This window comes from Erinaceus europaeus, chromosome 3 (assembly GCF_950295315.1).
Source record: "Erinaceus europaeus chromosome 3, mEriEur2.1, whole genome shotgun sequence".
In the NCBI taxonomy this organism is placed as follows: Eukaryota; Metazoa; Chordata; class Mammalia; order Eulipotyphla; family Erinaceidae; genus Erinaceus; species Erinaceus europaeus.
Window position 1 is genome coordinate 167,011,659 of NC_080164.1, and position 71,678 is coordinate 167,083,336.

Sequence of the window (71,678 nt, forward strand, 5' to 3'; positions counted from 1 at the left end):
AGAAAGGAAGGAAGGAAGAAAGAAAGATTAAGTGGGGGCTGGGTGGTGGCAGCTTTACAAGCTGTGAGGTTGCAGGTGTCTCTATCTCTCCTCTTTCCCCCTTCCCATTCAATATATTTCTGTCTCTATCCACCAAGTGAATAAAACAGATAAAAAGAAAAAGGGAGGCTGGGTGGTGGTGCACCTGGTTGAGTGCATATGTTACAATGCACAAGGACCCAGGTTCGAGTCCCCAGTCCCCACCTGCAGGGGAAAACTTCATGAGCAGTGAAGCAGTGTTGCAGGTCTCTCTCTCTCTCTCTTCCTCTCTCTTCCCTCTTCCCTATCGATTTCTGGCTGTTTCTATCCAATAAAAAAATAATGATAATAAATTTTTTTAAAAAAAAGAATAAGAAATATGAAGTGGACAGAGAAGTGACTCAATTTGATCCCCAGCACCAAGTATGCTCGAGTTGTGTTCTAGACTCTCATTCATGAAACGACACATCTCTCTCTCTTTTTAAAAAATATTTATTTATTTATTTATTCCCTTTTGTTGCCCTTGTAGTTTTATTGTTGTGGTTATTATTATTGTTGTCGTCATTTTTGGATAGGACAGAGAGAAATGGAGAAAGGAGGGGAAGACAGAGAGGGGGAGTGAAAGATAGACACCTGCAGACCTGCTTCACTGCCTGTGAAGCGACTCCCCTGCAGGTGGGAAGCCAGGGCTCAAACCGGGATCCTTACTCTGGTTCTTGCGTTTTGTGCCACCTGTGCTTAACCACTGCACTACAGCCTGACTCCCAAATGACACATCTCTTAAAGAAAGAAACACTTATATAGATACATTTACTTATCTTTAATTTATTTTTGCTTCCAGGGCTATTGCTGGGGCTTGGTGCTGGCTCTCCGAAGCCACTGTTTCTGGTGGTCATTTTTTCGACTTTATTGGATAGGACAGAGAGAAATTGAGAGGAGGGGGAGATAGAAAGAGGGAGAGAAAAACAGACTCCTGCAGACCTGCTTCATTGCTTGTGAAGCTGCCCCTCTGCAGATGGGGATGTGGGGGCTCGAACCTAGAACCTCGTGCAGGTCCTTGAACTTAGTACTTTGTGTGCTTAACTGGTTGCACTACCACCCAGCCCCTCATTTACTTATATTTTATAGTTACACATTGGAATGTATTTTTATATGGTTTCCAGTTAGGAACATGCATTATGGTGTCACTTGTAAAAGAATGCGGTACAGTAGGGAGTCGGGCTATAGTACAAGGACCAGCGTAAGGAAACCAGTTCAAGCCCTGGCTCCCCACCTGCAAGGGAGTCGTTTCACAGGTGGTGAAGCAGGTCTGCAGGTGTCTCTCTTTCTCTCCCCTCTCTGTCTTCCCCTCCTCTCTCCATTTCTCTCTGTCCTATCCAACAACAACGACAACTTCTTCTAGCGTTTGCCCTTCTTCCGTAGCCAGTCAACAGGTCAGGTTGAAAGCTGTCAGGAGCTGCTTGTTGCTGGCTTTGAAAGTGACTGGGATCCATGTGGATTCAGTCGGCTAGGAAGGATCGTCAGTTTCCCCAATGAATGGGTACTCACGGGATGCACCACGAGAAGGTCGATTCAATGCATCCCGTCAACGACAACAATAAAAAAAAACAAGGGCAACAAAAGGGAATAAATAAATAAAATAAATATTAAAAAAAAGAATGCAGTACAGCTTGCAGTCCAGAAGGTAGCACTGTGGTAGAGCACTGCACTTTGAAGCAGGAGGTCCTGGGTTCTGTCCCCAGCATTGCAAATGCCAGAGGGCTACTCTGGTCTCTCTCTCTCTCTCCTCTTTTCTCCCTCTCCTCTCTCTCAACAAATAAAATATATCTTTTAAAATAGAACATATAGTGCTTTTTAAAACGGATAGCACAAATGCTACAGCACTCACAGGTGAGATCTAAGAAACAAAGCAAAAGAAAATAAGAAAGTGAATTCTCAATAGATTATGGCCAATTTCAGCAGATTTGGGGACTCAGAGGGGGAAGGGAGGAGCACTTGGGAAACTAAGACCCCAACAGGAACAAGAAAAGGATGCTGGTTGGTGGAGGTTGAGATGTACTGATTCACATCTCCTGAACCCAGATTCTAGCCCCTGTCCCCACTTGTAGAGGGAATGTTTCATGAGCTGTGTTGCAGGTGTCTCTCTTCTTATCTCTCTCTGCTTCATGTTCTGTCAAGAAGAAGAGAAGGAGGTGGGGGAAGGAGGAAGGGGAAGAGAGGCTGCTCAATGCAGTGGGGTCATTGTGCAGGCACCAAGTTCCAGCCGTAACCCAGGTCGCAATAAACAAACAAACAAATAAATATCAAAGTAAAAATAAATACAGATTCATTCTGATAAAAAAAATTTGCAGGGGCTTGGATGTCGGTGCACCAGGTTAAGTCCACCCACAGGGGGGTGGCTTCACAAGTGGTGAGGCAGGTCTGCAGGTATCTGTCTCTCCCCCTCTCTATCTTTCCCTCCTCTCCCAATTTCTCTGTCCTATTCAATAAAATGGAAAAAAAAATGGCCACAGGAGCAGTGGATTAATCACCAAGCCCCAGTGATAACTCTGGAGGCAAAAAAAAAAAAAAAAAAAAAAAGCAGCCCATGAGGTGGCCCAGTGGATAAGTTGGACTCTCAAGCATAAGATCCTGAGTTCAATCCCCGGTATCACATGTGTCAGAGAAGCCCTGCTTCTCTCTCTTACTCCTTTCTCTCATTATTAATTTTTTTTTTTCCTTTAAAAGCTGCTGTTGTCCTGGAGGTGGCGCAGTGGCTAAAGTGTTGACTTCAAGCATGAAATCCCGAGTTCAGTACCCATCGCTGCATTAACCAATGATGACTCTCCTCTCTCTCTCTCTCTCTTTTATCTCTCTCTCGTAAGTAAATACATATACAAATGAACACTACCACCTGAGGGTCTGGCTTCTAATCAGTCTGAATCTAGATAATGACTGAACCCCTTCATAGTCCATTCTTGGTCACTGGCAGAGCTAGGCAAACCGCAATCAACTGAGAGAGAGCAATTTGAAGATACAAAGACTGTCCACGCAACCACAGAAATTAGACAACTAGGGACTAGGTAGTAGTGCACCTGGTTGAGCACACACATTGCAATGCAAAAGGGACAGGGTTCAAACCCTCAGTCTCCACCTGCTGCTGAAGCAGAGCTTCAGCTGTCTATCTTTCTTCTTCTCACTCTCTCCCTCCCCCTCACTTTCTCCTTTCCTATGAAATAAACCAATTAATTGATTTTTTTTTTAAAGAAAAATAGAAGTTTGACGACCAAGAGCTGGATCATAGTTGAAAGATATGGTCTATATGCTGTGTGGGGGTGACTTCTGTTAGATGGTGAAGGTAGCTATCCAGCCCAAATCATGGAAACAGTCAGTGAAGGGAAGAAACAGAAGAATGTGTTCTGATTGGAAGAACAAGATAAAACCTTAGGAAAAGAGAGAAGTCAGTCATCTCACTGATAAAGAGTGCAAAGTAAAGGTCAGAATAATGTTTCCTTAACTGGGAGGAAATGGATGAAAACAATGAGAATTTGAACTGAGACCAAAAACAGATAAGGAGAAGTCACCTCACTGAGGACCACAACAACTGAACTGGAAAGTACACGGGTTCAATTGCATGTGAGAGGATGCAGAAGAAAGAAGGCAGCCAGGAAAGTTGGAGGGGTGGTTTTCACACAACAGAGCAGCAAAGAGAAAAAAGAAAAAAAAGGAATCTTAAAAAGTGAGAGGATGGCAGTCCAGAAGGGGGCACAGTGGATGAAGTGTTGGACTTTCAAGGATGAGGTCTTGAGTTCAATTCCCTGCATTGCATGTGCCAGAGTGATGCTCCAATCCCCTTCCCTGCTCTTCTTTCATTAATAAATAAAAACTTAAATGATATCTTATGTATTTATTTTAATTTTTATTATATTTTTTTATTGAATAGAGACAGAAATTGAGAGGGAAGGGAGAGATAGAAGGAAAAGAGAAAGCGACCTGCAAGACTACTTTACCACTTTTTAAAAAATTATTTATTCCCCTTTCATTGCCCTTGTTGTTTTATTGTTGTAGTTATTATTGTTATTGTTATTGATGTTGTTATTGGATAGGACAGAGAGAAATGGAGAGAGGAGGGGAAGACAGAGATGGGGAGAGAAAGATAGACACCTACAGACCTGCTTCACCACTTGTGAAGTGACTCTCCTGCAGGTGGGGAGCTGGGGCTTGAACCGGGATCCTTATGCCGGTCATTGCGCTTTTCACCACATGCAGTTAACCCATTGAATTAACCCCCAACTCCCTGATTTACCACTTCTAAAGCTTTTCTGCTACAGGTGGGGACTGGGGGCTTGAACCTGGGTCCTTGTGCATTGTACTGTGTATACTCAACCAGGTATGCCACCACCTGACCCCTTTACTTACTTATTAAAGAGAGATACAGAGAGAAAGCTACCTGGCAGGAGAGACCAGGGCACTTCTCAGCTCTGGCTGATGGTGGTGCTGAGGATAACAGTTGGGACCCAGAGCCTCAGGCATGAGTGCCTTGCAGAACCATTTTGTTGTCTCTGTCGGGAAATTGTGAGGAACCTCACAAAGCACCCTGTATTCCTGATACTGTGGCCTATCTACATAATCATTGTTTTGCCTGAAAGATCCCCACCCATTCCATTCCTCTGATCTATCTTCTTTCTACCCTCAGAACCCTCCCTGCCTCCAGGGTAATATTAATCCCACCAGTTAAAACTCTCGCAACTGTTGCTAAGGAAGTTCCTACCTTTCCAGCCATTCTCCGCCCCTTTCCTAGTCATTTCCATTTCCAACTTGCCACTTCCGGATCTGTCCTTTAAAAAGCCTTGGCTCTCTGATCAATAAAGGTATTGCATTGCCTCCCTGCCATGTGTTTTGTTCCTGAGTCATCTCCCTCAAGTTGCTGAGTGAGTAGCAGCCCAGGTTGGCTCCAGTCACATTCTCTCCAGCCCAGAGAGTACATGCCCAGGAAGAGGCATCCCCATGCTAGCTCGGCATGTCTCCTCAACCCAATAAATAATTTTTTTTCTTTTTTTTCCTAATATATAAATATTTTTTAAAGTGAAGTTGTGTGGTCATGGAGATGACTTTGTGGCTAGGGCTCACGACTTGTATGAGTGATGGATGCCTTAGGTTCAATCCTAGGAACCTCTGGATATGGCCGGCCCACTGCTGTTCTGGCATCTCTCCTCTCTCTCTCTCTTTATTTTTTAAAAATTATCTTTATTTATTTATTGGATAGAGACAGCCATAAATCGAGAAGGGGGAGGTAGAGAGGGAGAGAAACTGAGAGACACCTGCAGCACTGCTTCACCACTTGTAAAGCTTTCCCACTGCAGGTGGGGACTGGGGGATCAAACCCAGGTCCTTGCCCATTGTAATAGGTGCCATCAACCAGGTGCACCACCACACAGTCTCCCCCTTTCTCAATAAGTAAGCGAAAGTGAACATGATATAGGAGAGCTGTCAACACACTAGCACTCACATCACAAGTGTTCACTGATAAGCAGGCCAAACAGACTTTCTGAACGAGGGCTTGAGTCCAGGAAAAATTCATACCTGGGAACAGTCCTGGGGATGCTCTGAGAGTCACGGTCCTGGTGGAGAGCCTCCACACGCTGGGGAGAGGACCATAGCAGAGAGAACTTCACGATGCAGTTGTAGTTGTACATCGAGGTAACCAAGCTAGTCCTTTCTGCCTTTCTACCCACCTTCACACAATCCCAAAAATGCTCTGGTATCTCTCTCCCCTAAGAGAAATACTTCCACTATTTTGGGAACAGAGGGTCAACCATCATGTACTGAATGTATGTCCTTTTAAAAATATTTATTTATGGGGGTCGGGCAGTAGTGTAGTGGCTTAAGTGCACGTGGCACAAAGCACAAGGACTGACATAAGGATCCCAGTTCGAGACCCTGGTTCCCCACCTGCAGGGGGGTCACTTCATGGGCAGTGAAGCAGGTCTGCAGGTGTCTATCTTTCTCTCCCCCTCTCTGTCTTCCTCTCCTCTCTCCATTTCTCTCTGTCCTATCCAACAACGAATGACATCAACAATAACAATAATAACCACATTAAGCCTACAACAACAAGGACAACAAAAGGAGGAAAAATGGCCTCCAGGAGCAGTGGATTCATGGTGCAGGCACCGAGCCCCAGCAATAACCCTGGAGGCAAAAAAAAAAAATGGAAAAAAATTTATTTATTTATTTGAGAAACAGAAAGAATGAAAGAGACCACAGCATCCAAGCTTCTGTCAATATAGTCAGGTCTGGGCTTGGCCCGGGATCACCACATGACCAAACAGCACACTATCCAAATGAGCTATTTTTCTTTTTTTTTTCTTTTTTCTTTCTTTTTTATTTTTTAAAAATTTTTTTAAATCACTTTTTAAAGTTTTTTTTAAATCTTTATCTGTTGGATAAAGACAGTCAGAAATTGAGAGGGAAGGGGGTGATAGAGAGAGAGAGACAGAGAGACACCTGCAGCACTTTACCACTTGTAGAGCTTTCCCCCTGCAGGTGGGGACCAGGGGCTTGAACCTGGATCCTTGCGCACTGTAACATGTGCGCTCAACCAGGTGCGCCACCACCTGGCCACCCTTCTTTTTTTTTAATTTTTTTTTTTTAAAAGCTCACTTCTTTTAAAAAAATATTTATTTATTTTTCCCTTTTGTTGCCCTTGTTTTATTGTTGTTGTTATTGATGTCATCATTGTTGGATAGGACAGAGAGAAATGGAGAGAGGAGGGGGAGACAAAGATGGGGAGAGAAAGACACCTGCAGACCTGCTTCACCGCCTGTGAAGTGACTCCCCTGCAGGTGGGGAGCCGACGGTTCGAACCCAGATCCTTACGCTGGTCCTTGTGCTTTTTTTTTTTTTTTTTTTTTTTTTTTACCAGAGCACTGCCCAGCTGTGGCTTATGGTGGTCCGGGGGATTGAACCTGGGACTTCCAGAACCTCAAACATGAAAGTCTCTTTGCATAATTATTATGCTATCTATCCCTGATCCAAGTGAGCTATTTTCCTCGCCATAAATATTTATTTATTGATTGATTCATTCATTCGTTCATTCATTCATCCCGAGAGGGAATGGTGTGAGTTAGAATGAGAACTGAAGTTTTACTCTGGCACATATAATGGCAAGGAGTGAACTAGGGATCTCAAGCTTGAGCATTCAAGATTTTATCCACTGTCCTACCTCATGCCACAAAGCTGTGTGTTCTTTATTTTTTTAATTAATTAATTTATTTATTTATTCTCTCCAGGGTTATTTCTGGGCTAGGTGCCAATACTACGAATCCACCGCTCCTGGTGGCCATCCCCCCCTGTTTTTTATTGGATAGGACAGAGAGAAATTGAGAGAGGATGGGGAGATAGAGAGGAAGAAAGATAGACACCTCCAGACCCACTTCACAACTTGCAAAGCTACCCCCCTTGCAAGGAGGAGCCAGGGGCTTGAACTGGGATCCTTGCACTTCGTACTACGTGTATTTAACCTGGTGCACTACCACATGACCCCTGTGTGCTCTTTATTTATGTTAATGAGAGAGATACAGAGAGACAGACACACACTGCTTGTTGTTTTCGCCGGGCTGGCTTCACGGGCGGGTAACAGACGACCCAGGACTCATGGCTGGGTTGTACGCAGTATCTCTTTATTCATGCAGGACGCAGAGCAATCTATACCAAGCTAAGCTAAACTAACTAAAAACTACAATCTTGTCCTTATAAATATACTAGCCCAGTAGGGTGGGAACAGGATGCGACGCAGAGAGGGTGGAGAGAAAAGTGACTGGTGAAAATCAGGGTATGACAAGGAGAGGGGGCGGAGCAGGCAAGAATTCTACCACTGAATCACCAATGCCCTGGAGGGAGGGTGGTGCTTGTTAACAGAGGTTATGTAAATAGAATACAGTGTTATGTAAATAGAATGCAGGGGGTATTAAACCAAATGAAACAGAAGGGGTTTTTAGAAGCATACCAACAACTGCTCAGCTTTGGCTTATGGTGGTGTTGGGGATTGAACCTGGGATTGGGGAACCTCAGGCATTTGCAGAATCATTACACTATTTATTTCCCCACCAATGCTGGGTGTTTTGATGACTGATAAAGTCACGTGTTGGGTCTTTGCAGCCCTGTACCTTCAGGTTTTCGGTGGGGTCTCATCACAAAACCAGAGCAGCTAAGTCCTGATTTGGGGCAGGGGGAAGAGGGTATAGCACTGAGACATTGCACATATACAGTGTCCCCGCTCCCAGGCTGGTCCTGGTACAATGTTGGTGGGGGGACCTGGGTGAGGATACAGATGTCACTAAGGTTCTAGATTTTAAGGGAAAATATGCATCCAGGGGCCCCAATGTTCCTCTCATGGTGAGAAGCAAACTCTTTCTAGGTTTGATTATTATTATCTTTTTTATTTTTCCCTTCCCACAACCAGTAAAAAAAAATAAACAAACAAAAATACAATCAACACAAGTACATAGATCCAAAGTTAAAAGTCATCGGAGTGTGCAGGCCAGCCCAGGCTTAACTGACGTATTTAATTTACAGTGCGGTGTGGGCATGGCTTCAGAGGCATGTTGAAAAGGCTGTATTACAAAATGTACAAGTGTGGGGGGGTGTTTATTTACATTTTATAGCAGAACCCGGCCTTGTCTCCAAGTGGAAGCACTACAACGCACAAATCACATGACTATTAGCAGATAATTTGCAGAAGACCGTACAGGTGCCTGCCTATAAACATGGAGCCTAGATGGCTCTGTTTGGGGCCTTTGATGGGGAGGACAGGGTCCGGGGGGTAGAGGGACCACCACCACAGCTGAAATGACACACCAGGGAAATTGGGATCAGTGAGGGTGCTGACAGTAGAGAGAGGAGTGTACACAGACCAGGGGGTTCTAGAAGGCACATGGGAGGTATCTGGGGCAAGAAGGACCCACCTCTTAGACCTATGGACTAAGAGGATAATCTAATCAAGGGGATAACTCTGAGCCTTAGCTGCAACTACCAGTCTGATGTCTAACTTAGCCAAATTAAGAAGAACCTGAGTCCTTTGGGCAGGTAAATATCTCTGCCCAGTGCCCACCCTGCCCTGGTCCACACCCTGTACGTGCTCAGCTCAGGAAGGACCCCTCTCAGGAACATGGGATGACAAACGGAGCAAAGCAGGTGTAAAAGCCCCGTAGCTCAGTATGACTTTCCCATCCTGGAAACTCCAGTGAAGATCCAGCAGGTGAACTGCTTTGGCTAGTCAGACCTGCCCAGGTGAGCAGATCATGGGGGGGGGAGGGAAGGGCATTGGGAAAGCCCACAGCTGCTGTCTTCTCCAGGCCTCCCAGCAATTGCACAATTTCCCCTGAGCTGCGTTGGGCTGGGAGCAGCGGCTCCTGACTGAAACAAGTCTTTGGTAAAGGAGAGAGATGTCTGAGCTTTAGTGCAACAAAGAAATGCACTTGTGTACACATTCACTTGGACGCAGTCACATTTGACACATTTGACACCTTGGGGAACCATTCATAAATCCCTCCCCAAAGTGAACCTTCAGAAAAGGATGTTTTGAGACTGCAAGGGGGTGCACCTGCCCCCACTCCCGGCAGGGTGTAGGGCTGGTGTGACATCTCTGGAACCCAGTTCTACTATCTGATTCTCATGCCTGCACTGCACCTTCCTGACCTGGAAGGCCCAGGTGCAGGGGGTGAGATAAAAACTCCTGGCAATGGGGACTGAATTCAGGGTGAAAGTTGGGACTGAGATCAAGTCTTTCCAATGGGGCACAAGTCCCTGGTGGAGCAAGGCCTGCAGAGCTTGCAGGAGCCTGGAGGTGTGGCCTCAGGGAGTCTGCCCGAGGCATCAGGGCGCCCCCTACAGGGCGGTGCTGCTGGAGACAATCTTTGTGCCCAGGGCATCCACTGGGGAGCAGCGGGCCCCATCCTTGCCTTCTTTTCCCATGTCCCCAGAGACCTTGATGGGGACGTCCGGCTCCTCTGCAAGGTCCTCACAGCACTTACTGCAGCGACAGCACATGGGGCAGCCGCAGAGCAGGCAGCAGGCCCGGCAGCACACGCGGCAGCAGCAGCAGCAGCGCCGCTGGCAGCAGGTGGTGAGCACCGTGACTGCGCCATCCCAGGGCTTGAGCGAGCGCATGCACAGCGGCAGGCAGCTGCAGCTCCGCAGCTTGCTGGGCAGTACGCTGGGGCAGCGGGACTGCAGCAGCCGGATGACCACTATCAGCACGATGCCCAGGACAATGGGCACCCCCACGCCCACCAGCACCTGCCAGCCAGCCAGCGAGAGGCCAAACACAGCCAGCGGGCTCAGGAAGAAGACGACGACCAGGTAGACGACTGCAAACCAGCGGTACTTGGCGGAGATGTTGCCCAGCCCCTTGGCCATGCGGATGGGCAGGCGGGTGAAGGGGATGGGGTACCAGAGCAAGATGCCCGAGATGTTGAAGAAGAAGTGGCACAGGGCGATCTGAAAAACACAAGAAAACACACACACAGTCAGGTGGGTGGGGTGGTAAGGGGTCACACAGCAGTGCTGAGAGCTAAGTCAGGGGCTTTCTTGTCTCCAAAGCTCAGCCCAGAGGCACTTGCTTTCCCTGAGCATCTACTCTGAGACTAGGAGTGAAAGGAAGGAGTTAATCTGGTGTGTGGTGGGTGGTACAGGGGATTGAGCCTGGGACCTCAGAGCCTCAGGCTTGAGAGTCTTTCTGCAGAAGCATTATGCTATCTCCCTGGCTTGTTCATTGTCTCTTAAAAGATGGAAAAGCGGCAGTAGGGCAGTAGGGCAGTAGGGCAGGGAGTTAAGTGCACGTGGCACAAAGTGCAAGGACCGGCATAAGGATGCCGGTTTGAGCACCCCCCCTCCACCTGCAGGGGAATCGCTTCAAGAGCAATGAAGCAGGTCTGCAGGTGGCTAACTTTCTCTCCCCCTCTGTCTTCCCCTCCTCTCTCCATTTCTCTCTGTCCTATCCAACAATGATGACATCAATAACAGCAATAATAGTAACTACAACAATAAAAACAACAAGGGCAACAAAAGGGAATAAATAAATAAAATTTAAAGAAGATGGGAAAGCGAGAGGTGAAAGCATTTTTTTCCTCAAAGTCATATAAGTGGGCCCTGGCATAAGTGATCTGTGCCAAACAGCAGGAGTTGGAAGCCACACTCCATGCCATTATCCTGCATGTGCCCTCCCTGCACAGTCTATCAGTCTTCCACACCCTGGGCCCAGGGCACGGGAATACTCCTCTGAGAAACAGGCTACAAGTGGATCTATGAGCTGGATCTCAGAGACATAATTGAAAGCAGGGTGTGGAATCACTGGGAACTTTTAATATTCATTGTGTGCTGATGATGGATCTAGTCAGACATTATTCAATGAATCTCCTCCTTCCTTCCTTCCTTCCTTCCTTCCTTCTTTCTTCCCTCCCACCCCCCACCCCAGCACTGCTTAGCTCTGGTATATGGCGATCCAGGGAATTGAGCCTGGGACCTTGGAACTTCAGGCATCAGAATCTGTCTATATAACCATGACGCTACTCACTTCTTCCTTCCTTCCTTCCTTCCTTCCTTCCTTTCTTTTTTTTTTTATTTCTTTTTTATTTTTTTATAATTTATTTCTTTATTGGGGAATTAATGTTTTACATTCAACAGTAAATACAATAGTTTGTACATGCATAACATTCCCCAGATTCCCATTTAACAATACAACCCCCACTAAGTCATTCATCATCTTTCTTTCATGGACCTCTATTCTCCCCACCCACCCACCTACCCCAGAGTCTTTTACTTTGGTGTAATACTCCAATTCCATTTCAGGTTCGACTTGTGTTTTCTTTTCTAATCTTGTTTTTCAACTTCGGCCTGAGAGTGAGATCATCCCATATTCATCCTTCAGTTTCTGACTTATTTCACTCAACATGATTTTTTCAAGGTCCATCCAAGATGGGCTGAAAACGGTGATGTCACCAATTTTTACAGCTGAGTAGTATTCCATTGTGTATATATACCACAACTTGCTCAGCCACTCATCTGTTGTTGGACACCTGGGTTGCTTCCAGGTTTTGGCTATTACAAATTGTGCTGCCAAGAACATATGTGTACACAGATCTTTTTGGATGGATGTGTTGGGTTCCTTAGGATATATCCCCAGGAGGGGAATTGCAGGGTCATAGGGTAGGTCCATTTCTAGCCTTCTGAGAGTTCTCCAGACTGTTCTCCACAGAGGTTGGACCAATTGACATTCCCACCAGCAGTGCAGGAAGGTTCCTTTGACCCCACACACTCTCCAGAATTTGCTGCTGTTACCTTTTCTGATGTATGACATTCTCACAGGAGTGAAGTGATATCTCATTGTTGTCTTGATTTGCATTTCTCTGACAATCAGAGACTTGGAGCATTTTTTCATGTGTTTCTCAGCCTTTTGGATCTCTTCTGTGGTGAATATTTTGTCCAAGTCCTCCCCCCATTTTTGGATGGGGTTATTTGTTTTGTTGTTGAGTCTGGCAAGCTCTTTATATATGTTGTTTATTAAACTCTTATCTGATGTATGGCATGTAAAGATCTTCTCCCATTCTGTGAGGGGTCTCTTGGTTTGGGTAGTGGTTTCTTTTGCTGTGAAGAATCTTTTTAATTTGATGTAGTCCCATAGGTTTATACTTGCCTTAGTCTTCCTGGTAATTGGATTCGTTTCATTGAAAATGTCTTTAAAATTTATGCGGAAAAAAGTTCTGCCAATATTTTCCTCTAAGTATCTGATAATTTCTGGTCTAACATCCAAGCCCTTGATCCACTTGGAATTGACTTTTGTATTTGGTGAAATACAGTGATTCAGTTTCATTCTTCTGCATGTTTCAACCCATTGTTTCCAACACCATTTGTTGAAGAGACTCTGCTTTCCCCATGTAATAGTCTGAGCCCCTTTGTCAAAGATTAGATGTCCATACGTGTGGGGCCTCATTTCTGGGCTCTCAATTCTATTCCACTGGTCAGTGTGTCTGTTCACGTTCCAGTACCAAGCAGTTTTGATGACAATGGCCCTATAATACAGTTTGAGATCTGGGAGTGTGATGCCTCCAGTTCTGTTCTTTTCCCCTCAAGATTGTTTTGGCAATTCTAGGTCTTTTCTGGTTCCAGATAAACATTTGTAGCATTTTTTCTATTGTCCTAAAAATGTGCTTGGGATCTTGATGGGGATAGCATTAAATTTGTAGATGGCTCTAGGTAGTATATTCATTTTGATGATGTTAATTCTTCCAACCCATGAACATGGAATATCTTTCCACTTCTTTTTGTCTTTTTCAATTTCTTTGAGTAGTGGCTCATAATTTTCAGTATACAAGTCTTTCACTTCTTTGGTTAGGTTTACTCCTAGATATTTTATTGTTTTTGTTGCTATAGAAAAAGGAACTGATTTCTGGATTTCAATTTCTTCTAACTTAGTGTTTGCAAAGAGGAATGCCACTGACTTTTGAATGTTAATGTTGTAGCCTGACACCTTACTGTATTGCCTGATGATTTCCAAAAGCTTCTTGCTGGATTCCTTAGGTTTTTCCATGTATACTATCATGTCATCTGCAAATAAGGAGAGTTTGACTTCTTCTCTTCCAATCTGTATGCCTTTAATTTCTTGCTCCTGCCTGATTGCTATGGCAAGAACTTCCAACACTATGTTGAATAGTAATGGTGATAGTGGGCATCCCTGTCTAGTACCTGATCTGAGTGGAAATGCTTCCAGTTTTTCACCATTGGGTATGATGTTGGCTGTAGGTTTGCTATATATAGACTCCACTATCTTCAGGAATTTTCCATCTATTCCCATTTTTTGTAGTGTTTTGATCATAAAGGGATGTTGTATTTTGTCAAAGGCTTTCTCTGCATCTATTGATATGACCATGTGGTTTTTGGTCTTGCTTTTGTTGATGTGGTGGATCACATTGATTGACTTACGTATATTAAACCAACCTTGCATGCCTGGGATAAACCCCACTTGGTCATGATGAACAATCTTTTTGATATACTGCTGTATCCGCTTGGCTAGAATTTTGTTCAATATTTTCGCATCTATGTTCATCAGAGATATTGGTCTGTAGTTTTCTTTTTTGGTTGTGTCCCTGTCTGCTTTTGGTATCAGGGTGATGTTGGCTTCATAGAAGCTGGCAGGGAGTATTCCAGTGTCTTCAATCTTCTGGAAGACTTTTAAAAGTAGAGGTATTAGTTTTTCTTTGAAAGTTTTGTAGAATTCATTTGTAAAACCATCTGGTCCAGGACTTTTATTTTTGGGAAGATTTTTGATAACTGTTTCAATTTCATTAGCTGTGATGGGCCTGTTCATGTTATCCACTTCCTCTTTACTTAGTTTTGGAAGTTGGTAGGTATCTAGGAAATCGTCCATTTCTTCCAGGTTCTCTAGCTTGGTGGCATATAGTTGTTCATAGAAGCCTCGCATGATATGTTGAATTTCTGCAGTGTCTGTTGTGATATCTCCTCTTTCATTTACTATCCGATTTATTTGGGTCTTCTCCCTTTTTTGTTTTGTGAGTCTGGCTAAAGGTTTGTCGATTTTGTTTACTCTTTCGAAGAACCAACATTTGCTTTCATTGATCTTTTGTATGGTTTTCCTATTCTCAATGTTATTTATTTCTGCCCTAACTTTAGTGATTTCTGTCCTTCTGGTTGCTTTAGGATTCCTTTGTTGTTCTTCTTCTAGGTCTTTAAGATGTTCAATCAGTCTGTTTAATTGTGCCTTTTCTTGTTTCCTAATGTGTGCTTGTATAGCACACATTAGGACTGCTTTAGCTGTGTCCCAAATATTTTGATAGCTTGTGTCTTCATTTTCATTGAACTCTCGAAACATTTTGATTTCTTCCTTGATTTCCTCTTTGACCCAGAAGTTGTTAAGAAGTGTACTGTTGAGCTTCCACATTTTGGCACTGTTACTAATCTTTTGTTGATTGATAAGTGTTAGTTCAATTCCACTGTGGTCTGTGAAGATACTTGGGATGATTTCAGTGCTCTTGAATTGGCTGATGCTGTCTTTGTGGCATAACATATGGTCTATCCTTGAGAATGATCCATGTGGATTTGAGTAAAATGTGTATTCCAGCTTCTTGGGATGAATGACTCTGAAAATGTCCAATAGTTCTAGTTTATCTATCTCTTCATTTAGCTCCCTTATGTCTTTATTGATTTTCTGCCTGGATGATCTGTCAAGTTGAGAGAGTGGGGTGTTGAAGTCCCCTACTATGATTGTGTTACTGTTAATATATTGCTGTAGTTCTTTCAGTAGAAGTTTGATGTATTTAGATGGCTTCTCATTGGGTGCATAGATATTAATAATTGTTAAGTCCTCTTGATTGACTGATCCTCTGAGCATTAAGTAGTGTCCATTCCTATCTTTTTTAATCTTATCTATTTTAAAGTCTATCATGTCAGATATGAGAATAGCTGTTCCTGCCCTTTTTTGTGGGCCATTGGCTTGTATGATAGTTTTCCATCCTTTCACTTTAAGTCTGTGTTTGTCTTGTTGAGTTAGGTGGGTTTCCTGTAGACAGCATATTGTTGGGTTGTGTTTTCTGATCCATCTTCCTACTCTGTGTCTTTTAATAGGTGAATTCAGGCCATTGACATTTATTGATATCAAAGATTGAAGATATTTTAACGCCATTCTTGTAGAGTTTTAGAGTGTTTTGATATATGTCCTATTTGTGGTGGTCTGGTTGTTTATAGGAGACCTTTCAGAACTTCTTTCAGGGCAGGCTTGGTGATGGTTGCTTCCTTCAACTGTTGCTTGTCTGAGAAGGTTTTGATGCTTCCATCTAGTCTGAATGACAGTCTAGCAGGATATAGTATTCTTGGCTGAAAGCCTTTCTCATTGAGCACTCGATAGAGATCTTGCCATTCTCTTCTGGCCTGTAGTGTTTGTATGGAGAAGTCTGCTGCTAATCTTATGGGTTTTCCTTTGTAGGTGACTCTTTGTTTTTCTCTTGCAGCCTTGAGGATCCTTTCTTTATCCTTATTCCTTTCCAATCTAAGTATGACATGTCTTGGTGTCTTTAGGTCTGGGTTAATTCTGTTCGGGACCCTCTGGGCTTCTTGAATCTTTATGTCTTTGGTGTTGTCTAGACTAGAGAAATTTTCAGCTATTATGGCCTGGAGAATGCTTTCTTCCTCTCCTTCTCTTTCTTCCTCTGGTAAGCCAATAATGCATATATTGTTTCTTTTGAAGTCATCCCATAGGACTCTGTTGTTGTTTTCAGCATCTCTTTTTGAGATCTCTTACTTCTTTTTTAGTTGTCTCTAATTCATCCTCTATCTTGCTAATTTTGTTTTCAGCCTCATAGATTCTATTCTCTCTGCCCTCTACTGCTTTCTGGAGTTCATCTATTTTGTTGCCCTGCTCTGATACTGTTTTAGCTTGTTCAGCTAGTTGCCTTCTTAGCTCAGCGATTTCAGCTTTCAGCTCTCTAATAACCATGAGATAATTAGAATTTTCTTCCATATTCTCTTTTGTTGTTCCTGCATTTCTGATTACAATTTTTTCAAATTCTTTACTCACTCCTGTTATTATTTCCTTAGCTAATGTTTGGATGTTGAACTCGTTGTTTTGTGCTTCACCCTCTGGAGGACTTTTAGCTGGACTCTTGTCCTGGTTCGAGTCTCCAATATTTTTTCTTGTTGTTTTAACCATTTTATATATTATGTTATGAGTTCCCTTTATCAGTACTTTTCAAATTATTGATCACTATTGCCTGGATTGACTAAGTAATTTAATTCCGTGGTGGAAGTTAACAGTTTTTTCAATCCCTGAGTTGGAGCTCAGTGGTGTAAAAGCCTCTTTTTTTTTCTTCCCTGTAGGCTATGGGAGCCTGAGTGCTTTTAAACTATCAATAGGCTTCTTAGCTTAATCACTGACCCCTGACCAAGAGATAAAGCAGGGTGTGGCAGAGATAATCCAGTGGTTATGCAAAGAGATTTTCACAGCCCCTCAGCTATGCCACCGAGGTATAGGTCTTCTCCTGAGTTTCCCGGTTAGATCTCTGTCCCCTGGTGTCCCTCCCTGTTGCTGCTCCAGATTCTGAGGGTAGTAGCAATGGAGACTCAGAGTTGCACTTGGTGTGTCTCTGGGGAGTCCTTTCCTCCCTTCAGCTGTCCCCTTTTTGTGGAGCAGACTGGAGGTGGTGTCTCCACTGATAAACTGCTGAACTGTTAGCAGTCACTTAATCTCTCCTTAGGCCCCTCTCTCCTCTCTGTCACCAGCCACGCGTGTTTGTACTCACGGGTGATTTACTGGGTTCCTGTGGTCATTCTAGTCCTGTCTTGTTTCGGTCCGGGTGGTCTCCTTTGGTATTCCTAGTTGATCCGGGAGAGGAGAGGAGAGGAGAGGACAAGAGAGGAGAGGAGAGGAGAGAAAGCGATCTCCCTTCCTTCCTTTCTTCCCCAGAGCACTGCTCAGCAATGGCTTATGGTAGTGCTGCAGACTGAAGGTGGGATTTTGGAAACTCACCCCAGAGAGGGAGAGAGTCTCTCCCTCTTTTTTTTAAAAAATTATCTTTACTTGTTTATTGGATAGAGATAGCCAGAAGTCAATAGGGGAGGTGAGACAGACAGGAAGAGAGACACCTACAGCCCTGCTTCACTACTCACAAAGCTTTCTCCCTACAGGTGGAGGGGGGCTCAACCCCCGTCCCTGAGCATTGTAATCTGTGCACTTAACCAGGTGCACCACCACCCAGCCCTCAGTGAGAGTCTCTTTGCATAACCATTATGTTATTTTCCTTTTCCTTCACTTCCCCCTCATCCCCTGTACCATTTCTTTTTACTATTTCAAAATGTGATTAATGAGAACTACAAGTGGGCTGGGTGGCTCTTATTTGTATTTCTTAGTTTTTTTAATTAACAAAAATTTTCCTGGTGTAACTAGGGCCTCGTGCATGAATAGATTTTCCTACTCTAGGCCTCTTTCTTTCTTTTTTAAACTAGAGCACTGCTCAGCTCTGGCTTATGGGGGTTATGGGGGATTGAACCTAGGATGAAACCCTTTTGCATAATTAAAGGAAATATGCTGAGGCCTGATCCCCTATCCTCACAGAAAGAACTTCTCTCACTGAAACAGACTGAAGGGGACATGCTGGGGACAAGCAGACCCTGCCTGAACAGACACATCTGACCAGAAATATTCCTGAATATATCATAAATCAGACCACCAGTCCCCCTCCCACACACCAGAAATAGTCCTGAGCCAAGACCCTATAAGGCTCTGAGGAGGCTGTCGTGAGCTCCCCTTGTCTGGGCTCTCCCATTTCCCCAGGCAGGGCTCCTAAAGGTTCCCAAGGCTACTACACAAAAAGTTCCTTTATCTACACACCTGACTCTTCTTGTCTCATTTATGTTGCATATTTCTAACAATAATGACTATGTTGTCTCCCCAGCCCACTCTGGGTCAATTTTATCATTCAGATTGGTGACAATTGGTGAAGGAGCTCACAGTTTGGGAGCAGGGCTCGTGATCCCTCTCCAGTTCCGTACTTAGATTCTTCACACACTTATTTCCTCAGAGAGTCGTGCTTTAGCCAACGCATCAAACATCAGCAGAATAATTTTAGGTGGCCTGGGAGTGGACCCAGTTGCTAGACCTCCGGACTTAAAAACATGAAGTCTTGAGTTGGAGGTCTGACAACTGTTTCTCCTTCTCTCGCACTCATGCTAATCAAGAAAGAAAATAATAACAATCATTGGGACAGGAATTAGGCTCCTCATTTCACATTAAGGAATGAAACTCAAAAACTTGGACACTTGCCTGAAGCCACGTAGCATGCAAATGCCAGGCTGGCTACAAACACTGTATACAAACACTGTCCTAGAAACTGTCTTCTTGCCCAAGCCCTCCCCCCTCCCCGACTCTTCTTGTAGTGAAATCCTGGGTGATCTTTACTTTTCTTTTCCTCTTTTAAAAGATTTATCTATTTATGAGAGAGAACCAGAACATCACTTTGGCATATGTGATGCTGGGGATCAAACTCCTGGCCTCCTGACTGTAAATCCAATGTGTACTCCACTGAGGCTCCTCCCAGGTCAGTCCAAGTGACCTTTCTATGTCCCAAATAAGGAGGCAGGACAACAGGAAGTGCTTTCTGTGATTCTTGGAAAGTCCACCTCTGTCAAGTGCCACTTGCCCGTGTTTAAACACCTGCAGGGCATGGATGTCTGTCTTTCTAAAGGGAGGAGGGCTTTGTCTGCCAGCCAAGTTTCTCTCTGAAGCTTCTCCACATCATAGTTTGGGACAGGGTAAGAGAAATGTTAGGGGGCTGCTTAGGGAGAGACTCCTCTGGTAAAAGGACACTAGCAATTCCTGCCCCTGCACCCTGCAGGTAGCCTGGGAGAGGGGCCAGAAGCCAAGATGCGTATATCCTGGACCACTGCTTCCCTTCCCACCTGCCTGCCAATGTCATAAAATGCAGATGGATGCAGTAGAGTAGACCTGGAGATAATGGCTATAATTAACAGCCTTAGGGTCCCACCGCATCCCCAGAATCCACAATAAAGGTTAAACAACCAGGAATTTGGGGGACCCTCACCCTCATTCTTTCTCTTGGGGGTCTATCTACCTCTAAGACATGTATTTCCCTCACTTCTCTAGGCCTGCTTTGTCTCAATAAACACTCATCTCCTTGAAACATGGCCGACTCCCTTGTGACCCCTCCGTGTACATGGTAGTACACAGCCCTGCAGTGGAGCTTCGAGGGCACCTCTGTGCACTTTGTCCCCTGTAATAGAAGCAGGGCTCTCGACAGAAAGCTCCTGCCTGCAACATCACAGATGGGGGTGTATACCACCACGGAGCCCCCACCCCATGCAGCACGTGCTGACCTGGATTGAACTTCTCAAGGTGTTGCCAGGACTGGCCAGGGCGGCCAGAAGGGCGGTGGTGGTGGTGCCAATGTTGGCACCCAGGGTGAGCGGATATGCCCTCTCGATGGAGATCACACCAATACCTGAGGAGAGGCACAGTCCTTAGCATCTGCCCAGGAGAAGACAGGAGAGGGCCATGGCAGCCAGAAGGAGGAGTCAGGAGCCACTCACCGATCAGCGGGGTCATGGCAGATGTGAACACAGAGCTGCTCTGCACGATGAAGGTCATGCCTGCGCCCACGAGGATGGCCAGGTAGCCGGTGACCCAGGCAAAGGGGAAGGGGAAATCTGGGGGAGAGATGGTGAAGAACCCGTCAATTTTTGCCTAGGGCAGGCGCAAAATGGAGACTCAGAGCAATATTTTCTCCAGGAGTGAAAGGCAAACTGGGGTCTGATTGGGCAACTATTATTACTCTTTCCTTACGGAATGCTGACAGACACAGAAAAGTCCAAGGTGGAGGAACCATGGAAAGAAGGAAGAGCTGTCTTATAGCTCTCTGGACACGAGTTGCCACTGTGATATGAAAGCTTGTGTCTTCTCCCCAGGCTCCACCTCGAGACATCTGGGGAGACACCCAGGGGTGCATGGCATTTGATTTCTGTACTTCAGCAGATCTATTCATTGGCTAGATGGGAATGTCTACAACAACGCTATTTGCTAGAAGATTCAGGTAAGGGTCAGTGCACTTACCAGTGTTGAGGGTCTTCTTGATGACAACTGCCACCTGCCCCTTGAGCACGGAGCCCAGGAGCTTGACAATCATGATCAGGCAGCCGCAGAGAATCACGAGGGAGGCGATCAGCAGGATGATGCCAATAGCCAGATCCGGGAGGTTGAAGTTCACAAAGATGTGACGACCTGGGGAGACAAGGAGAAGCCCTGGTAACGAGGATATGGTGCCCCCACCCCTGCCCCAACACTACATAACACTTTATTCCCAGCGCTTTTGTGCCTCTTAGTAAGAGGGGATGGTAAAAGAAACAAGGACAAAACAGGGCAATAGGACTGGATAGTGTACTGCACTAAAGCAAAAGACTCTGGAGAAAAGGGGGAAAGGAGGTAGAGTGGACCTTGGGGTCCTGGTGCCATGGTGGTGGGAAAGGACTTAAATTGGAGGCGAGAGTGTTCTGCAAACACCTATCAACACGTGGAGCACACCCAGAGGCTCCGCCAAACTCTCCTCACATTTCTCCAGGTTCTCCTTGTGGGTCACGTTCTTGATGGTCCAGGTGTTCAAACCATCTGTCCAGCAGAGGGAAGGGGAGGTGCAGTTCTCGGGCCCGGGGACGGTGACATTCATCTGAGTCTGGATGGTCATCGTGAGAAATGAGACATGTTAGTCCACAGTGCCCAGTTTTGTTAGGAGCAATGTGTGTGGCAGGGAGAGATGCCCAAGGGTGTGGGGTGAATATGAAGGACCTGTTCCCACAGATCCTTCTAGTGGTGGAGACAGAGAGGCAGCCAGAAATAAGCTAAGAGACATGAAGATGCGAGTCCGGCAGTAGCGCAGCGGGTTAAGCGCAGGTGGCACAAAGTGCAAGAACTGGCATAAGGATCCCAGTTCGAGCCCCCCGGCTCCCCACCTGCAGGGGAGTCGCTTCACAAGCAGTGAAGCAGGTATGCAGGTGTCTCTCTTTCTCTCCCCCTCTCTGTATTCCCCTCCTCTCTCCATTTCTCTGTGTCCTATCCAACAATGACATCAATAACAACAACAATAATAATTACAACAATAAAACAACAAGGGAAATCAAAGAGAATAAATAAATAAATAAAAAGAGACTTGAAGATAATGACCAGCCAGCACTAATGTCCCCACCACCCTGTCAGTACACCATGTTCTGTGCCCATCCACCCACATTGATAATTGGTTTATTTTTTAAAGAATTCTCACTGGCCACTATTGATAGTTCAGGATAGTTCACTTCCCTCCCACTTTTTTTTTTTTTACCTCCAGGTTTATCACTGAGGCTTGGTGCCTGCACCATGAATCCACTGCTTCTGTGGCCATATTTTTCCCGAATTTTTTTTTTTGATAGGACAGAGAGAAACTGAGAGAGGGAGGAGAAGATAGAGAGGAAAGAGAAAAATAGACACCTGCAGTCCTGCTTCACAGCTTGTGAAGTGATCCCCATTCAAAGGGGGAGCAGGAGGCTCGAACTGGGATCTTTGCGGGGGTCCTTGTTCTTCATATATATGTGTTTAACTTGGTTCACTACCACCCACCCCCTTTTCTTTTCTCTTCTCTTCCCTTCCCTTCCTTCCCTCCTTTAATATTTATTTTTGAGAAAGAAGGGAGACATACAGGGAAAGAGAAAGAGAGATACCTACAGCCCTCCTCACTCATGAAGCTTCCTCTCTGCTGGTAGGGACCAGGAACTTGAACCCAGGTCCTTGCACAAGGTAACAATCACATTCTACTGAGTGTGTCACCGGTCACCCCCCACTTTTATTTTCCCATTTGGAAGAAAACATTTGGTTGGACCTACAGATGTTAAACCCGACCAGTGATAATCTTACCACGTTGGTGAGAGTTTTGCACCAAATCTTGACCAGACTCTTGTTTTTGGCTGATTCATCATTCATGGCAATTTGGTTGATAACATCTTTATCCAGCTGGAGAGGAAAACAGAAGAGAGTCAGTAAGTCCTCAGAGCTGATGTGGAAGGATATGGAGGGTTGATGGTAGACAGAATCTGATATCATGGACCTGACTGTGATGCCCTGCAGTGGATAACTGGACTCCTACCGGCAGCCTCTGGATAGAACACAACACCTGCCGGCTAGCAAGTGTCACATCAATAAAGAAATCATATCGACAAAGGACTGGGTTGGTAGAGCTTGTAGTGGGTATGTACTAGGTGATAGGATGGCAGAGAACAAACCAGAGACAATCAGAGTGACCAAGGCAACAAACATATAACTTCTTCACAGTAAGTTCGATGCTAGAAACACATCCTACTGAGAGAACAAGATGGCCCTAAAGGTGTGGGCAGGGGGCAGACATCTTTCTCTTTGATAAGAGTAAAACAATCCCCTATTGTCCACTGGGGTTGAAGTTAGTGGTGGCAGCCAAGTAGAACCACAGAGAGCCCTAGAATCTTGAGAACCCAACTTCAGGGAATCACTCTTCAGGGAGAGAGGAACACTCCCCACCCAATCCCAGTAATGATGCCACATATGCTAAAGTCAAGGAAGCAAAAACAGGGTAGGGGTAGATAACATAATCTTTATGCAAAGAGATGCTCATGCCTGAGGCTCCAGAGTCCCAGGTTCAAACGCCCCCCCCCCCCACACACACATACATACAAACTCCTGAGCAATGCTGGGGGTGGGGTGGAGGGGTGAAAGCAAATTCAATCACTCCACCCCTTATTCCTGATACGCCTCACTGGGTTTTGTCAGGGAAGCCGAGGAGCAGTGCCTGCAGAGCCTGGCCCTCTCTATTTCTCCCCTCTGAGTGGGGCAGGAGGGCAGGGGCGGGGATAACTCCTCTCCTCTGGGAAGGAAGCCATGTTACCTGGACAATGAGCTTTGTGAAGGGGTCTGTGATGACTTTCAGAAGTGCCGGGGCCATCCTCCCCATTCTGGAAGTTGAAGGAGTTGACCACGAGGTCAGTGAGGATCTCGAGGTAGTGGGTGGCAGCCTCCAGGGGCAGGAGCACCAGCACAGAGAGCCAGTTGAAGAAGTCATGGACGGTGGCCCCCGCAAAGGCCCTGAGGGAGGGGATCAGCAGAGCAAGTGAGCTCATCTGTCAGTGGGCCCCTGGATTAACAGTCCAAAGGGGATCCTTAGTGTGTCAGCTGGAGATGCCTCCTACTGTGTGCTCCCGAGTCTCCAAACCATTTTCCCAGTGATTGCAACTTCTGGCCCATCCCATCAGACAGCCCTCACTTCAGTGGCTGGCTACAAAAGTGAGTGCAGTAGCCACCCTTGGAAGTGTTGCATTCAAATCAACATTGCATTGGAATCAGGCATCTTGATGATGGTCTACCTTTGAGAAGCTGAGGTCCTCACACAAGAGAATGCTTATTCCCTCTTCCTTCCTTCCTTCCTTCCTTCCTTCCTTCCTTCCTTCCTTCCTTCCTTCCTTCCTTCCTTTCTTTCTTTTTTTTTTTGTCACCAGGGTTGTCACTGGAGCTCAGTGTCTGTAAAACTCCATGTTCCTGGCAGCCATATTGTTTCCTTTTCTCCCCCCCCCCCCTCTTTCTTTTTACTGTTGTTTTTCCACCAGAGCACTGCTCAGTTCTGGCTGATGGTAGTTCAGGGGGACTTGGATCCTGAAGCATGAGTCTTTTTGTATAACCATTATACTATCACTCCTGTGCTCTTTGTTTTTGATAAAGGGTGAGTGATAGAGAAAGTGGGACACACAGAGAGAGACAGAGACTTGCAGCACTGTCCCACATCTTGTGAAGTTTCCCCCCTGCAGGTGGGGACCAAGGGCTTGAACCCAGGTCCTTGAACATGGTACTGTGTACTCTCTACTGGTGAGCCATCACCCAGCTCCTGAGAATGATTATTATTTATTTTCTGTTTTGAAATCTTTGAAATCTGATGAGGTGTTTGAACAGATCCCCCCAGGAAAACAGGCTAGTAGACACTTATCTGAGAAGGTTCACAGATTTCCCCTGATTTTTCCTTGTCTCCAGGTTAAGAAGCTCTAGGTTTTCTCAATTAAAAAAGGCTTTTAATTCATTTGGAGCAGTAGGAAAAAAATATATTTGTAGGCACAAATTGCTAACTATGAGATTAACAAATATAATAAGAGTCATGTTATTTTCCTGGGGAGGGTTATTTAAGACATGTGCACACTACAAAAAAAATGATACCAATGTTCCTTAGCAGTTTAGAAAAATATTTTTATTAAATTAAAAAATTATCATTATTTATTTATTGTATAGAGACAGCTAGAAATCGAGAGGGAAGGGGAAGATAGAGAAAGAGAGACACCTGCAGCCCTGCTTCACCAGTTGCAAAGCTTTCCCCCTACAGGTGAGGACCAGGGACTTGAACCTGGGTCCTTGTGCATTGTAACATGCATGCTCAACCATATGTGCCACCAGCCAGCGCCACCTGGAAAAATATTTTATTTTTTTAATTATTTTAATTTTACTTATTGCATAGAAACAGCCATAAATGGAGAGAGAAGGGTGAGATAGAGAGGGAGAGAGAGACAGAGAGACACCTGCAGCCCTATGTCACCACTTGAAAAGCTTTCCCTTGCAGGTGGGGACCAGGGGCTTGAACCTGGGTCTTTGTGCACTGTAACGTGTGCACTCAGCCAGGTGCACCACCACCTGGCCCCTGGAAAAATATTTTAAAGCTTAGGTTGTTGATATAATAATTATTATTCTATGAGGCTCCAGACATAATTCAAACATCCAGTAAGAAAAGGACTTAGCTCCAGTGATGGGATTGAAGACAGTCTAGTTAAGTATCCCAAACAGGATGGACTAGACCAAACATATTCCTATGTCCTTGAATCTGTTAATAATTCATAGGTTTCCAAGAGGCAGAAATTTGTGTAACTGTGCCAGGAACCCACAGTCTGGAATAAGAAAGCCTGAGAGGAGTCTCAACTCTGTCCCTCAGTGAGGTCATTCAACCTGCCCTGTGTCGATACACCTGCTTCTCCATCAATAAAAGGAAGCAAAGTCTGTTCCATATCTTGGGAAGATCAAAGTATAAAACACCCAGGCTTGTGTGTGTTATTATCGCCACCCTCAGGACATTTCAACAGGAACCCAGGAGGTGAGCCAAGACCCAGGGGAACTAAACCTCCCTTGAGGACTTCCGCTGCCTGCCAGTCACAGATGGACATGGGGCGACTTTTGCTTCTTGACCTGCCTGGCAAGTGCCAGTCCCCACCCCCCACATCCACTCAGCAGCACACTCAGTGCCTTTTGCTGACAAAGGAAGATGCATCTCTGTTTTAACAAGCGCTGGAAAAGGCCCATCGCCAGATGGAAGTCAGGAAATGTGCTTAATTATTTGCTAATTGACCTTTTCAACACAGAGGGATCCCTCTGCCCCTGTTTCCAGATGTTACATGCACAAAAGCACATTGAGCCTTTACTGGGGTGCAAGGGAAGAGGCAAGGAACAGTGGCTCAAGATGGGGGTTTGAGGAGCTAATCCTTTCTGGCTAAGTAGGACATAACTAAATATCCTAACTAGTCTTTGAATTACTCGTGGTAGCAAAAATCTCGAGCTCGAGCTCCCATTTAGGGAGTCTTAGCATCCAGGCATCTCGCTAAGCACTCAGCTGGGGGTTTGATGCTTCAACAACAGCACAGAGGTCAGACTCCTCATTGCCCTCACTAATGCTGAGCAGGGAGCTGACTGTAGGGGCTGCGAGCCTGTGAACCACCTGCAGCCAAGCTCCACTGCGCCCCTGCCGAGAGTGCTGGGAACGACACACTGGTTCCCCTGGTTTAAAGCAGTCTCCACAAGGTGACCAAGCCCCAGGGCCCAGGGTGACAGGGCTGCTGCCATGAGCCTCCTACCTTCTGAACTCATTGCGGTCCCCGGCCTGCATGAGCGCCACAATGGTGTTGGTAATTGAGGTCCCGATGTTGGCTCCCATGATGATGGGGATTGCGGTCCGCACCGTGAGCACTGGAGGGGGACAGAAGGAGTGGTAGGTGGAGGGAGGCAGCCTAGCCCAAGATACCTCGACCTTGTTCAGTCTAGTTCTCTCCGAAAGTAGCAGTTCTTGGAGTCAGACATGCTACCATTGCACCATGAAGGCCCACCTTGAAGTAGCAGTTCAGAAGCCTCCCCCCCACCCCCTTTTCGGGTGTGTGTGTGTGGGGTTTCATGTTGCTGTGAATCTAATGAAAGTTTGAGCAGCTCACTACAGAAATAAATGTAATGAAATAGCTCACTTGGAAGGTGTGCTGCTTTGCCATGTGTCACACCAGGGTTCCAGTCAGGCCCCCTATCACATTGAAGAAAGCTTTGGTGCTGTTTGTTCTCTCTCTCTCTCTCTCTCTCTCTCTCTGCCTCTTTACCTCTAAAAAAATAATGAGTAAATAAATATTTAAATAAGAAGAAAAGGGAAGAAATATGAGTGTGCATTCTTAAATTTTCTAGCACATGATTACAGTGAATCCAAACTCCTCGAAGCTTTCTGGTGGAACCTGTTTAGAATGCCCTTCTAGGCCTGGGAGTGATGGTGCAGTGGATAAAGTCTTGGACTCTCAAAGAATGTCCTTCTAGTGTTCTGTTTTGTTTTTGTAGCACAAGGGCCTCATGTATATGCTTCTGACTAGCCTTGGTCTGACACCTTCATTTCAGATAAGAAAGAGAGATGTCACAGCCCTAAAATTTTCCAGAGACATAGCACCTCCAGGGGCTGGAACATGGACTCCATGCATGGTACAGTGTAAACTCTACCAGGTGAATGATCTCCTAGCCCTGAAATACTTTTCTAAACTCCTCTCTCCCTGTAACAGATGAAAGGCAGCTTCAAGAAGAAGAGGTTAAAAAAATTTTTTTAAGTACATGGCAAAGGAAATGGTGCAGTGGCTGAGTTCTGGACTTGCAAACATGAGGTCCTGAGTTTGAGCCCTGGTAGTACTTTGTATGTTAATGTCTTGTTCTGATATCTCTCTCCTCTCTACCTCATACAATAGATAAAACTTAAAGGAACGAAATGGTTAACAAAAGAAAGAAATTAAGAAAAAAAATGTATGTATATGGGAGAGACAGTCTGTATCCCGGCAGTATGATTTTTTTTCATTAGGATTATTGCTTTGCTGGTGTCTTGCACCAAAGGAAAGGAGTCTGGGGTGGGAGGAGGGCTCAGATCTGGAACATGATGGCAGAGGAGGACCTAGAGGGGGGGGTGAATTGTTATGTGGGAAACTGAGAAACGTTACACACGTACAAACTACTGTATTTTACTGTTGACTGTAAACCATTAATTCCCCAAATAAATAAAATAAAATAAGACTTGTTCTTGGGAGTCAGGCAGTAGCGCAGTGGGTTAAGTGCACATGGTGTGAAGTGCAAGGACCGGCATAAGGATCCTGGTTTGAGCCCCCAGCTCCCCACCTGTAGGGGAGTCGCTTCACAGGCGGTGAAGCAGGTCTGCTGGTGTCTCTCTTTCTCTCCCCCCTCTGTCTCCCCCCTTCTCCATTTCTCTCTGTCCTATCTAACAACGACGACATCAATAACAACAACAATAATAACTACAACAACAATAATAATAAACCAAGGGCAACAAAAGGGAAAATAAATAAATAATTTAAAAACCTCTTTCTTTGCCATCTTTTTTTTTTTTTTTTTTTTTTTAACCAGAACACTGCTAGCTCTGGCTTACTGCAGTGCAAGGGACTGAACCCAGGACCAGTTCTGATGCTCCCCATAAAGGGGGCAGGGGGGTCTATCCCACCCTAACCAGATCAAATATTAGGCTGGCAGGTCAGCTCCTTGGTCTCAGCTGTCCAAAGTCCCATGTATAGTGTGCTCACATGTCCTATTCCCAGCTCTGATGGCAGTGATGGACATGTCTTGTGTCTACACTACCCAACGTGACAGCTGCTACCCACTTGTGCCACTGACTTCTTAACATGTGGCTGGAAAGGGCTGGGTGGTGGTGCACCAGGCACAGACAGCACAGATGTGATCATGCACAAGGACCTGGGTTCAAGCACTTAGTCCTCACCTTCGGGGGCTGGGGGAAACAACTTGACCAGTGGTGAAGTAGTGTGGCAGGTATCTCTTTTTCTCGCTCCTTCTCTATCTCCCTCTCCTCTCTCAGTTTCTCAGTTTCAGACAGAAAAATAAAGTTAAAGTGTAGCCAGCAAAACCAAACATAAAAAAACAGTGAAGGTTAAATAAAATTAAAAAGCCAGCTGTGACCAGAGGTTGCAGAATGAGCAATGGAGTTCTAGAGGATTCAGAACTGAGCCTTCTTCAAGCCACGAGGCCTCATTTAGACTCAGCCAGGGGAGAGAAAAGAAGAGATCGCTCAGTTGTCTCAACGTGGAAACATCCTTGTTGGACAAGTCAGAACTCTGCTGGGATGGTGGCCAGCCCGGGCACAGTGGCATGCCTTGCTCCATTGCAGTTTGCTGAGCACCACCGTCCAGGCTCTCTTCTTCTGAAAGCCTCCACCAGTCAAGAGCGTTAGGCTTCCTTAACAGATATCAGGTGATAGTTAGCTTTTTTTTGTTTGACAATGAATATTTAGTTTAGCAATAAAGCAGTTTGTGATGAAGGCACATGCACTGGTTTTTAGACACAATGAGTGCTACTGTGTGACAGTAGAAAGTAGAATATTGTACACATGACTTTCATATCTACTGGGAAACAGAAAAACCACATATATATGTACATATATATATATATATTCTCTTACTTTATAACTTTATTTATTTATTTGATAGGACAGAGATAAATTTAGAGGGAAGAGGGTAGAGAGGAAGAGAAACAGAGAGACACCTGCAGCCTTGCTTCACTGCTTGTGAAGCTTTTTCCCTGCAGGTGGGGGACCAAGGACCTGAACCTGGGTCCTTGTGTATTGTAATGTGTGTGTTTATCCAGATGCGCCACCACCTGGTGGGGAAACAACCAGGCTTCATCCGGCTTATATTCTTGTGCTGTTTGGTTGATTGATGATTGACTGATTTATAGAGAGTAAAAGAAACCACAGCACCAATGTTTTTTTCATTGTGGTGGGGGTCGTGCTTGAACCTGGGTCCTGCACGTGGCAAAGCAGTGCACTGTCCAAGTGATGTTGTTGCTTGATTATTATTATTATTATTATCATCACCATCGTTGTTGCTGTTGTCGTTATATTAGAGCACTGTTCAGCTCAGGTTTATGGTGGTCTGGGGGATTGAACCTGGGGCCTCAGAGCCTCAGGCATGAGTGTTTTTTCATATAGTCATTCCACTGCTTTCCCCGCCCAGTGTTATTTGCTTTATTGCTCTGGTCTGCAACCAAACCAACTACATATCTGTGATGTGCCTGTATCCAGAGAAAATCCCGGACCCTCTGGCGGAAGGAAGGAGTCGTGAATGTGTCCCAGGAGTGGGGCGGAGGGTGGACTCACATGAGGAGGCCACCATGCTGACGATGATGGACGAAGAAGTACTGGAGCTCTGCACCAGGACGGTCACCAGCACCCCGATCACCAGCCCCGCCACGGGGTTGGACATGATGGAGTTATTGCTGAAGAACTGCCCTGCCACTTTGCCTGCAAAACAAGCCAGGGCCAAGCAAGGGTGGGGGGGGGTCACAGGGCGCTCAAGACAAGCTGTCTCAGCTGAGGCCGGCTGGCTGTGGATTGGGAGTTTAATCACGACGTCCGCAGATGCCTATGGCATCTGGCTTCTTCCCTGGTCCTGTCCCCAGCTCTGCCCTGATGCTATCTCCTCCTCTCTGACCCAGGTCCCCATCCACCCCTCACCCCATGTTCCTTTTGTCCTATCACTCTGAACATTCTCCAACCCCTCCCTGTCAGCAAGCCCTCATCTGGCCTCCTCTGATCATGAACTTGATCTCAACTCTGTACTTGACCCGAGTGTAGACAGTAGGCTTCTGAGGGTCCCATGCCCATCTCTGGATATGTTCCTGATTCAAATTGACCTTGCAGGACCTTTTCATTCTTCTTTAACTACTTTACCCTGGTCCCAGCCTCCTACACCTCCACACTCAGCCCTGACCCCAGTCATTTAATTTTATTCCGTTTCTATTTCTGTTAATGATCTAATAGTGATTGGTAAGATAACAGGGCAGCACACCAGTCCTGAGTCTCCAACCTCCCCAAGGACAACCACCCCAGTGTTCCCAAGATCTTAGAGTCAACAACTCTAGTCACTTTAGAGAGAGGGGCTCTCAGGCCAGTCAATTCCTGACTGCGTTTGATATAGACCAAGGCTGAGGCAGAGAAGGTGGCTTGTCTGAGCCAGAGTCAAATCCATTGCTGATGCTGCAACATCACAACACACCCAGGAAGTCAGGGCATGGCCTCTCACACTCCCTCACAGGCCCCCACTGCCTCTGCCAATGTCACAAAGACGAGCTCTCAACAGAGACACCTGGGGGGTGGGGTTTGGAACCATCGGTGGTTCTTCCCATCATGACACCTGCAGGCCGGGGCCCCTGAGAGTCAGGACAGAGACCTCACTGAGCCTGGGTCAGCCTCCTCTGTACATGGGAATTGCTCTGAGGAGAAATACGTGTGTTGGCACTGCTGTCGCTCTAGGGACCACACAAGTGACCAAGTGAGTACACAGTAGCTTTTTAGTCTGGATCCCTCGAAGGGCCCAGTGGGTCTCCAGTCCCTGGCAGTATTCAGACAAGTAATCTGTAAGATTATAAGATGTCTTTCTGTAGCCTGGGGACCTCTGACCCGCTCCAGAAGCCATGTCTAGATTTCCATGGGGGCTTTGTCCTAAGAGAACGTTCTTATCTCATAACAGCTCTGGGTGGGGAAGCCCAAGGACTGTCTGAAGATCTCAGAAAAGTGTGTCTGGGAGCTTCCTGTCTGGGTCTTGTGGACAAACGTAAGGCTTGTGTCCTTGGGGTTGCCTCGGGCTCCTGTTCTGGGGTACCCCGTCCTCACATAGCCTTTTTTCTAGACCTCAGGTTTCAGTGAAAAGGGGGAGCACAGATTTCACCCGTGATGTGGGAAGTCTTCCAGTGTTGAACCAGTCCCGGGATTGCAGTTAGACAGACAGGCTAAGTCGTGACTGTCTGATCCCCACCCAATGACCTCTGACCTTCTCTCCCTACCTCCGACCAGCTGGAAGGCACTGCTGAGGACATCCAGGGAGCACACGAACAGGTAGAGGAAGCCCAGCAGCAAGATGAACTTCCCCATGCCCTGGAAGACAACGAGGACCTTCCCTTTGGTGTCTCTGTCTGCAGGAGGGGGAAAGCAAGCAGGCTTTAAGGGTCAAAGGGCAAACCGTTTGATGAAGAGCTCAGTGTTCCCCACGTTCCTCCAGGTTGGGCGGCTGTGAGCCGACCGCCGCCTCTCCAGATTCAAAGGAGGTCTCGAAACTTTACATCAGGCTCAGCCTGATGCTGTTGACTGGCTACAGAAGAAGGGCAAACGCTAGAAGAAGAAGCGAGACCTAGTGATGTGTTCAGGGCTGCAGGGGTTCAGGCCAGTTGATGTCCCCTTAGCTGAAACCTGAACTGAGCTGAGTCTAAAGGTCTGGGGGAGCAGCGGTGGGGGGGGGGGGTCACACACACAAGTGATGAAGCCCCACGCTCCAGTCAGTGTCACCCTGGCTCAGAGCACCTGCTAAGTGGTAGGCAGAGGCAATGGCCTTCCAACACACCTTCACAACAACAAGGAGCTCTTTCTTTTTCTTTCTTTCTTTCTTTCTTTTTTTTTTTTTACCAGAGCACTGCTCAGATCTGGTTTATGGTGGTGCAGGGGATTGAGCCTGGGACTTTAGAGCCTCAGGCATAAAAGTCTCTGCATAACCATTGCAAAGTCTCATTGCATAACCCACCCATCTTCCTTCCTTCCTTCCTTCCTTCCTTCCTTCCTTCCTTCCTTCCTTCCTTTCTCTCTTTCTTCCTTTCTTTCTTTCTTTCTTTCTTTCTTTCTTTCTTTCTTTTTTTCTTTCTTTCTTTCTCTCTTTCTCTCTTTCTTTCTTTCTTTGTCTCTTTCCCACCAGGGTTGTTGTTGGCGCTCAGTGCCAGCACTATGAATCTACTGTTCCTGGCAGTCATTTTTTCTTTCTGTTTTCTGCTCCCCCCCTTCTATTTTCTTCAATAGGACAGGGAAATTCAAATGATAGTGGGAGGTAAAGCGGGTGAGATGGGCTGAGTCATGGCGCACCAGGTTGTGTGCACATGTTATAATGCACAAGGGCCCCAGTTCAAGCCCCCCCCCCCCCACCACATTCCCACCTGCAGGAGGAAAGCTTTGCAAGTGGTGAAGCAGTGTCACAGATGTCTCTGTTTCTTCCCTCTCGATCACTCCCTCCCTCTCAAGTTCTGGCTGTCTCTATCTAATAAATGAATAAAGATAATAAAAAAATTGGGGAAAAAAAAGGAGAGAAAGAGGGAGAAAGATAGACACCTGCCGACCTGCTTCACCACTTGTGAAGTGTCGCTCTGGCAAGTGGGGAGTGGGAGGCTTGAACCTGGGTCCTTGCATGTGGCACCATGTGCTGGCCTTCCAGCACAGGGCTTTCTAGAAGGCATCAGTCACAGCCTTCACCTGGAGGGGCTGGGGCTTCTCACTTTCTGGAATGTCCCACCCTTGCCGGCTGCTCTGTCTTCACTTGAAGTCGCTTCCTCCTTTCTTTCCTCTCTCCTCACTGCTCCTTCTGCCTGGTGCTCAGACAGCCCTGCCACCTGTGCCAGGAGAGGGGGTAGGTCTGCTCACAGCAGTGCGACCTGACCGCACAGTCTCTGTCCTTAGGAGCCCTCCCTGCTGCCAGTACCTGACCACTTGACCCCCGAGTCCTGGAGTGCAGGCAGGTCCCAGGGATCGTCTTCCTCTGCGATCTCATCTATCAGTGCCACCGTGGAGTACGCTGGCAGAAGTTCAATCTTGGTCACAGGGGTCCCGGCGTCATCTGTCAAACAAGCAGAACGGTAGTGAGGACCAGCCCTGAATCTTAGGGGGGTGGAAGGGGGAGTGTCTGGGTGGAAGGCAGAGTGAGAGGTACTTACTGTGACTGGCATCCTTGCCATTCTCAGCTGTGGGGGCCTGCTGGCCAGAACCCCTTTCGATGTATTTGCCGGGGTCCGGCTGGGCATTTTCCAACTCAGGCCAAGGAGCCATGGTCTGTGGGTGGGAAGGCAGGACATAAGGGAGCAGACACTGCAAGGCGGAGAACCAGTGTTTGCGAAAACTGGGGGTGAGAGGGGTATTGCTTGTAGCTTCTCTCACCCTCTCTCTTTCTCTCTTTCTCTCTCTGATAGAAACAGAGGGAGAGTGAGAACAGCACCAAAGCTTCCTTCAATGTGGTGAGTGCTGGGCTCGAACCCAGGTCACACATATGTCAAAACAGCACACTCTCCAGCCCACTTGTAGCTTATACAATCCGCTAGACTCCCCCAACAGTCCTCCCTGCCCTGCCCCAGGCCACCTTGCAGTCAGTCACTTCTCAGAGTCTTTTCATTTCTAGTTTCACGGCGCAAAATCAGCTGAATCTCCTGTGATACTTCATACAGCCCCTCAGGCTCTACCTTTTTAAAATCTTAAACATTTTATTTTTTTTTTAATTTTTAAAAAATATTTATTTATTTACTTATTCCCTTTTGTTGCCCTTGTTGTTTTATTGTTGTAGCTATTATTGTTGTTGTTATTGATGTCATTGTCATTAGAGAGGACAGAGAGAAATGGAGAGAGGAGGGGAAGACAGCGAGGGGGAGAGAAAGACAGACACCTGCAGACCTGCTTCACCGCCTGTGAAGGGATTCCCCTGCAGGTGGGGAGCTGGGAGCTCGAACCGGGATCCTTATACAGTCCTTATGCTTTGTGCCATTTGCGCTTAGTCTGCTGCGCCACCGCCTGACTCCCAGATGTATTTCTTTCTTTCTTTCTTTTTTTTTTTTAATACTTTCTTTATTTTCCCTTTTGTTGCCCTTGTATTTTTATTGTTGTTGTAGTTATTATTGTTGACGTTATTAATGTCATCATTGTTAGGACAGAGAGAAATAGAGAGAGGAGGGGAAAACAGAGGGGAAGAGAAAGACAGACACCTGCAGACCTGCTTCACCGCCTGTGAAGTGACCCCCCCTGCAGGTGGGGAACCGGGGGCTCGAACCAGGATCCCTATGCTGGCCCTTGCGCTTTGCACCACCTGCGTCACTGTTCAACTCCCTTAAATGTTTTATTTAACTACTAACTTAGGAAAGAGAAACAGAGCATCACTCTGGTGCACTCAGTGTCGGGGATTGAACTTGGGACTTCATGCTTTCAAGTCCAAAGCTCTAGCCACTGCACCACCTCCGGGGCTGCTGTAGACCCTCAGCTGTAGTTGGAAAGTGGACACAAACCCATCCATCTCCACGAAGCTGGTATTCCAGTCCCTGCCACCTTCCAGTGGGCACCCCTTGTCTGTTTCATGTTGAGTTGAGTTCTTCTACAAATGGGTACCTCACAACGCTCACCCAGCAGACCGGCTGCATCTGCATTTCCTTCTGTCACTTCTACCGGATGACCCACTGCACCTTCCGCACTGGGCCGGGTTTGAATCCCAGGAGCTTCACTTTTAAGTGAGCGTACGTTGAGGCAGGTCTCCTACCGCCTCTGTGCAGAGAATTAGTGTCTCCAGCTAGAAAATGGGGCCCAGTTCTTCACACCATGCAAGGGCTGGGTGTGGCAGGGCTGCCCAGAGCTTCCCACGCCAAGTGGCCATGAGGACTCCCCCAGGCTATTGGGATGTGGGAGTGACCATCAGTCCCAGCCTAGTCTGTCTTTCTGGCCTGGAAGGTGGAGGAGGATGTGTTGGGGAGGGGCTTCTCACAAGGCCACTTTCCACACAAAGCCTTGCTCAGGAGCCCAGGATGTATCAGGAGGTCTTCAGCACACCGTTCTTGTCCTGTGACATCCTCCCACACTGTAGTCCAGAGACGAGACTGGGCACACAGGTCACAGAGGAGGAACACAGTTTACAGAGGCTGAAATGTCTCTTAACTATGTGAGTTTGGAGGGCTGGCAAAAGAGCTCACTTGGACAGTGAGCCTGCCCTCTCCCCACACTCCCCTTCCTTGCATTGAAGAAAGCTGTGGTCTCTTTCACTCTCTCCGTGTCCCTCTGCCTTTTCTATATATATCTAAGAACAAACAGATGCAGTGAGATATTGATAGCTGGATAGTGTACCTCTTTGCCATGTGTGTGGACAACATTTGAGACTGGCCCCCACCACAATGAAAGAAGCTTTGGTGCTGTAACCTATCTATAAAAAAAAAAAAAATGACATCTTAAAAAAAAAAGACTTTGGTTAGACTATCTAGCCAAGATAAGCATATTTAAACAGTGAGACAATGCTTTTCAGTATCTCATCAGGGAAAAGCATCAGATGGTTTTTACAGGAGACAGTGAAGAGGGCGGGACGGTGGAGTGCCCAGTTAAACGCACTTATCACCGAGCACAAGGACCTGAGTTTGATCTGCTGCTCCCCACCTTCTGGGGGCTGAGGGGACACTTCACAGATAGTGAAGCAGGTCTCCAGGTTTCTCTCTTTGCGAGTTGTTTCCCCCCCTCTATCTCCCTGTCCTCTCTCAATTTCTCTTTGTCCTATCTAAAAAAAAAAACTTAGAAATAAAAAAAATAGAAAGAAATAAATAACCACCAGGAGCAGTGGCTTTGTAATGCTGGCATTAAGACCCAGACATAATCCATGTGGCAGGAAGAAAAAAAAGACATTGGTTACTAGATGTTCAAGGACCAGCTGGCATGAAGTCTGAAGTACCTTCCACACTTCCTCTTTCTCTGACCTCGTAACTTCATTTCTGGGAAGGAGGCTTCTAGAAACATTCCTGTTTAGAACATCAGAAAGACCTGCCTTGTTCTGATGAGATCTCTGGACATGGGTTCTCAGAACCTGGGCCCATCCTGTTTCTTTCCTGGTTTTTGCATATTTTTCCCCCAAACAGACCTAGTCTTTCCCCCAGTATGCAAGTTCTGCCAAGAGGCAGCTCTGTCTTGTTCATCATCTGCTTGGGCCATGGAATATGCCCAGTGTTTGTTGACTGAATGGCTGGGATACAGACCCCAGCATCACTTTCTTCATCGTCATGTACAGAACAAAAGGCAACCCAACCCAGGTTAAGAGGGTGCGCTGACACTCATACTGTTTTTTTTTTTTATCTTTAAACTTTAATTAAGGGGTCAGCTGTCTGGTTTGAGCCCTCAGCTCACCACCTGCAGGGGGGTCGCTTCACAAGCAGCAAAGCAGGTCTGCAGGTGTCTCTCTCTGTCTCCCCTCCTCTCTCAATTTCTCTCTGTCTTATCCAATAAAATGGAAAAAAAAATAGCTGGTAGGAGCAGTGGATTCATAGTGCTAGTAGCAAGTCCCAGCAATAACCCTGGAGGGAGGGAGGGAGGAAGAGAGAGGGAGAGAGAGAGAGAGAGAGAGAGAGAGAGAGAGAGAGGATATCTTCCTTCAATGTAGTAAGGACCAGGGGCTCATACCTGGGTGGCACACATGGCAAAGCAGCACACTACCCAGGTGAACTATTTTGCCAGCCCCCCTCACTGCTGCTTGCGTTATTCAATCAAAGAGAAGTGGGGAGGAGCTGGCTCTGTGAGTGACCAGCACACGGGGCTTCCATGTATCGCTTAAGCCTATGGAAAAGTTTCATGTTTAACTGCGTATGAGCACGATTCCAGGCTCACAGAGAACTTCCTGGGGACACTGGCTTCCAGGAGGGAACAGGCCGAGTGGGCCAAGTGGGTCAGCAGCCAGCACAGGCTTGGGCCTGGTGGGGAGTTCCCCAGGGCCGTGAGCTGGAAGAAAGCCGGGACCTGCCGGAACAGAGAGTCAGGTGCAGTCCCAGCTTTCCCAGGTGCTTTGCATAAACCAACAGCCAGAGCCAGCTCAGCACCCTCCCATCATGCAGATGACCAAGCACAGGCACGAGGAAGCCAGGTGAGGTGAGTGGGGCCCCAGGTGGCAGAAGGGTTGGTGCATTCCCAGTCTATGGAGGAGAAAACCCAAACACCCAGAGCCCACCTCTCTCTCTCTCTCTCTCTCTCTTTCACACACACACACACACACACACACACACACACACACACACACGCCTCCCACCACCACCACCACCAGTACCAGGCCATGGGTACAACTGGAGAGTGTCTTTGGCTCCAGTGGCCCTTCTGGTTTCTTCCCTCTCAATAGCAGGACCTTAAAACATCCCAGGGAAGGATCCAAATATTAATGTCACCGGGAGGGAGGTGGATCTGATGGAAGAACCAACCCCTGGCAAATTCCACACTCTTGATGGGGAACGTCAGCATCTTACTAAGAATCAACATGCCCAGGGAGAAAGTGAGGGCTCCCTCTGGGGATACCTCTCGTCACCCTTATTTATACAAGAGCACCCCACCATCAAATGATCTTTAAGTGTTTTTATTTCAACTTTATTTTTATTAATTTATTTTGGATAGAGCTAGAAATTGAGAGGGAAGAAAGAGAGAGAGTGGGGGGGGAGAGAGAGAGAGAGAGAGAAGGAGAGGGAGACCGGCAGTAGTTTTTCATGTCTTGTGAAGAAACTTCCCTCTGCAGATGGAGACTGAGGGCTTGAACCCAGGTCCTTCCTTACACAATGTAATGTGTGCTCTCAATCAGGTGTGCCACCACCAGCCCTACTTTCCCCCTACACACACTTCCACCTGCATTTGAACCTCTCGCTTTCTTGTCTTCCGTGTCCACAGGCCACTTAGAGCAGCCCTCCAAATCCCCCCAGAGCTTAAATCCAACACATTTCTCTAGTGCCACCCCATGTTCCTCTTTCTGGAACCTTCCTGTCGGTGCAGTTTCTGCTATCATCCTCTCGGCATATCACAGTCATCTCTGATGATTGTCCAAGCCACCTGTTAGCCAGCACAGGATCCTCAACAAGCGTGGACAGAATGCAAGATTCGTATAAATCAAGAATGGTTTTCACAGAGCTGGGTGGCACCTTAGCCAGCAGAGTTCAAGCTTCTGGCCCTTACCTGCTGGAGCGAAAGGAGGCTGCAGGAGCGTTGGAGAAATGCTGCAGATCTCTCCCCCCCCACACCACCACCACCCCCCCCCCCCCACAGCTGCCTGAGCTAAAGCGTTAGCTCTGCCTCTCTAGGAAGAAAGGAAGAAAGGGGGGGTGGGGGGTGGCACAAATGTTACAATGCACAAGGACCCCCGGGTGTGAGCCCCTGCTCCCCACCTGCAGAGGGGAAGCTTTATGAATGGTAAAGCAGGTCTGCAGGTATCTCTCTTCTTCTCTATCTCCTCCCCTTCCCTCTTGATTTCTGGCTGTCTCTATCCAATAAATAAAGATAATAAAAACGTTTTTAGGAAGGAAGACAGGCAAATGGAAGGAAGGAAGGAAGGAAGGAAAGAAGGGAGTCAGTCTATGGGGATGGTGGAGTCATGTAGACAGACAACCCCAGTGATAATCCTGGTGGCAAAAAGAATAATAATGCATTCACAAGGAAAAAAAGGTGACTGTGTCTTCCAGGGAGCATCTCTCCTCGGCGTCTGGCTCCTGGGGCCGTCTCCCCAGCCTGGCGCAGTGGCAGCAGCCTGCTGGACTGGTTTGGGGCCCCCCTGGCTCTCCTGGGCTTGCTTTCCTAACACACAGCTAGCATTGTGTGGGCTCTCCCACTTTATTGTTCCCTGCTTTTTCAAATGACTCCTCATACTGGCAGGATATGGGGACACCGTCCCCTCCCCTGTAGCACCCCATTTTTGTCAGGGCAGCTTACCCACCGATAGACCCTGCCTCCGCCTTTCTGTGGCCCCCACCTCCCCAGGCTCACCCCTGCCCTTCTTTCTCCTCTGCCTGGTCTCTCCTGGCCTCAGTCTCAACCCTTCTCTGAGCACCTCGCATGCACCACCCAAATGCCTCATCCAGCTCACCACCAAACATCAGTCCTCAATTTTTTTTTTTTTATTTCTTAGGAGAGACATTGAGAGGAAGGGGAAAGCGAGAGGAAGAGAGAAAGAGTAGAAGAGAAAACACAAGTAGAAACTGAACTGGAATTGGCGTATTGCACCAAAGTAAAAGACTCTGGGGCGGGTGGGTGGGGAGAATACAGGTCCAAGAAGGATGACAGAGGACCTAGAGGGGGTTGTATTGTTATATGGAAAACTGGGAAATGTTACGCATGTACAAACTATTGTATTTACTGTCGAATGTAAAACATTAATTCCCCAATAAAGAAATTAAAAAAAAAAAAAAAAGGAAGAGAGAAAAAGAGACACCTATAGACTGCTTCACTACTTGTGAAGCTTTCCCTGTGCAGGTGGGAACCAGAGTCTTGAACCAGGTCTTTACACATAGTAACATGAGCATTCCAGGTGAGCCACCATCCAGCCCTCTTGCATTAATTTCTTTATGTATATATACATTTCTTATTATCTTTATAGAGGGAAGAGGGAGATACAGAGGGAGACAGAGACATCTGCAGACCTGCTTCACCATTTGTGAAGCTTTCCCCTGCAGGTGGAGACTGGGGGCTTGAACTCGGGTCATTGTGCACTGTAACATGTGTGGCGCCACTGGATCTCATCTCTCACCAGTTTCTACTGACAGCAGCCACCAGTGAGTGCTGTGCACAACACACCATCGCTGCCCTCAGTCTTTCGGCAAGAAAGGGGTCATGATCCACCCCAGCAACCAGTGGGACAGCCCCAGCCCACTTAGGAACACAGCTCTGCCAGCCAGTGAGGTAGGGGGGCCCCTGCTCCCCAATATCTTTGGTCACAGTGACCTGTCTTCCTGGAGCCTCACCCACATCTCAGGGGAAATGTCAGATGAAGTGATAGCCACAGGGAGCTGGTTGTTTCTTGGCCTTCCGCTCTTGACATTTGGGGACAGATCATGCTTGATGAGGGGTGGGGGAGGGGCTGTCCTGTGAACTTGAGAACAGCACCTCTGGGGCCACTGGAATAGCTTGGATAGTGCGCTGCTTTGCCATGTGCGTGATGCAGGTTCGACCTCCCCACATACACAGTGAAGGAAGCTTCAGTGCTGTTGCCCCTCCCCCCTTTCTGAAAAGGTCAGCTCAGAGCAGTGAAACCTTGGTAACAATACCAGAGGCCAGGAATGTCTCTTCACCCTTATTTGGCCAATGAAAAATGTCTCCAGCCACTGTGTGCTGTCCTCAGGGTACTGAGAACCGCTAAGGTGTAGCAACTGGGCTTTTATTTATTTTACATTTAAAAAAATTATCTTTATTTATTTATTAGAGACAGCCAAAAATCAAGAGGAAAGCAGGTGATAGACAGGGAGAGAAAAAGAGAGACACCTGCAGCCCTGCTTCACCACTTGCAGTCTTCCCCCTGCAGGTGGGGACCAGAGTCTCTTGCACTTTGTAACATGTGCACCCAACCAGATGCACCAACACCTGGCCCCACAACCAGGCTTTAAATTCCACCTGCCTGAGTTCAAGTCTCAGCTCCGCCTCTTTACTGTGTGACTCTGGGCTAGTCCCTCGGCCTCTGTTTCCTTCTACGTCAAGTGAAGGTAATCATAACCACCAAGGGTTATTGCATGGGTTGCATGTGTTCTATTAAAATTTTTCTCTGAACAGTCCCCGACATACTGTTAGTCTTATACGATTATCAGCTCTCATACAGAAACAAGCCTGGGCATATTGACATGCTTAAAGAGCTAGAAAAGGGGAGCCGGGCGGTAGCACAGTGGGTTAAGTGCACGTGGCGCAAAGTGCAAGGACTGGTGGAAGGATCCCGGTTCGAGCCCCCAGCTCCCCACCTGCAGGGGAGTCGCTTCACAAGTGGTGAAGCAGGTCTGCAGGGGTCTACCATTCTCTCCTCCTCCCTGTCTTCCCCTCCTCTCTCGGTTTCTCTCTGTCCTACCCAACAATGATTACATCAATAACTACAATAAAAACAAGGGCAACAAAAGGAAATAAATAAATTTTAAAAAGGCACAATTAAAAAAAAAATCTTGATTCACTCTAGAATTGTTCTCCTGTTTCTTCCCACCACACCCTTAAATTTTAGAGGCTGGGAGCCCTCTGGAGGCTGCCCTTCCCCCAGAGTCCAGCAGAAACTCGCTATCTGTTGAGCACAGGGCTTGTGTTGAAAGTCAGGAAGCAGGTTGGTGATGTCTCTCATCATCATATATATGCAAGTTGGATTGACCAAGACCACTGCCAAATGGAGCAACAGCATGCAGAGTGCAGCCGCCCTGGGAAGCTCCCATCCACGCAAAGTACAAGGGCCATTACTGGCATGTCGCTTAGATTATGCTTTTAGCTTCTGGGAGAATCATGACTATTGGCCTCTTGCTTCAATTGTGCCTTTTTTTTAAAGATTTTTTTTTAACTTTTTTTTGCCTCCAGTGTTATCACTAGGACTCAGTGCCAGCACTATGAATCCACTGCTCCTGGAGGTCATTTTTTCTTTCTTTCTTTCTTTTTAATATGCTTTTTTTTTGTGCCTCCAGGGTTATTGCTGGGGCTCAATGTCTGCACCACAAATCCACTGCTCCTGGTAATGTGGAAAACTGAGAAATGTTATGGATGTACAAACTATTATATTTACTGTTGAATGTAAACCATTAATCCCAATAAAGAAATTTTAAAAATCCACTGCTCCTGGAAGCTATTTTTTCCCTTTTGTTGCCCTAGTTTTATCGTTGTTGTGGTTATTATTATTGTTATTGATGTCATTGGTGTTGGATAGGACAGAGAGAAATGGAGAGGAGAGGGGAAGACAGAGAGAGGGAGAGAAAGATAGACACCTGCAGACCTGCTTCAATGCCTGTGAAGCGACTCCCCTGCAGGTGGGGAGCCAGGGCTCGAACCGGGATCCTTACATGGTCCTTGCACTTTTCGCCATGTGCACTTAACCTGCTGCATTACCTCCTGATCCTCCGGAGGTCATTTTTTCCATTTTATTGGATAGGACACAGAGAAATTGAGAGGGGAGAGATGAAGAGGGAGAGAGACAGAGAGACACCTGCAGATCTACTTCACCGCTTGTGATGCTTTTCCTCTGCAGGTGGGGACCAGAAACTTAAACCCGGGCCCTTACCAACTGTAATGTGTTCACTTAACCAAATGTGCCACTGCCTAGCCCCTAAGATTTGTTTTATTTCTGGAATATGAAAGAGAGTTTCCAATGAGGCAGAGAGAAGGAGAGACAGAGCAGTGAGCTGGAGTACCATTTCAGTACTTGTGGTGCTCTGACTCAGAGACTTCAGGCTCAGAGGTCTACCAGATGTCTCTACCAGATGAGTCATTTTTTCCAGCTGCAAGTGTGTGTGTGTGTGTGTGTGTGTGTGTGTGTGATGGTTTATTTATTAATAAAAAGGATATACAGGAAGAGAGAGAGAGAGGGAGGGAGGGAGGGAGAGGGAGGGAGGGGAGGAGAGAGAGAGGGAGAGGAAGAGGGAGGAGAGACCAACCAGACCACTGCCCAGCTCTGGCTTATGGTGGTGCTGGGGATTGAACTTGGAACCTCAGAGCCTCAGGCACGAGTCTTTTGCAGAACCAGTATGCTGTCTCCCCAGCCCTGCAACTGTGCTTTTTGATGACTGAACTTCCTTGATTATCTGAATTCTTTTCCTTTGAGGCCAAGAGATAGGTCAAGTGGCAGAGCACATGGCTTGCTACACATGAGACCCTGGCTTTGGGCCCTGGCACCACATGGAAGCACAAGGGACAGTACAAGGGGAGCTCCATGGATGGTAGACCAGTACTTACTATCTCTCTCCTCTCTCTGTCTCCATCTCTTAAAGAGATTATAAAATCAAAAATTAGGCAGAGGTCCTGGATTACTTGTCCAGAAATCATTTAAAAAATCACAGCCTTGGCATAGTGGCATAGTGGCATAGTGGCATAGTGGTTTTGCACATGACTTTTTCATGCTTGAGGTTCTGAGGTCCCAAGTTCAATCCCCAGCACCAGCACAAGCCAGAGCGAAGGGGTACTCTGGCCTTTCTTTTCTTTCTTTCTTCCCTCCTTCCTTCCTTCCTTCCTTCCTTTCTTTTTCTTTCACTTTCCTTTCTTTCTCTCACTCTTTCCTTTCTTTCTCTTGCTTTTTCTTTCCTTCCTCTCTCTCTCTCTCTCTTTCTCTCTTATTTTCTTTCTATAGTTTTCTAATTCAAAAGATAAAATTTAACAAAATCACTGCCCAGGAGGTTTCATAGTGGGTAGAACATTAAACCTATAAGCATGTGGTCTTGAGTTCAGTTATTAATATTGCATGTGCCAGAGTGATGTTCTCACTAACCCATTAGTTATTAAATAAAATCTCTCTCTCTTTCTCTCTCTCCCCACCCACTCTCTCTCATTTAAGAGTAATGTTTCAAAGAGTGAAGACATAGTTTGTAGAGTGGAGAGAAGCCAACCTTGGGGCTTGGCACACCTGCTTTAGCGCACATGTTACAATGTGCAAGGACCTGGGTTCAAGCCACCAGTCTCCACTTGTAGGGGAGAGAGCTTCTTGAACTTGTAATAGTGCTGCAGGTATCTCTCTGCCCCCCCCCCATGAACTTTAATTTGATAGGACAGAGAGGAATTGGGAGGGAAGGGAAACAGAGAGGGAGCGAGTCACCTACAGCACTGTTTCACCATTTGTAAAATCCCCCCCCACCCGCAGGTAGGGCTGGGGCTTGAACCCAGGTCCTTGTGCATTTAATAAAGGTGTGCCACCACCTGGTCCCTGTCTTTCTTACTCTCTGCCCCCATCTTGATTTCTCTCTGTCACTACTCAGTAAATAAGTAAATAAACAAAATACTTAAAAAGAGAGAGAAGCAGATCTTTGTGCCGCAATGCTCCAGTCATTTCTAATAGCAAAAGCCATGGAGTATGCCAAGCCCATCAGCAATGAGCAGTGCTGAGAGGATTAGGATGTGATGGCAGGGGTCTGGCAGGCTAAATGGCCTGGAATGCTGAGCTGTGTGCAGGGCCTGGCACGGCTCCCTTACCCTCCAACTCCACATTACCAAGGGCAAAGACGCATTTCCACTGAATGTCTCTCCACTCCTTCTTAGAAGGCTCCAGAGTCCAAGTCCATTTCCTCTTTCCTATCACTTCCATGATGAAGCAATGAAGCACCCTTGCCCCACTCAGTGCTTCCTTTCCTGGTACCTTCACCTGCTCAACCACCATTTATGGGGTGCTCACTATGCTGGACATCTGCTGAGAAGCAAAGGGGGTGAAGGGCCCCCACACTTAGGCATTGCCCTCTCAAGTAGCAGGTAGGCAAGAGGGCAGTCTGCCCCCACCCTGTGATTCTAGAAAGATCAGGCACTCGCCTCGGGCCTCCTGCACCACCACAGCTCAGCACCTTTGCAGCTCCCTGTGTGTGACTTTGAACCTTGCCAAGTCTCAGGCTCATCATCCAAAACACGGGTCAACCCACCTCCCTGGTGCTGTGTGAGGAAGTGGGAGACAGTGGAGGTGAGGTCTTGAGTGCTGAGCCCTGCTGACGCTGGGAGGTGAGCAGGAACATGAGCCTAAATGTCTCAATTTCCAGCCCAGGACTCAGCACAGCACTCTGAGTGCACCGAGAACAGGGGCAACGAGAACAGGAGCTAATTAATGTCTGCTGGGAGGAAGGCGTGTCCTAAGTGACCTGTGACCTCTAAAAGGAAGGAGAAACAAAGTAACCAAGAGATAGAAAATGGTGTGACTTCCTAGGGTCTAAAGCCGGACAAATGGCTCAAACCCTGGGGGTCTGTTCAGAGAATCACTACAAAGTTCTGGGATCGAGGGGGGCCTCCTCAGACCCCCCCACACACCCCAGAGCAACAGATATCAAGGAAAGAGCTGACCTCCACGCTCCATGGGGGCCCTGGAGGTTGTGGCGAGTTACCTGGATATGTTCCTCCCTCTGGTGAGGACCCCCTTGTCCCTCATTCCTCAGGTGGTTCAAATCTTCAGTGACAGGCTCTAGGGCACTCCCCCCACCTCCCAAAGGCTGTGGGACTTCTGAAATCCCAGCCTGACACAGAGCTCAGCAGTCTGAGCTAAGAGGAGAATGAAGTCTCAGGCTTCTGCATCTGAGGCCACTGCCGAGCACAGATAGGGGTCTTTCTCGAAGCTGCCTCTCTAGAAAGGGGCTCTGGGCAGCACCTGGGTGCTTGGAGCTTTTGGGACCTTCCTGCCCTCTCCCACCTCCCATACACTGACCCAGTTCCCTACCTGCCCCCCAGGCCAGGCTCCAGGACACATGCTCCCTGCCAGAAGCAGCAAAGAAGGAAGGGGGGGTCACCTAGTGGGCAGTTGTGCCCAGGAAGATGCTTTAAATGCCCAGCAAGGGGGGAAATCAGAGGACAGATGAGGCCTCCAGGTGTATGTGGGGGTCCCATCTATGTCTCCCTCCTCCTCTCCAGCCTCCCTTTCAGCAAGCTGCTGGGCTAAAAACCCTTCCGACTCAGCTTCCTGCATCCACCTGTGTGCCTATGCCCAGAGGACGTCTGTCTGTCTGTCTGTCTGTCTGTCTGTCTGTCTGTCTGTCTTTCTGGGCTCCTCAGGGCCTGGAGGCTGGGAATGTAGGGCAGCTGGCAAGTCTCCAGCCCCCACGGTCATTGTTCAGTCCCTAATCTGGGCTGAGGCCAAGGCCATGAGGGTTCACGGCCATCAGGCAGGGGCCTTCACCAGCACACATCTACACAGGACAGCACCAGCTCCACAGCTCCAGTCAAAGCTTCATGAATGAAGCCCACAGCTAGCACTGGTCTCAGCCTGCACCCCACCTAGCTCCCTTCATTCCTCCTCCAGTCTGTGTACCTAAATCATTCCCCCTTCCACAGAAAAGAAACTGAGGCAGAAAGCGATGAACCAACTTCTGCAAGGCACATGAACACCACACCTCCAGAGACCATCAGGCTGTCTGGCTTCAGTGTTCTCAATGTGCTGGGGAAATGTTTTCTTCTACTTTAAAGTGAGCCAGACTTCAACAATTCCCAGAGGATGACGACTTCTTGTCCTCACCCTCCAAAGGTGAAATGTCCCCGAAGGTCAAGGTAATGGTGGGAGAGAGGTGAGGATCCCAACAGAAAAAGCAGTTGGCCCTAGTTTTACCCTGTTTCAGGACTTCCCTTAGACTTAAGAGATGCACTAACAGGATTTCATAACCTGTTTATCCTTGAAGCCAAACCCAAGCACCAAGGCATAGCCTCCTTGGGCTATGCTTTCCATCTGCAGCTATTACTCAAAAATAAATCTTGCATTTCACTTGCTAGTTTATCAATTCTTCTTTTGCCTTGCTTTTGGGGGCTGGATATGTTCACTGAGGATGGGAGGGTTCACTGAGGAACATAAACATCTAAAGTCTATTATCTGCCCCCCCTCCCCATTTTTTTTTTACCAGAGCACTGCTCAGCTCTGGCTTATGGTGGTGCAGGGGACTGAACCTGGGACTTTGGAGCCTCAGGCATGAGAGTTTCTTTGCATGACCATTGTGCTATCTACCCCTGCCCTTCGCCCCCCTTTTTTTTTTTTAAATTAACCTTTTTAATAACAATTTTTCACTGTTTTTAACCTTTGTTTATTTATTTATTTTTGATAGAGACAGAGAGATTGAGAGGGGAGCAGTAGATTAAGAGGAAGAGAGACTGAGAGATAACTGTAACATTGTTTCACCACTTATGAAGCTTCCCCTGTACAGATGGGGACCAGGGGTTTGAACCTATGACCTTTCCACTGTAATGTGAGTGCTTAGCCAGGTGTTCCACCACCTGCCCCCCTCCTCTTTTTTTCATATATAAAGATAAACAGAATTAGAGAGGGAAGAGTGAGATAAAGACAGAAGGAGAAAGAGAGACACCTGCAGACCTGCTTCAGCTCTCATGAGGCTTCCCCTTGTAGGTGGAGACTGGAGGCTTGAACCTGGATCCTTATGCATGGTAACACGTGCACTCATGCAGGTGTGCCACTGACTGGCCCCCTCAAATCTATCTTTTTTTTTTTTTCATTTTCCTGTGGCTTTTTTGTGTACTCTCTAGCATTTTAGTTTTCTGGACCATCCTAGTTTCTGTGGGAGTGGAGAAGGGCCTGGGGAGAAGAAGGCAGATTGGAGACTGGCTGAAAATAGTATCAGAACTTTATTCCCAGTCACTGATCTCTGAGCAGCTGTTGTCTTTGTTGAGCTGAATTCAAATTATTTTCTCTGTCAACTTTGGACCTGACATCAGGAAGCCACAGGTCCCACTATCTCTCTCTCTCTATCTCCCTCCTACCACATTTGGGACTTGTTGCAGTGAGCTACTGGAGGGATCTGGGGGTGGGTTTGGGAGGGAATCCCGTTGCTGACATCCAGACCTCTTCCAGAGCATGTCCTCTGCCACTAGTTTCTGCCCGTCAGCTGGCACAGGCTAAGGGGTTCATATGTTCCTACCAATCAGAAACAGACAAGCACAGATCCCTCAGACAAGCATGGCTTTCTCTGGATACCAGACACAGAATAGGTTTAAACACTGCAAAGGAGAGAGGGAGGGAGATGGAGAGAAGGGAGAAGAGAAAGAAAGAAGAAGAAGAAGAGGAGGAGGAGGAGAAGAAGGAGATAGGAGCCCAACTGGCAGAGACAGGGAAGAAATCTCTTGCTGAGCAGAGACAAGGAGGGAGAGGGAAAGGGGCTTCTTCATGAACTCTGAGCTGCTTCCAGGAAGCCAACCCATTGAAGAAAGTTGCCTCCTCTCTAAGAAAAGATTATTTTGTTAGTTTGTTTTCAGGACATTTTTCCCCTTTCTTTCTACTTAATAGGACAGAGAGAAACTGAGAGGGAAGGGGTGATAGAGAGGGAGAGAGACAGAGAGACACCTGTAGACCTGCTTCACTGCTTAAAAAGCTTCCCTCCCACAGGTGGGGAATGGGATGGGAGGGAGCATTGAACCAGGGTCCTCAAGCATGATAATGTATGTGCTTAACCGGGTATGCCACCACCCAGCCAGGAAAGCTTGCTAACAGCCTTGTCTGGGCGCCTGCTGCCATCTGCCTGGGAATCTGCAGACTGAGTTAACTCCATACCATGTCCCCTAACCCCACACATACCCCTTTCTGCCTTGATCTCCCCCAGTTCAGCCACCTGTAGGCACAGCTTATAAGCTATTCCCCCAGCCTGTCTTGTCTTGTACCCTATGGCTCAGAAAACACAAGGAAAGCCTGGCCACTGATCTCCCCAGACAAGTTGAAGGACAGGCTGGTGGCCTCTGCCCTAAGTGACAACAAAGTAGGACTGTGTGTCTCAGCCACCTTAGATAAGGACTTTGCAAACAGGAACAGGAGCAGGAGCACATGGAGGCCACTCTGGGGTGGGCGGGGGTGGAAGGCATCCCATCTTCAGGCAGCAGGAAAGATGGAGATAGCACAGTTATTCCCTTTCTTGGAAAGAGGGAGGTTGAAACTGAGTCCCTCCTGGGACTCAGAGACCTGCCTTGGGGTCACACAGCTAGTTAGAGACCAAAAAAAAAGCAGCCCAGTCACTCTATTGTCGCCTGGAGCCATGCTGTTCTTCCTCCACAAGCCTCAGAGAACACTTTCAGAGACTCCAAGAACTTAGCCCAGGAAGCAGGGATGGGAAAAAGAAAGCCCAGCTGGAACCCAAGGGGTGTGGGTTTATTAAGTCTTCTCTTCTGCAGCCCAGAGTTTTGCAGCCAAGGGGGGTTATCTAGAAGGACTGAGTGAAGGAGAAGCAGATGGAAGGTCGAGCCAGCGCTGCCGAGGTACTCACCTGAGCGCCCGGTGCAGGTACTAGCTCGGAGGAGGCGCCCAGGTGGAACCCTGCGACCCGAGTATTTATAGCCCAGGTGTTGCGCAAAGAGGCTGGCGGCGGCGCTGTCATCACGCCCCTCGCACATTCCAGGACCGCCTGCCGCCGCCCGGGCACTGCCTACCTGCAGGTTTAACCAGCCCATCGCGACCTCGCCCGCTGCAGCCAGGAAGGAGACAGGCTGCCGGGCCACTGCCGCATGGGGGAACCTCTGCGGGGGTCCCCCCTTGCGCTCCAGCTAGCTGGGGGCTGGGGCTAGTGCGCCCTCCCCGCACCCCAAGTCCCGCCCAGCTGGGGCTAGCAGGGCTCCCTGTCCCCTGCTTTCCCCTCCCCTGGATGAGCGCCACTGAGGCTGAAGAGGTCCCAGATGGTGGAGACATTGATAAAAGCCAATTGGTTTCTCAGGGACAAATCCTGCCCAAACAAAGCCAAGATTGTTCCTCTTAAATGAGGGGATCTTGGTCCTGGGAGGCTGGGCTCACTCTTCCTTGGCTGCTAGAGCTCAGGCTGGGATGGGGCAAGGTTGATCAGACAGGCTGGGGAGGCACCTGTCACCCACCCCAATGCCTGTTTGTCCTTTTATTATATTCATTCATTCATTCATTCATTCATTCATTCATTCATTCATTCATTCATTCTTATTCTTCTCCTTCTCCTTCTCCTTCTCCTCCTTCTCCTTCTCCTTCTCCTTCTCCTTCTTCTTCTTCTTCTCTTTCTCTTCCTCCTCCTCCTCCTCCTCCTCCTCCTCCTCCTCCTCCTCCTCCTCCTCCTTAGCAGAGCCCACCTGTGTGTTCGCATCCTAGCTCAGGGAGAGCGAGCTCAGGACTTAGTAATCAGCACCCACTCTAACACCAGTTTCAGGTACTGAAAGCAGTTTGCTTTCCAGCTAGGGGGAAAGACTTAGCAAGCCCAACAGGGGATCACTCATGATTTGCTGACAGGGTCTGGAAGCTGGGTCTCACTACTCCACACCCAGGTCTCTTCCTTCTGCCCACAGTCCTGCTTTTATGGCTGATCAGTGAGGCTCATGGAATTGTCCCAGTTGCATCTTGGCTGGCTTCACCCCTGCACTGAAAGCTCCCTCCACCATCCATGGGAAAAAACAAAACAAAAACAAAAACAGTGGCTTCCAGGAAGCTTCCAGGAACCCCAGAGAGCTGGACTCCCTCCTCACTGTTCAAATGTTTGCACACAGGGACCCCCGGGGGGCCCACTGCATGACAGCAATGTCCTGTGCTCCTGTGTAAAAGTAGGCATAGCAGTTAAGCTGAAAAGCTATGATGCATCGCCAGCTTTATCGGCATGATGTGACTGAGCACTTGGTCTGTCACTCTGGGTCTCAGAGCCTGGGTAGTGGTCAGTGCCTGTCCTCCTGAGCGTCTGTCTGCTTTAACACTCACTCCCAACCCAGGGCCTTTGCTCCTATCATCTTCTCTGGCCAGAACATTCTCCCAGCTTCTCACACTAACACCCCATCCTTCTCACTCAGGTGCCCCCTGCCTGCAGCTACTGTTGCCCTATTTTGTTTCCTCCAGTGTCTGTGTCATGACTTTTTTTTTTCCCCCTGTTACCAATAGACCTCCAAAAGAGATGCTGTCTTTCTTTCTGGGTTGGAATATGTGGTCTAAATGGGTTTCTAAGTATTTTACCTAAACATTTTCAGCCATGAGGATTTTAAAATTAGATTACATATAAAAAAAACATGAATTCTGATCACATTTCATTGCTTTTTTTTTTCTCTTTCATTCTTTTTTTTTTTTTTTAAACCAGAGTAATCTCTGGCTTATGGTGGTGCTGGGGTTTGTATCTGGGATTTCAGAGCCTTAAGCATGAAAGTTTTTTGCAAAATCATTACACTATCCACTATCTCCCTATCCCTGATCACTATATATATATATATGTATATATATATTAAGATTTATTTTTATGAGAGAGACCAAAGTACTGTTCAGCTCTGGTTTATGGTGGTGTCAGGAATCTTTTGGGGCTGGGGAGACAGCATAATAGTTATACAAAAAGACTTTCATGCCCTGAGGCTTTGCAGCTCCAGGTTCAATCCCCAGCACCACCATAAGCCAGAGATGAGCAGTACTCTTCTCTCTCTCTCTCTCTCAACTTTCCCTTTGAATCTCTCACATTAAAATAAATAAAATAGTTTTTAAAGTTTTTTTGCCACTAGGGTAAGATAGAAACAGGCTGGGGGGGGGCAGGTGGTGGCGCACCTGGTTGAGCACACAAGATACAGTGCCCAAGGACCCTGGTTCAAGCCCCTGGTCCCCACCTGCAAGAGGAAAGCTTCATGAGTGGTGAAGAAGTACTGCAGGTGTCTCTCTATCTTTCTCTCTCTCCCCTCTCCATTTCTGAATACCTCTATCTAATAAATAAATAAAGATAATAAAAATTAAAAGAAAGAAAGAAAGAAACAGGCTGGGGGTATGGATCGGCCTGCCAACACCCATGTCCAGTAGAGAAGCAATTACAGAAGCCAGACCTTCCACTTTCATAAAACAATTTTGGTTCATACTCCCAGAGGGGTAAATGTTAGGGGAAGATGACCATAGGAAAAAAAGGGGCAAATATATATGGCTATAGAAGTAATAGTCAACCTATATCTGTGACCTTGGGAGAAGTTTCCAAAGGAGGGAATGGGGACACAGAACTCTGGTGGTGGAAATGGTATGGAATTAAACCTGTTATCTTATAATTTTGTAAATCAAAAATTTTTAAGTATTTTTCATATGTCTAACCTATGATTTCTCCCTGGCCCCTGTTCACATTTTAAATTATATCAAGCCCCCTCTTATCCATATGGAATATGTCTGGGTGCTCCCATTGGGTGTCTGCAGGGGCAGAAACACCCCAAAGCTCACAAGTCCTGTTCTCTCTCAAACATGCACACCTAGAACAAAGCACCATGTTTATACATCAGGCACGGTGAAAAGCCAACAACAGCTAGTGAAAATAGAAGTATCATAACTAATCGGAACAAGAGGTCAATGAACGCGCTTTCTCTCTGAAAGCAGCTTGCCGTGAGTATGCAGTCCATTCTGACCCCAGCTAACCCCAGATATCTGACTCCTTGGTGAGAACAAACAAAAAGAGGGGCTGCTGTAGCCCATGATAATTAATATGAAATAATTAACAGTGGAAGAGTAAGTGTGAATTTCACGCTTGGGGGAACTCACAGCTCTGAACTGAAGTCCGCACGCCACCCTAGTGAGCTTGAATCTCCCTTTTGTTTTCAGCATCACCGCTGTCCACCTGGCCTGTTGGAGATGGCAGGGGAGACAGGGGTGTGAGCCCCAGCACCCTGCCCATGAGGAAAGGGCTCCCCTCAGGCCTCAGGCATCGTATAGCCCACTATGTGCAGTTACAAAAGCAAGATGAAAGTGGGGTCAGGAGGTAGCTCACCCAGTACAGTGTGTGCCTTACCAAGCACAAGGCCCTGGGTTCGAGTCCCAGCACTATATGGGAGCACCGAGGACAGCACTAAGGAAAGTCCCATGAAAAGTGGTGTAATGCCATGGTGTCTCTCATTAAAAAAAAATGTGGTGGGGTGCTGAGGGGATAGTCTAGTGGTTACACAAATAGCTTTCATGCCTGAAGCTCTAAAGTCTCAGGTTCAATCTCCAGCACCACCATAAGTCAGAGCTCTGCAATGCTCTGGAGAAAAACAGTAGTAGAATGGTTGTGTGAAAGACTTTCTAGTCTGAAACTCTGAGGTCTCAGCTTTGGGAAAAATATAACAAAACAAAACAAAAGAAACTCCATCAGTATATTGGATATATAAAAGATAGATTTTCATGTCTGAGGCTCTGAGGTCTTAGGTTCAATCCCCAGCTCTACCACAAGCCAGAGTACCTCTCCCCTCCCCATAATTAAAATAAATAAGTGTTTTTTAAAAAGGGGGAGAAAATTATGATTTGGGAGGTGGTTCAACAGCTAAAGCATTGGACTCTCAAGCATGAGGTCCCAGGCTCAACTTCCCCCACACTTTCTTTCCTTTTCCCATGTTAGTAAATAAGTGAATCTTTTTAAAACTGGAAAACTACAGGAGTTGGGGGGTAGTGCAGCGGGTTAAGCGCACGTGGCACCAAGTGCAAGGACCGGCTAAGGATCCCAGTTCAAGCCCCCCACTCCCCAGCTGCAGGGGGTCACTTCACAGGTGGTGAAGCAGGTCTGCAGGTGTCTGTCTTTCTCTCCCCCTCTCTGTCTTCCCTTCCTCTCTCCATTTCTCTCTGTCCTATCTAACAATGATGAAATGGATAACAATAATAATAACTACAACAACAAAAAACAACAACAAGGGCAACAAAAGGGAAAAATAAATAAATAAATATTTAAAAAATAAGCTGGAAAACTTGGTCCCTACAGTATACTCAGTGATCATGTGCTTGTATGAGGCCCTGAGTTCATTCTCCCCAACACCCCATTTTGTAAAAAGGTGAAAAGCTTTAGAACTCACTATGGATGGAACTGAAAAAACAGAATGTATGTAGTGTTTGAAAGATACACAGTGGTGGTGCACCAGACTTTCATGTCTTAGGTTAGAGGTTCAATCCCCAGTACCTCTATATTCTAGAAAAAAGCAGGACTCTGCTCTGTGTCTCCTTTTTCATGAAAATAATTTATCAGGGGTGGGGGGACATAACATATGTAGTGACAAGGCAGCAGTGTGACCACACACTTAAAATGGCCTCCCCAATCACAGTGGGTTAAAAGCACGTGGTACAAAGCGCAAGGACCGGCTTAAGGATCTTGGTTTGAGCCCCCAGCTGCAGGGGAGTCACTTCATAGGTGGTAAAGCAGGTCTACAGGTCTCTATCTTTCTCTCCCCCTCTCTGTCTTTCCCCACTCTCCATTTAGCTCTGTCCTATCTAACAACAACGACATCAATAACAACTACAACAACAATAAAAAACAAGGACAACAAAAGTGGAAAAAAAAAAAATATATATATTAAAAAAAAAGACCTCCCCCTACAGATGGCTTCTGGGTATAAGCAAAGGTCCTTTTCACTGTACAGGAAACTCAGGTCAAAACTACCATGGCCCTTTCCCCTTTGCTCCTTTTCAGACCATCCCGGTTGGCAGGGTTGGGGGGAGGCCCATTTCCCAGTTAAATCTACCCTTAATTATTTTCCTAATAAACGTTCTTTTTAAAAAGATTTTATTTATTTATGAGAAAGATAGGAGGAGAGAGAAAGAACCAGACATCACTGTAGCACATGTGCTGCCAGGGATCGAACTCGGGACCTCATACTTGAGGATCCAAAGCTTTATCACTGCACCACCTAATAAACATTCTTAACACACACATACAAACAAACCTCCCAACTACAGTAGATACCACAGCACAACTGTGTGACCAGTGTGGTGAGGGTGTGGGAGAAAGGACCCTTGTTTGCCATTGATGGAAATGTCAGTTGGGCCGGGAAATCATGGGCAACTATAAGAAGGATTCTCAAAACACTGGGATGTTGGAAAAGTCATGATGCATTTTTCTGTTTTTCTCTGCAGATGATCCAGCAATCCCACCTCTAGGCATCCAGTTTTTGTATTTGAAGAATAGAAAAATATTAATCCCAAAAGATAGGGCCAAACCCCTATTCACTGCAGCTGTCGTTATAGTAACCAAGATAAGGGAAACAAGCCAAGTGTCTGAAGATGGATAAGTGGATGAAGATGGTGTGGGCTATAGATACTATGGATCCTTATTTCATTATTTAAAATAATTACACACACACACACACACGCACACGCACACGCACACACACGTGCGTGAAACCTTGCTATTTGCAGCAGCACGAGCAGAACTGGAGGGAGGTCATGTTAAGTGAAATCTCTTCTTCTTCTAGCGTTTGCCCTTCTTCCATAGCCAGTCAACAGCGTCAGGTTGAGCCTGATGTAAAGTTTTGAGACCTCCTTTGAATCTGGAGAGGTGGCAGTCATTGACTATGTGGGTCATAGTCTGTCTGTAGCCGCAGGGGCAATTCAGGTCGTCTCTGGCTCCCCAGCGATGGAACATAGCGGCGCACCGGCCATGGCCTGTTCGATAGCAATTGAGGAGGGCCCAATCATAACGTGCTAGGTCAAAACCGGGTTGACGCTTGCAGGGGTCTTTGATGAGGTGTTTGTTCTTTACCTCAGCTGACTGCCAGCTCTGTTTCCAAGAGACTGGAACAGAGAAGTTCAGTGTAGGTGTAGGGGACCAGATTGGGTGATGAGACGTCAAGCGTTGGACAGGGTGGGCGAAGATATCCGCGTATATTGGCAGGTCCGGTCAAGCGTAGACGTGGGAAATGAACTTAGATGATGCCGCATCCCGACGAATATCTGGCAGGGCGATGTTGCTAAGAACTGGCAGCCATGGAACTGGGGTGGAACGGATGGTTCCAGATATGATCCTCATGGAGGAATATAATTTGGAATCGACCAAGTGGACATGGGGGCTACGGAACCATACTGGGGCACAGTATTCTGCAGTGGAATAGCATAATGCCAGAGATGATGAGTGAAATAAGTCAGAAGGAAGAAGACTGATGCCGCATATGTCATATGTGGGATATAGAGACACAAAAGAGACACACAGACAAGACCAAACAAACTCTTCCGTTATATTTTCAGTTTTATTTATGTATTAACATGAGAGCGAACCAAAGCTTCGTTCTGGCCCAAGTGATGCCAGAGATCAAACGAGGACCTTATGCTTTTCTATCCAATACTCTAGTCACTTCCCTACATTTCAGGCTGCAAGCCCTTTGGTTCTGACAAAGTGCTGAGGTTTCCAGAGCAAGGGGGATCCCCAGGGTGGACGGGTGCAGTGGACTATGGTGGAGGGTGGGATGTGGTTTGGTGATAAATATTTGAAGAGGTGTTGAAACTTTATTCTTAGTGTTTAAAGAGTTGTAAACCAGTGCAACTGCAATAAACAAATAAATATAAATACTTTTCACTCAGTTTTAGCTTCTAGACAGCCTAATAGCCCTTTCCAAAATCATTTGTATTTAAATGTTCCTAAACAGGTGTGGGGCCAAACTATTGGAAATGGTTTGAATGAATATACAGCGACTTCATGTGTCACAGACTCTTCCATGTTATTGATGTCGTCGTTGTTAGGTGGGAAAGAGAGAAATGGAGAGAGGAGGGGAAGACAGAGAGGAGGAGAGAAAGACGTCTGCAGACCTGCTTCACGGCCTGCGAAGCGACTCCCCTGCAGGTGGGGAGCCAAAGGCTTGAACCGGGATCCTTCCGCAGGAAGAACTAGCATCATATGTTACCGTTTCATAAATAGATAGCAATAGTCTGACGTCCATTCAACTGTGGGACTGTTATATCAGTGAAGAACACTGACTAAGTGCGGATACTCTGAGGTCATGATTTACTACTCTCTTGTTTGGATGTCTATAAGTTTACACAAACTCGGTTTGTAAACAAACAACAAAATTGATGTAAACTGTTCTTCAGCTACCCGCTTAGTTCTGATTCCCCACAGGATTGTCAAGTCCCCTGGCTCTAAGCCCCACATTCTTGCCTGCTATGGCGGGGGATGGTGGTGGTGGCATGGAGACCTGCCTCTCTTTTTTTTTTTTGTATTTATTTTATTTTATTATTTTTTTTTCCTCCTCCAGGGTTATTGCTGGGCTCGGTGCCTGCACCATGAATCCACCGCTCCTGGAGGCCATTTTTCCCCCCTTTTGTTGCCCTTGTTGTAGCTTCATTGTGGTTATTATTATTGCCCTTGTTGACGCAATTCGTTGTTGGATAGGACAGAGAGAAATGGAGATAGGAGGGGAAGACAGAGAAGGGGAGAGAAAGATAGACACCTGCAGACCTGCTTCACTGCCTGTGAAGCAACTCCCCTGCAGGTGGGGAGCCGGGGCTCGAACCGGGATCCTTACGCCGGTCCCTGCGCTTTGCGCCACATGCGCTTAACCCACTGCGCCACCGCCCGACCCCAGACCTGCCTTTCTAAACTTAGGGGTGATGACCATTCAGGAAGATGGCATGAGGAGAGGCCTTGGTGCCTGTACAAAGTCACACAAATGTGACAGCTGGGCAGTGTGACATGCTGTGCCCACACAGAGTCACATTGTCTGCTAACTTACAAGACAGATTGTGCCTCCCACCCTATAACTTCCTCAAGGCACTTGTACGGAGCATGCCTGTATGCCTATGTATATGTAAGTGTGTGTGTATGTATATATTTGTACCGAGGCAATGCTCCACTCTGGCATGTGGCGGTGCCTGGGACGGAGCCTAGGACCGAAGGCAGGAAAGTCAGTAGCACTATGACTGGTGCTGTCTCCCAGGTGAAGAGTATATTTAAAGTGGCAAGAGGTTTATCCCTTTGGGTATCTACTCAAATGCAAAGGACAGTCTATTTTTTAATTTTTTATTATTTTTTAATGTTTATTTATTTATTCATTCCCTTTTGTTGCCCTTGTTGTTGTAGTTATTATTATTGTTACTGATGTTGTCATTGTTAGATAGGACAGAGAGAAATGGAGAGAGGAGGGAAAGACAGAGATGGGGGAGAGAAAGATAGACACCTGCAGACCTGCTTCACTGCTTGTGAAGCAGCTCCCCTGTAGGTGGGGAGCTGGGGGCTCGAACTGGGATCCCTACGCCGGTCCTTGCATTTGCACCACCTGCGTTTAACTCACTGCACTACCGCCCGACTCCCAGGACAGTCTAGCAAGAACAGCACCCATGTGGACTCTGGGAGGCCTGGTCCTGTTCCAGCACACCGTTGCCTTTCCTCTTCCCTGAGGGATGTCCCCAGCAGCCACGCCACCCCAACCCTCAGGCTGGGCTCCCCAGGCTCCTTGCCCAATACTTGGTGTCCACTCAAGGTACCTCTTTCTGAAAATACCCACTTCCTGGAAACCTAGCCCTGAGACACCTGGCACGCCCAGCCGTCGCTGACTTCCCTGTCACCTCCCCATGTCCTTGTGTGGGGGGTGGGTGGGGGGTGCGTACACTATGGGGGCAAAAGGAGCCCTCTTGTCTGAGCAGCGCTGAGGCTTAAGGTGAAGCACACAGCTGGGGAGCAGCAGAGCAGGGAGGCCGTTGCTCTGCCTCCCCTGCCTCAGGGCAGCTCCAGGCAGAGACACATGAGATGGTAGGTGAATGTGTGCTCTGCAGAGTGTCCCTGGGGACTCAGCTCCAAGTCCTGCAAAGAGGATGTACACACAGGCTGGGCTCTGGAGCCCCCAGATAGGTGGGGTAGCATGTAAACTGATCGTAAGAAAAAAAAATGATAAAATAATAATTATATAATAATTATATATATATAAACCAAATGGACAAAACAGGAGGAAGGTCCATGGAGAGGCAGAGGGTTTGCACGCGTAGTGTTCTCAGTTTGATCCCCAGACATCTCGTGCTAGAGGGATATCCTGGTTCTCTCTCTCTAGCTAATAAACACATCTCTCTCTCTCTCTCTCTCTCTCTCTCTCTCCATATATATATATATATCAATGAACAAAGCTAGGAAGACAGAATAATGGTTCTGCAATAAACTTTCATGCCTGAGGCTCTGAGGTCCCAGGTTTAATCCCCAGCACCACCATAAATCAGAGCTGAGCAAGCTCAGGTCAAAAGAACTTTTAAAAAATGCAAATGAGCAGACCAAACAGAGGGGGCCAGGCACCGCCACTTCCGTGCCACCTCCTGCAAACACCCTCAGGTGCCTGCCCTGTGTCCTGAGGTATCTCCATCACAACCCTGGCTCGAACCCAGGTTCCCACTTCTTCCCTAGTCAGGCTCCTGATGTGTCCAAGGCAGCTTCTCCATAAGGACAGTGGCTCCAGAGAGCAGAGGAGGTGATGTCCCCAGAGAGGAGAGTGCCTGCAGCCCAGCTCATACCCCTCCTCCTCGGGCCCTGCACTCCCAGTCACCAGGCCTGGGAGAGCCAGGGTGCCCAGCTGGGGCAGCCCTGACCGGGCCCTGCTCATTAGCAGAAAAGCCAGCTGGTGTCTGGAGCAGGGGACAGGGGACAGGGACAGGGAGGCAGCTGGCAGGCAGCCTGGAGGCCAGCAGCCAAGTCCTGGGCCCACAGCCCGGGCACCCCACCCTCACACAGACCCAGCAGCCTGGTGCTGTCCTGGCCACAGCCACCACAAGAGGACGATCTGGGTGGCTCTTGTCCTAAAAGCCTGGAAACGAGCCCCAGAAGAACACCTGTACAAACCGCTTTGCTCTCTGGCTTTCACTAGGCATGTCCTCGGGGCCCTGACAGTGCAGGGGACTTAGGATCCTTCAGTCAGCCCCTCTGGCCAGGAGTCTGTCCATCCTGCGGGGAGGCCTGAGCTCAGGAAATGCCAAGCAATGTGCTGTGTGGCCAAGAGAAGGTTCTGGGTTCAGAGAAGGTTTAACTGGAAGCACCTGCTGCAAGGCGCGTGTGAGAGCAGTGAAGAGGAGCGACAGCAGGGATAGCCCTGTCCCCAGAGGCTTGCTCTGGTGGTGAGCAGGTGATGCTATTACCTCTCGGCCTTCAGGCTGCTCCCCTAAGAACTGAAGCCACCTTACCCATGGAACATAAATTAAAAAGTAAACGAAGAGCCAGATGGTGGTACACCTGGTTGAGTACACATGCTACAGTACTCAAGGACCCGGGTTCAAGCCCCCAGTCCCCACCTGCAGGGGGAGGGTTTTGTGAGTGGTGAAGCAGGGCTGCAGGTGTCTCTCTGTCTCTCTCCCTATTACTCCTTTCCCTCTTGATTTCTGGCTGTCTCTATCCTACAAATAAAGATAATAAAAAGATTTTTTTATTTTAAGTAAAATTTATGCAAAGAGACACTTAGAGAAGCAAGATCAAGCTAGGAGAGGTAAGCATTACCCAGTAATCTGAAATTTGAAAAACAGTGTTTGTTTGGGGTTTTTCTTTCCTTTTCTTTTCTTTTCTTTTTATTGTAGCTCTACAACTACAATTCAGGAATGTGGCATCTTGTACTCCTGAACTAACAGCTGTCTTGAGAGTAAACAAAAACTCAAACATAAAAGAAAAAAAGATGTCAAAACATATTACATTTTTGTCCAAAGAAAGACTTTTTTTCCCATCGAGCTTACAAACCTCCTTTTGAGTTAGACATACAATAATTATCTAGACAGAAGAAAGAAAAATTCAATGTGACTGAGTTAAATCAAACAGATTAAGCTGATTTCATGCTATTTGGTTTAATACTCATCAGTCTGCCCTTTGCTAGAGTTGAGACAACCTTGGCTCTTCATTTTCCTCTCTTTCTTAGTAGAGACAGAGTGGCAGAATGGGAGAGAGAGAGAGAGAGAGAGAGAGAGAGAGAGATAAAGAGACTACATCTCTAAAGCTTCCTTCATCTAAGTACAGGCTGAGCTTAGCTTGGGTTGTGCACACGGCAAAGCAGGCAACTACCCAAGTGAACTATTTCCCTATATAGCTCCAGGGATTGAACCTGGGACCCCAGAGCCTCAGGCATAAAAGTCTTTTGTAGAGCCACTATTCTATTTCCCAGGATGGCTCTTCATTTTCTAGCCACCAGCTTATCTAGCCACCAGATTAAGACCAGTTCATCTGTGGATTTTTAAAGCAAAAACAAACTGGATGCTCAGGTCCTACTACTTATTTAAATTATCTTATTATTAATTTTATTATTATTAATTTTTTAATTTTTATCAGAGCACTACTCAGTTTTGGCTTATGGCAGTGCTGGGAATTGAGCCTGAGACACCAGAGCTTCAGGTATGGAAGTCTTTTGCATAACCATTATGCAGTCTCCCCCGCCCTACTCGCTATGTTTTTTCAAGATGACACTTTTTCTTTTTGTAATCTGAGATTTTAAATGTTTTTAAAAGGAATTGTCCTCCTCCTCTTGGATTTGGGGCTGTCTCTGCTGAACCTGCCTCCAAAAATCTCTTAGAGGATTTAGAGCAGAGGACATTGTGATGTGACATGAACCACAGATCTCACATGGAACAGTGATGACATATTTTAGTCTTTGCAATAGTCAGATACAGTGCGTGTTCCTTTCAACAAATAAGCCCTAGAAGGTGGTCCTCCCAGATGGAGAAAGTCACACTTTTTGAAGCTACTCTGGAAATGTGGGTAGGGTGTCCTGAATGACTGACAGAGATGACATCAGTCCAGCTGTGATTACCAGTAAGAAATAGGAATGCTGGGAGTCAGGCTGTAGCGCAGCGGGTTAAGCGCAGGTGGCGCAAAGCACAAGGACCGGCATAAGGATCCCGATTCGAGCCCCGGCTCCCCACCTGCAGGGGAGTCGCTTCACAGGCGGTGAAGCAGGTTTGCAGGTATCTGTCTTTCACTCCCCCTCTCTGTCTTCCCCTCCTCTCTCCATTTCTCTCTGTCCTATCCAACAACGACAACAACAATAATAACTACAACAATAAAAAAACAAGGGCAACAAAGGGAATAAATAAATAAAATAAAATAAAATAAAATAAATAGGAATGCTCTGTTGAGTCATCATTAAGACCTCCTGATTATGAACTCGGGTGAACTTTATATAGTTTGGAGTTCACTTGGCAAGTTAATGAATATAAAGCATTATCATTGTGCCCAATGCATAGAAAAATCTCAGTAACTAGCTGTTACTTCCTGTTTCCCTTGCTGTGAAAGGAAGTGTCTATTACAAGTGACATAACCTAGATCTTAGCCCCCACCCCCTGCCTTGGGCAGGCAGAAAAAAAAAATACAACCTAGCTCCTTATCCCATGAAGTGACTATCGCTGAATTTGGAGATTGGTGCACACGCAACTCACATAGTTTATGGCAAGTCTGGCCAAATTCCACTTCTTTCCAGAAGCTTCCGTGAGTAACCTCTTCCAACCTAGGCATTTTGTACCTACTCATCCCTAACCCAGAGGTACCCATCAAAGCACTGTCTTTTTTCCCAAGAGCTTCAAGTAGCATCCTGCATTTACTTCCTTAGGAAATGTTGTCCAGATAAAATCAACATGTCACCATCACCATCTAGTAAGTACAGATACACACTGATTCTTAATGAGACATGCCTATCATCCATGTAATGTGAGAAAGCCATGCTTTAAAAAAGAAGGGGAAAAAAGGTGTTATAGGAAGTATAGAAATACAGAATGTTTGTGTTGGGGCAGACCTTAGAACCATCCAGCCTGTGCTTCTGTTCTTATAGATAAAAGAGATAAAGTCAGGGTTTTTAGATCTGATCCACCTTCCCCTATTTCTTTCTCCTAATCTCTTTCCAGCTCAGGATAACCTGGGGGTAGGTGTAGATGGGAAAGGGCCCTGGGAAACCTAAGAGAATCCTGAAAGAAATTTGAAAACCTGATCCAGTCTTTGTATTTGAAGAGAGAAAATTTTGGACTTCCGGAGGTGGGACTACGGAGCAGCAGCAGCAGCTGTGTTTCTCTTCTCTCCTCTCCCAGGTCAACTAGGAATACCAGAGGAGACTACCTGGGATAGCAACAAGACAGGAGTAGAACAACTTCAGGAATCCACCAAATCAGCAGTGAATGCAAACTCATGTGGCTCGTGGACAGAGAGGAGCATAGGGAGAGATTAAGTGGCTGGTAATAGTCCGGCAGTTTACCAGTTGAGACACCACCTCCAGTCTGTTTCACCAACAAAAAGATGGCTGAAGGGAGGAGAGGACTCCCCTGAGACTCACCAAATGCAAATGTGAGTCTCCATTGCTACTGCCCTTAGAATCTGGAGCAGCAGCAGGGAGGCCCTGTGCTGACACCAGGGGACAGAGAACTAACTAGGAAACCCAGGAGAAGATCTATACCTTGGTAGCCTAGTGGTGGGGCTGTGAGAGTCTCTTTGCATAACCACTGGATTATCTCTGCCTCACCCTGCTTTATCTCTTGGTCAAGAGTCAATGCTTAAGAAGCCTACTCATAGCTTAAAAGCCCTCAGGCTCCCATAGCCTATAAGGAAGAAAAAGAACAAAAGAGGCTTTTAAACTACTGAGCTCCAACTCAGGGATTAACATACTATTGAAACAACTGTCAACTTTCACAACTGCGAACCCTTTAATTAACTTATTTAGACACAAGTCAATCCAGGCAAGAGTGATCAGTAACTTGAAAACTACTGAGAGAGAGACTTCATAACATAATATATAAAATGGTTAAACCAACAAGAAGAAATATTGGAGAAATGAGCCAGAACAAGAATACAGCTAAAGAGAGAAAATTTCCACATAAAGAATGCATAGTCATGGAAATAGTAAAATATTAAAACAAATAAATAACAACAAAATACTTGGTGACTGCCCCCCCCTTTTTTTTGCCTCTAGGGTTATTGCTGGGGCTCTGTGCTTGCTCTATAAATCCACTGCTCCTGGAGGCCTTTTTTTTTTTTTTTTTTGGATAAGACAGAGAGAAATTCAGAGAGGACAAGAAGATAGAGAGAGGAAGAGAAAGATACCTGCAGACCTGCCTCACTGCTTGTGAAGTGACCCCCCCCCCGTAGGTAGGGAGCCAACAATTCATTGAGTTTGTTGTTGTTGTTTGTTTTTATTGCCGACAGGATTGTTGCTTTTGCAGGGTCCTTATGCTTCATACTATGTGTGCTTAACCCAGTGCACCACCACTCATCCCTTGTCTCCTATCTAGCCCAGGAGGTGGTGCAATGGATGAAATGTTGGACTCTCAAACTTGAGGTCCTGAGTTCAGCCCCTGTTATCACATGTGTTAGAGTGACGCTCTGGTTCTCTCTCTCTCTCTCTCTCTCTCTATATATATATATATATATGTATATTATGTTGTGAACATATTTCGCAGTCCTTAAATTTTATTTTGGGGAGTCGGGCGGTAGCACAGTGGGTTAAGCTCATGTGGGTGGCACAAAGCTCAAGGACCAGCGGAAGGATCCTGGTTTGAGCCCCTGGCTCCCCACCTGCAGAAGAGTTGCTTCACAGGCGGTGAAGCAGGTCTGCAGGGGTCTGTCTTTCTATCCCTCTCTCTGTCTTCCCCTCCTCTCTCCATTTCTCTCTGTACTATCCGACAATGACATCAATTATAACTATAACAATAAAACAACAAGGACAACAAAAGGAAATAAATAAATATTTTTTTAAAAGATTTAAAAAATTATTTTGATGTAACTGACTCCACAGTCAGCAAATGCTTCTTTGCAATTCTGCTTAGGGCTCTTGCCAGGCAAATGGGGGGTATATATTCAACCTCTCCCTTCCTAAAGTGTCTTGAAGCTTGCAAAGACAACTGTTTATGGGAATCATTGAGTGACACCCCTCTGCATTAATAGGATCTTGTGGGTGTCTTCCTGTGGATGAGGTATCATCCCACACTTTCAGGGGTGCTGAGGTCCCTCCTTCCCTCCCAGAAGCAAGAGGAAAAGCAGATCCGACCCATTTAACCAGAATGCAATGCCCGCAACACCCCAAAAATCTGGACTCCCTTTTTTGCCCTTGAGAGAACCTCAGAGAACAAAACACAATGTCCCAAAGTTCTGGAAATCATATTTGCCAAGAGTAGAGTAGTATACGGACAGGTTAAACCTCAATGTGCTTTTTTCTTTACTCTCATTTAATCCTTACCATCACTGCATAAACTGGATTCCATCCTATATTATGCAGATTATCTAAAAGTCATGCAACTAATATTAATCAACACAGAAGCCCCAAACCTAGTGCATGTCTTCTGTAAATTTTGCATGAAGACATAAAACTCACTGAGTTTGTTATTGTTGTTTGTTTTTATTGCCTACAGGATTATTGCTGGTGCTTGGTGCCAGCACTACAAATCTACCACTCCTGTGGTCATTTTTTCCTTTTTTAAAAAAGATTTTATTTATTTATTCATGCGAAGATAGGAGGAGAGAGAAAGAACCAAACATCACACTGGCACACATACTGCTGGGGATTGAACTCAGGACCTCACACTTGGGAGTCCAATGCTTTATCCATTGTGCCACCTCTCAGACCACTCCTCTTTTTGTTTTTTTCCTTTCTAATTTTTTTTATTAGAAAGGACAGAAATTGAGAGAGGACAGGGAGATAGAGATAAGTAGAGAAAGATAGATACCTGCAGACCTGCTTCACCATTCGTGAAGTGGAACCCCTGCAGGTGGGGGGTATAGGGCTCTAACCCGGGTCTTTGTGATTAGTAATATGTGCGCTTAACCAGGTGAGCCACTGCCCACCCCCCCTAAAACTCATCATTGAATGCTCACAGAAACCCTAAATCATCTCCTTTGTACAGATGATGATTTTGAGAGCAGAGAAGCAGAGTTATAAAAGCTACACAATTGCTTTGCCCAAAGTTAGTTGCTGGCTCAGTCAAGTGTCAACCTTGGATTTACTACACTTCCTACAACCTCTCAGAGATCTAAGCCTGACTCTGTAGTTGGATCTCTCATGGATCCAACTCCCCAACAGGGAGTTCACCAATGGAGGGGTCCAGTGACACCCCCCCCCCCAAGGCTGGGAGGGTTCTATAGCCCATACCCCACCAGGCAGAGAGCCGGAGTTTGAGTCTTAGCATCACACAAGAGCAGCATGGATGACCCTAGATCCTTGGATGATGGAATAAAAATGTTGAACTCACTGATGGTGGGCATTATGTGAAATTGTATCGCTGTTATCCAATGGACTTGTTCATAATTAAATCAGTAATTAAAAAAAAAATGTTGTACCCAGTTGGCCAATTGGTATGTAGCTCAGGAGCACAGACCTTGAGTCCATTCCTGTAGGCTCACCTTGGCTTCCTTCATGACTCTCTGCTAAGCACAGTTGTGGTACAAACACCTTCCACTCCCTCCTTCCTAAAGGGCAGCACTGCCCTCCCAAGACTGGAGAAGCCTGCAGACCCTGGCAGGATACAGTTGGGAAGAGCTGCCGATTCCTGCTTCCAGAGAAAGAGGAAGACTTCAGGTCTTCAGAGGGAAACTGAATGCATATTCCAGCCTATAGCCTCCCTAAATCTACCCCCAGTCTACCCCACCCTGCTCCAACCATGCCAGCTCCCAGCCTCAGCAGTTCTCTCTAAGGCTGACTCCATCTTCTTTCTGGTAGCTTGGAGACTTGATGGTGGGGCTTGTTCCTGAATCCCTCTTCCACCCACTGCTGGCCCCTGGTTCTCATGACCTGTCTAATACACTGGCTCTGGGGTCCTTGGAGACCAAGGTCTTGCTCTCTCCCCACCAGGGGAGAAGTCCATGGTGGGTGTGGGGGCCATCTAAAACTCATCTGGGGGGGCAGGTGGTGGTATACCTGGTTGATCTCACACATCATCATGTGAAAGGACCTGGGTTCAGCCCCCCAATTCCCACCTACAGGAAGCTCTACTCCTTCTCTACCTCCCCCTCTCCTCTCAATTTCTCTTTGTTCTATCAAATAAAAAAAGGGGAGAAAAATCTCATCCCGAAGAATAAAAAGGGCAAGAACACAGAAGGCAATACAGAAGGAATGAGATCAATCTTATCCCGAAGGTATCAAAAGACACTAAAAGATCAAAGTGATCAAAGCAGTGTCGCAGCCTACATGGAGCACGATGGAATAACTGAGCCTCATGCCAGACACAGACCCTTGTGCAGTAAGCTATGGAAGATATCATAAATCAACTTTAATGTCAGTGTTATGAACAATTTTTTTCCTTCCCTCCCTCCTTGTCTTCCTCTATCTATCTATCTATCTATCTATCTATCTATCTCATTCATTCATTGCCTCTAGGGCTATTGCTGGGACTCAGTGCCAGCACTACAAAGCCTCTACTCTTGAAGATCATTTGTTTCCTTTCTTTTCTTCCTTCCTTTCTTTCTTTCTTTCTTTCTTTCTCTCTCTCTTTCTTTCTTTTTTCCTTTCTTTCTTTCTTTCTTTCTTTCTTCTTTTTTCTATTTTATTTGATAGGACAGAGAGAAATTGAGAGGGGGAAGGGAGGTAGAGAAAGACAGACATATGTAGATCCACTTCACCACTCAAGAAGCATCCCCCATTGCAGGTGGGGAGTAGGGAACTCGAACCTGTGTCCTAGTGGCGGTGGCTGTACCACCGCCCCACCCCCTATGAATAACTTTTCTTCTTTTTTTGTACATTTGTGAATAACTTTTCTAGATTAGCAAATTGAAAGCACAGCTTATATTATATATAAAAATTCCAGAGAGAATAGGAAAACATGATGAGTGACAAAGGCAAAAAGATTGATAAGTTTGACAAGTAGAACCTGAACTGGAATTGGCATATTTCACCAAAGTGAAAGACTCTGGGGTGGGGAGGGGATACAGGTCCAAGAAGGATGACAGAGGGCCTAGAGGGGGTTGTATTGTTATGTGGAAAACTGAGAAATGTTATGCATGTACAAACTATTGTATTTACTGTCAAATGTAAAACATTAATTCCCCAATAAAGAAATTAAAAAAAACGATTGATAAGTTTGACTCTCTAGGTATACATCAAACAATGAATTGATGTTTTTTTCTTTTGAAAAAGATTTATTTGTTCTTTTTATTTTTTTTTTGTAATTTAATTTATTTATTTACCCTTTTGTTGCCCTCTTTTAAATTTTTTATTAGTGATTTAATAATGATTAACAAGACTGTAAGATACCAGGGGTACAAGAAAGAGAGAAACAGAGCATTCACTCTGGTATTTGGGCCCATGCAGTGTCAGGGATCGAACTCAGGATCTCATGCTTGAGAACCCAAAACTTTTCTCACTGCATCCACCTCCCAGGCTGTGTGGTTTTTGTTTGTTTGTTTTTGCCAAAGCACTGCTCAGGTTAGGTTTAAGGTGGTGCTGGGTATTGAACCTGGCATTCTGGAGCCTCAGGCATGAAAGCCTTTTTGTTCAACAATTAATCTGTCTTCCTCCACCCAGGCTGCTTCTTTCTGAATTTTTAAGTTCACTCATATTAGGAAGCCAAATAGTAAGACTTCCATAAACAAAAGGAGTAAACAGAAAATTCATCTACTACTCCATGCTGTGGGCCTTGTTTGATTATTTCCTTAGATTAAAGGTTATTGATTGATTTTATTTTATTCTCCCCCTTTCTTTGTTTAATTTAATTTTCTTTATTTTAATGAGAGATACAGAGAAAGACACACACACACACACACACACACACACACACACACACACAGATTAAAGCATGATTCAGCTCTGCCTTATGGTGGTGCTGGGCATTGAACCTGAGATCACAGAGCCTCAGGCATGAAAGTCTTTTTGCCTAACCATTATGTTATCTCCCCAGCTCTTCCCTTCCTTTCTTCTCTTGCAGTAGAATCAAAGATGCTAAAGTGGGGAGGAAGGAAGGGACTGAGAGGATGTGGGGGACCCAGTGCATGATGGTAGAGTACTTCAGCTTGTGGTGGCAGTGGTGCACAGCACCTCTCATGGGAAGATAAGAAACAACTCACGGGAGTCGGGCTGTAGTGCAGCAGGTTAAGCGCAGGTGGCGCAAAGCGCAAGGACCGGCATAAGGATCCCGGTTCAAGCCCCCAGCTCCCCATCTGCAGGGCAGCCGCATCACAAGCGGTGAAGCAAGTCTGCAGGTGTCTATCTTTCTCTCCCCCTCTCTGTCTTCCCCTCCTCTCTCCATTTCTCTCTGTCCTATCCGACAACAATGACATCAATGGTGACTACAACAATAAAACAGCAAGGGCAACAAAAGGGAATAAATAAATAATTTTTAAAAATTTAAAAAAAAAGAAACGACTCACATGGGAGTTGGGCTGTAGCGCAGTGGGTTAAGCGCAGGTGGTACAAAGCGTGAGGACCCGTGTAAGGATCCCAGTTCGAGCTCCTGGCTCCCCACCTGCAGGGGAGCGGTTTCACAAGCGGTGAAGCAGGTCTGCAGGTGTCTATCTTTCTCTCCCCCTCTCTGTCTTCCCCTCCTCTCTCCATTTCTCCCTGTCCTATCCAATAACAATGACATCAGTAACAACAACAATAATAACTACAATAATGAAACAACAAGGGGCAGGAGTCGGGCGGTAGCACGATGGGTTAAGCGCAAGTGGCACAAAGCACAAGGTCCAGAATAAGGATCCCTGTTCAAGCCCCAGGCTCCCCACCTGCAGGGGAGTCGCTTCACACCCGCTTAGCAGTGAAGCAGGTCTGCAGGTGTCTATTTTTCTCTCCCCTCCTCTCTCCGTTTCTCTCTGTCCTATCCAACAACAATGACATCAATAACAACAACAGTAGTAACTACAACAATAAAACAAGGGCAACAAAAGGAAATAAATAAAAATAATTTTAAAAAATTTTAAATATAAATAAAATAAAATAAAACAAGGGCAACAAAAGGGAATGAATAAATAAATATTGAATATATATATATAAATAAACTACTCACATGATTGACACCAACTACCATGCAAATCATTACTTCCCCACTACAGTCATTTGAATATTAAAATAATAATGATAAACCTGTTGTTTCCTTATATGCATGAAGTCTCAGATTCCATCCCCAGCTCTGTACATAGCAGAGCTGAACAGTGCTCTGGTCTCTCATGAAAATGAATCTACTTAGGTATTTATTTATTTATTTATTTATTTTACCAGAGCACTGCTTAACTCTGGCTTATGGTGGTCCGAGGGATTGTGCATAGCCATTATACTATTATGTTCACCCTCTCTAATTTTTAAATTTAAATTTTATTTGATACAACAGAGAACACTTGAGAGGGGAGAGGTAGATAGAAACAGAGAGACACTTACAGACCTGCTTCAACACTCATGAAGCTTCCCCCTGCAGGTAGGGACCCAGGGCTTGAACTTGGGTCCTGATGCACTGCAATGTGTGTGCTCAACTAGGTTTGCCATTATCCCAGCCCCACCCTCTTTTTAAACAAACATTGAGGTTATTTTCCTTGATGGAAAACAGCTTTTTTAAGTGTATAACGTCTGAATACGGTTGTTCTCTTAATGAAGTGACAGAAGAGGGTAAGAGTTGTCTGTCTTCATGCTTAGAACAAAGAAGAAACTGGTCTTAATGGGCTGTACTGTTAGCCCCTCAAGCCACCCTCTGCCCCAGATCCCTAAGTTCCCTCTACAACCCTTCTCCTTGCCCCTTCCCTCTCCTAGCCGAGAGCTGAGATCTAAGAAAACAGACTATCAGCTATTCCCCTTCAGAGTCCTGGCTGAGGACAAGGCTACCAACCCATCAATGGAGGAATGTCATAACTGCTTTGAAATATGCATTAAGGTGGCAGCTAAGGGACTCTTCTCTCTAGTAGCACAATTTGCTTGAGACATTCATGTCATATGGTGGTGAGCAATGGACTAGACCTTTTCCTGAGTGGCTGGTAATTCAAGTTGATCTAGCCTTTGGGAGAAAGCTGGAAATGTAGTAAGAAGCATAACATTTTCTTTCCCTTTGACCTAGTAATTACCCTTGCAGAGACCCACAATAGGCAAAGATTGTAAAGCTATGTATGAAAATATTCATCAACAGTGCAAAGAATACAGAGGGAAGCACACCAGAGTTTCCAGTGGAAGGATGACATGTAGATTGGAATACTTCTACTGGATAAACAAGACTCTCTCAGCCTCTTTAAAAATGTTTACCATTCGGGAGCAGGCAGTAATGCAGTGGGTTAAGCTCACATGGTGCTGTGCAAAGCACAAGGACTAGCATAAAGATCCAGGTTTGAGCCCCTGGCTCCCCACCCACAGGGGGCTCTATTCACAGGCAATGAAGCAGGTCCGCAGGTGTCTTTCTCCACCCCTCTCTGTCTTCCCCTTCTTTCTCTATTTCTCTCTGTCTTATCCAACAACAGCAACAGCAAAAACAACAACAACAACAATAAACAACAAGGGCAACAAAGAGGAAAAAACAGCCTCCAGGAGCAGTGGATTCATAGTGCAGGCACCGAGCCCCAGCCATAACCCTGGAGGCAAAAAAAAAAAAGTGTACCATTCATAAAAACAATAAAAAACATTGCTACAACAGAAGGCTATATAGGAGACAGTATACCAAAGAGATGGTGAAATCAGGGCTGGGTAGTGGTATACCTGGTTGATCACACATGTTACCATGCACAAGGAACTGAGTTCGAGACCCCAGTCCCCACCTGCAAAGGCAAAGCTTTGTAAGTTTTGGAGGAGGGCTGCAAGTGTTTCTCTTTTCCTTTATTTTTCCCTTTCCTCTTGATTTCTCACTGTCTCTAGCCAATAAAGATAATAATAAAAAAATTTTTAAAAGGAAATGGTGAAATCAAAATGAACATGGTAGGAAAAAAAACCAACAAAGACAAAAGAAAGACAAGATGCATACAGATGTATAAGAAAGATTGTGGGAAATGATGTGATAAAAAAAAGACTTTTAGAATGTTCTTTTCTACTTATTCTTTGTTTGCTTTTGTGCAGAGAGAGGATTGACGTGTGCAAAGAACATGCCACAGCATCTTCTGATGG

At 46.5% G+C, this 71,678-nt stretch overlaps 1 protein-coding gene and 1 long non-coding RNA gene across 2 annotated transcripts; both read right to left on the reverse strand.

Annotated features, from left to right (window-relative positions):
- Positions 1–8,541: 8,541 nt before the first annotated feature.
- On the reverse strand, positions 8,542–49,323 carry LOC103124393 (sodium-dependent phosphate transport protein 2B). The gene is given in 14 exon segments (XM_007535115.3): positions 8,542–10,494; positions 19,894–20,018; positions 20,107–20,223; positions 20,627–20,794; positions 21,122–21,242; positions 22,454–22,549; positions 23,454–23,507; positions 23,509–23,650; positions 26,443–26,554; positions 30,000–30,143; positions 31,685–31,813; positions 33,358–33,492; positions 33,590–33,704; positions 49,280–49,323. Coding segments are annotated over 13 exon segments (2,067 nt in total). The 5' UTR covers positions 33,702–33,704; positions 49,280–49,323; the 3' UTR covers positions 8,542–9,882.
- Positions 17,570–19,882, reverse strand: LOC132537569 (uncharacterized). The gene is made up of 2 exons (XR_009549050.1): positions 18,570–19,882; positions 17,570–18,538 (listed from the first exon to the last, which is right to left on the reverse strand). It is a non-coding gene; the product is annotated as an uncharacterized LOC132537569 (long non-coding RNA).
- Positions 49,324–71,678: the final 22,355 nt, after the last annotated feature.